The sequence below is a fragment of the Miscanthus floridulus genome, chromosome 4 (assembly GCF_019320115.1).
Source record: "Miscanthus floridulus cultivar M001 chromosome 4, ASM1932011v1, whole genome shotgun sequence".
Lineage (NCBI taxonomy): Eukaryota > Viridiplantae > Streptophyta > Magnoliopsida > Poales > Poaceae > Miscanthus > Miscanthus floridulus.
The window spans coordinates 76,494,939-76,566,145 of NC_089583.1; the positions used below are offsets into that span (position 1 = coordinate 76,494,939).

The 71,207-nt window shown below is 44.2% G+C and overlaps 4 protein-coding genes and 1 pseudogene across 7 annotated transcripts; 4 read left to right on the forward strand and 1 right to left on the reverse strand.

Annotated features, from left to right (window-relative positions):
• The first annotated feature begins 13,178 nt into the window (after positions 1-13,178).
• Positions 13,179-14,251, forward strand: LOC136551762 (uncharacterized). Its single transcript, XM_066543303.1, has 3 exons — positions 13,179-13,337; positions 13,443-13,513; positions 13,808-14,251. Exons 1-3 carry the CDS (start codon positions 13,253-13,255, stop codon positions 13,931-13,933), a joined length of 282 nt encoding a protein of 93 aa, XP_066399400.1. The 5' UTR covers positions 13,179-13,252; the 3' UTR covers positions 13,934-14,251.
• Positions 14,252-32,178: 17,927 nt separating this feature from the next.
• On the forward strand, positions 32,179-40,170 carry LOC136549837 (uncharacterized). 2 transcript variants are annotated; one of them, XM_066541263.1, is made up of 9 exons: positions 32,179-32,331; positions 32,880-32,949; positions 33,253-33,616; positions 38,231-38,302; positions 38,390-38,454; positions 38,557-38,707; positions 38,811-38,888; positions 38,972-39,061; positions 39,762-40,170. In XM_066541263.1, the coding sequence occupies exons 3-9, from the start codon at positions 33,356-33,358 to the stop codon at positions 39,885-39,887; spliced, it is 843 nt and encodes a 280-aa protein (XP_066397360.1). In that variant the 5' UTR covers positions 32,179-32,331; positions 32,880-32,949; positions 33,253-33,355; the 3' UTR covers positions 39,888-40,170. The 2 variants fall into 2 exon arrangements, with proteins under 2 accessions (XP_066397360.1, XP_066397361.1); XM_066541264.1 differs by lacking the exon at positions 32,880-32,949.
• A 517-nt stretch (positions 40,171-40,687) lies between these two features.
• Positions 40,688-43,678, reverse strand: LOC136549835 (uncharacterized). Its single transcript, XM_066541259.1, has 4 exons — positions 43,516-43,678; positions 41,868-42,500; positions 41,333-41,431; positions 40,688-41,182 (listed from the first exon to the last, which is right to left on the reverse strand). The coding sequence occupies exons 1-4, from the start codon at positions 43,675-43,677 to the stop codon at positions 40,832-40,834; spliced, it is 1,245 nt and encodes a 414-aa protein (XP_066397356.1). The 5' UTR covers position 43,678; the 3' UTR covers positions 40,688-40,831.
• A 232-nt stretch (positions 43,679-43,910) lies between these two features.
• LOC136549836 (uncharacterized) lies at positions 43,911-47,693 on the forward strand. Of its 3 annotated transcripts, none has more exons than XM_066541260.1 (10): positions 43,911-44,136; positions 44,464-44,552; positions 44,673-44,780; positions 44,917-44,999; positions 45,281-45,414; positions 45,699-45,748; positions 45,837-45,929; positions 46,041-46,132; positions 47,067-47,173; positions 47,333-47,693. In XM_066541260.1, exons 1-10 carry the CDS (start codon positions 43,927-43,929, stop codon positions 47,372-47,374), a joined length of 1,008 nt encoding a protein of 335 aa, XP_066397357.1. In that variant the 5' UTR covers positions 43,911-43,926; the 3' UTR covers positions 47,375-47,693. The 3 variants fall into 3 exon arrangements, with proteins under 3 accessions (XP_066397357.1, XP_066397358.1, XP_066397359.1); XM_066541261.1 differs by having other exon boundaries at positions 43,996-44,136; positions 44,464-44,577; positions 44,669-44,780; XM_066541262.1 differs by having other exon boundaries at positions 43,996-44,136; positions 44,464-44,577; positions 44,687-44,780.
• Positions 47,694-49,991: 2,298 nt separating this feature from the next.
• On the forward strand, positions 49,992-51,747 carry LOC136551763 (transcription factor JUNGBRUNNEN 1-like; annotated as a pseudogene).
• Positions 51,748-71,207: the final 19,460 nt, after the last annotated feature.

Sequence of the window (71,207 nt, forward strand, 5' to 3'; positions counted from 1 at the left end):
TACTAGTATGACAGAATCGTGTAGATTGCTATGCTATAGGACTCCGGTAGAAGTCGAGTGATTGACTGTCACTCGCGAGATATAGGAAATATGTTACTATATGATTATCACTTGGAATATATAAAATGGTGGAAAGGAAAATGGTGACTGGGCAGGGATATGGTTTGGGTATTGGTGGGTGTAAGAAGCTGTGTCGCCGCGGAGGCAGGTCATAGCTTGGTTACACCGTTTTTCCCTGTCTGGTCGGTTAAGGACCGATCATTGCATATGACTCTAGGCAGGTCACAGACTTATTATCCCAAGCACATACTTGTGTATGGGCGCTTGGAAGACTTGTTGCTCTCTTGTCGTGGATCCGGCTCTTTTCGGACCGACTGTTAGGGTTTATTTTTGGTGGAGGAGGTCCTTGCACCGCACTGAGTCTGGGACTCAGGGGCGGGGGCTTGGAGTACCAGTTTGGACAGGGACCTGGACACCCAGGACAGGAGAGTGATGGGTTGGTCCTGCTTGTGCCTGGGGTACAAGCGGGGCGTGTGTTTTTTGGGATACCCAGCTGGGGGCATTGATTCGCGAATCGCCGGGCGATCCGGTATGGCTTATCTGTGGTTTAGCATCGTAGTAAGAACTGAAGATGAAAGATGGAGAAAGGAAATCTGATTGCTTACCACCTACTTAAAAGTAGCATAGGTGATTACATAGAATGGTTAGTTAATGAACCAATGCGGCTATTAATAAAAATCGAACATAAGGACGCACGCTTAGTAATGCTTCCTGCAAATGTAATAAATCCACCAGCCAGATAGCCTTGCATATCCTTGGAGTCTTTTCTTTTCTCCTGCCGGATAAGTCTTGCTGAGTATAATTGAGTACTTAGGGTTTTATTCCCCCTGTTGCAGGTGACAGGTGGATGCTAGAGCTGACCCTTATGTGTGGATACCTCCTAGTGGGCTCAACGAGAATTCCTTTACGCTATGATCGTAGTTTTTATTTACAACTCTCACCGAATGTTTTTATAAATGAAAGTTTATAATTTGTTGTCATAGTTGCTATATATCAATACTTCAACATGTCATGAATAGATATTTATTTCTGCTGTAATTCTGATAGCATGTTTATATTCCGCTGTTACATTAAATTATTCATAACTCTGATAAAATGATTTTATTTCGCTGTTATAACAATAAATGTTATACTCTGACGTACATGTAAAGTGATGAAGAACTGGTTAAGAATGATGTAAGCTTTATTCTCTCATTTGCGATCCTGGTGGCAAAAATGTGGATTTTCGGCTTCTCTTCTGGGGTGTGCCCGACGGAATCGAGTAATTTAGTGTTCTCCATCGAGTGCTTAGTGTCTAATGGAAGACAAGCACTCCTGTGAGGCATTAAATTAGGTGGTTCTGCCACAACGTCTTTGATCGAAACATAAACTGACCTTATGATGATTGGAATCTTCTTTTGAAGTTCCCATTCAGACACGTCCTCATCTTCTTGTGCATCACCTTCTTCAGGAGGCACTCATTGTTTATGTATCGGTTGTGCTTGTTGAGAAGACTATGGTATCTCATCATGCACTTGCTCGATACGAGCTAGAGAAGGTTGTGGCATCTCATTAGGCACATGCTCGCTAGGAGGCGGGGAAGAATGTGGCATCTCAGGAATGTGGGGGTCACGAGATGGTGAAAATATCTCCCCGACCTTAACAACTCACTCCAAATTTGGGAGAGGGGGAGGCGACAAAGTAGTCAATATAATGTCTCGTTTGTGCCAGAGGATGAACTGCCCCATAATGTCTCCGAGTAACACCAGCCCCTCAGGAGTTGCATAGTCTATCCTCCACTATATGAACTCGGGCTTCACTGTATGCACCTCAACCCTAGTGTAGTCCTGTGGTATCTTATTATTGTGGTGTAAGCCACCGGGAGGATGTGCCACACCCATTGCCACCTCCATCACAGTGTTCTGCCGACCGCTGAGAAACACCAAGGTGCAACTAGTTGGTTCCCGTATGCGATTGACTAGGGTTGTGGCTATAGTGGAACCTTGACTGCTAGGAACTTTCGGAGGGCTGCCAACTAATGCTAGTTCTCCCGGCGGCGTCACTAATATTCGTGGCTCCGTAGACAGTCCTTGCTCCTCTAGCGCCTTTGGAACTAGAGCCATCACTTGGAGCTCAAGACTAGTCTCCCGGTCTCAGCCATGTTTCTTGTACATGTGCCTATCCTCTTTGAATCCTTGCTTCCAGGTCATCCTTTTCCCTAGCCCCCTGGTGCAGCCTATGTGCTCCTTGTTTCCCAAGCCAAGGCTAAGCTCATCCCTCTCTCTGGAAGGATTGAATGAGCCCTTCTCCTTGTCTTCAACATATTTCAGCATCCTTGATACCGCCTCTTGGGTCTTCGACTTATCAAACTTAAGATTACTGTCGGATGATTATGTACTCCTCGCATATATCCAGTTCCTTGAGCGTACCTTCAAATTTGTCACATCGATATTCCTAGTAGTTGTGGCCTCTTCGTCCATCTTCCTAAACTATTCTTCATTGGCATAGTAGCCACCAGGGCCTAGATGATGGTGGTGTTTGTTCCTCTTCGCCAGCTCAGTGTTACGGGCACTGAGCTCTAATGCCTCAGGTGAAGTCTTCTGAGCCACGAGCTCCTCCCATTGACTAGGAGTTATTTTGCCAAACTCGTTGAAGGGAGTTAACCCATTTTGGATATACTTTATGTTGAGCTCTGACCTCCAACGTTGGAATGACTCTCCCATCATCCTGATAGCATTTTTTACCAATTTGTGCTTACCCTCCGAAAATCTAAAATTGAGCTTCAGCTGCCTATCCCATAGTGCATTCTTTGTGTTCTCTGGTTCCTCTTTCTAGTTAGGGATTGTTGGGTTCAATTTATCTCTTACAAGGGCCCCGATCGCATTACGGGATCGTCCTCTTAATTCCTTCGGCTCAAGGATCTCCCCTGCTGGCCCGACCTCCGTTATCACATAGCATGCCTTATCTGGATATAGATTTCCTTTTCTATCCCCTCGTTTCCTCTTAGGCTTGGTAGTCGTGGTTGTGTCTTGAGGTTGTGGAGCAGAGGCATCGTGATCCATCTCTATGGCTATTGCCTCTGCTCTCCTTTCCTCTACTCCATCTTGTTCAGCGAGATGTCGCAGACGTCGACGTCGTCTTTTCTGAGTTTCAAGAGGGACCTATATATACAATAGGTCAAAGTGTTAGCAGAGGTAACACAGCCACAGCTTTAGCAAAATTTACAAGCTAAGGCTTTTTCCCTACCTCCTCGTTCGGGTCAAAATCCTTGTCCAAATCTTCCTCCATTAGCCTCCTTCTGGCTTCATGTGGGAAAGGATCCTCGGGACTTTCATATCCCTCTTCTGAGTCATCATCATCAAATCCTCTTCTTCTTCATCTTCAGCAGCCTCTCCTACTCTTCCTTCTGCTCCCCCTTCTTCCTCGTCACACTACTCCTAAGTAAGCATCACTTTTAGATCCTTTTCTAACTCGTTATTGAACTGCTCCTAAGTTAGCTAGTCCTCTAGTGCTTGCTCCTCATAGGTTGGGTGCTCATCATGCTCGGGGCATCGGGCTGCACTGTCTGGTGTCCGCGACATTATTTCGCGCTTTGTTCTAATAGATGCAAGAAAGTGTGCTTTAGGTACACGAGAAGGTATAAGAAATCAAAAAGGGCTATAAACCAAAGTAGTCCTATAAAACAACAATATATAAAAAAAAGAGTAGTAGCAGTGGTAGATGCCTCAGAAACATGTCAATCATCATCTGATCTTGAACTTGGAGCATCAAGGCATCATAACAGAGAAGAGAGGAGAAGGTAATGTAGGGGCGGCTGCTAACGATGCCAAGTTCCTCACAAGTTCTTGATCATCAGCTCATATTCCATATAATGTATGGACTTCGATTGGACAATTTCATCATCGGCAAAACAAAGGAGAGGAGAGGAGAGGGGAGATTTGGCAAAAAAAAAAACCAATAGCTGCTTAGCAAATATAGTGCAACAGCTGATGGCAAAAGACAGGACAACAAGTCCTGGGCGAGTCCTGGGAGATTTGGCAAAAAAAGCAACAACAGCCAACAGTTAGTAGCTAGAAGTAGCAAGTAGTAGTAGTAAGTAGAAAGTAGTTGAGTAGAGTAAGTGTAGCAGTAGAGTGGTAGTAGTAGAGTAAGAGCAGCAACCACTTAGGAGTAGTAATTAGTAAGAGTAGGAGGAGTAGTAAGAGTAGTAGTAGTAGGAGTAGTAAGAGGAGTGGTAGGAGTAGTAAGAGGAGTAGGAGGAGGAGTAGTAGTAGTGGTAGTAGTAGTAGTAGCAGCAGCAGCAGCCACTACACACCAGCAGTATATAAGCAAAAAAAACAAAGGAGTGGTAGTAGTAGAGTAAGAGCAGCAACCACTTAGGAGTAGCAAGTAGTAGTAGTAAGTAGAAATTAGTAGAGTAGAGTAGAGTAGAGTAAGTGTAGCAGTAGAGTGGTAGTAGTAGAGTAAGAGCAGCATCCACTTAGGAGTAGCGAGTAGTAAGAGGAGTAGTAGGAGTAGTAAGAGTAGTAGTAAGAGGAGGAGTAGTAGGAGTAGTAAGAGGAGGAGTAGGAGGAGGAGGAGTAATAGTAGTAGTGGTAAGAGGAGTAGTAGGAGTAGTAAGAGGAGTAGTAGTAGTAGTAGTAGTGGTACGAGGAGTAGTAGTAGTAGTAGTAGGGAAGAAGGGATAGTGGAAAATGGTTAGTACTTAGTATAGTTTCACGAGTAATGTTTCAAGAGACAGAAGTCATCACTCGTAGCACCATAGGATGTGTACGGATCCAGGAAACACAAATAATAGCTAGGAAAAATAATCATGTTATCATACATGTAACCGGTTTGTGCACCAAACAAAATACCTATTCTTTTAGCATATAAACAAGGCATAGCTTATGAATGAGCATCGAGCACATGTTATGACAAATTAATTGTGCAAAACAACAAAGAAGCAAGGAAGACGCTTTGAAAAAACCAATAAAACATTTAGTGGGAACAATCAATAAGTAAACCTAGTCCAAATATATGTGAACAGGTATCTGGAGTTTGCATCTAGTAGTTTATTTAGTCTTAGGACCAAAAACATTCAATGTGTGCCAATTGTAAAACATCATATGCTTCTAGTTAATCTTGTCCAATAAAGTCAGGAAGTGCACAGCTAAAAAACAGCCAGCGTACGTGCAATCTTTAGTTTATACAGTTGAGATATCCAACTTATCATAAAAATCTGACCACAGTAAAGCTTCATGACCACTGATAGAGAAACACAGGTGCCAGCTCAAGTTCACTACTAGAAGTAACAAGTTTCCTCCCAATTTCCATATATTATTTGATAACCAGCCATCCAAGTAAAAAATATGGTTTCTAATCATTGGCTAATAATTTGATTAAACTGAGATTCTTCGTTTTAGCATCCCCATTTCTCAGCTGTCAGCACCAATAAATGCAGATAATGCAACACATGGACATGGTACATTATCTTCCAATACTATTGCCATTGCCTATGTTGCTTGTACCACTTTGCAAGGCAGGCAGTTGGGTTTCCAACCTAACAAAATGCAAGATAACCAATCCTAGTGCAAAGTTAACCTAACTACTCAACATACCAATTTGGAGATAATACAGTTACACAAACAGAACCAATTCCATCCTAGCTTGCATTCAAGTTGACCAAACACCAACATGTACAAATGACAAATGGAACCAACCATTAAGTTCACTAATCATTCAAGGTCAAGAAACCCAATCGTAATTTTACAGAGAAAATAAACGGCTTCAAATTAGAATGGAAAAAATAATTGATTTTGGGAGACTGAAATTATCTGAATAATTCAAATTTCCTTTAGTTGATAACTGATATCTTATTCTTATGGCATGTAGATGAAGATGGCAGATAAACAACATAAACATATTTGTTTATTTATATTTGCTCTCAAATCAGCGGGTTGCTGCATGAGGCAGCCTTCCAACGCTTGTTGGTGATCTCAGATCCTAGACGAACATGACAGTCCTCCTTAGCAAATTATAGGGTTTTTAGATCAAAGATTAAATGCCTAGAAAGACATCAATATAATCGAGTACCAGGTTACTGAAGTTTTAGAACAGTATACAAATATTAAAAGTAACACAGGTTATATGCTCACAGATTTAACTAACTGATCAGCAAGTAATCAGTTCAACAGTAGAGATAAAAATACTAAGAAGGTAATAAGACAATGCTGAAAATAATCAACACTACCCTTCACTGTCACGTTGTCTCACTACACCGCATTGTATCATTGAGCAATTTAAACCGCCCACGTAATTGCAATCACTCCCAAGTAACACAGTACTAGCAGATTGCACAAATGTAAATATCTGAACTGAAAACCGAGAGGGGCAACGGGTAACTCACAGCACGTAGATTGCACCAACCCGAGAAGCAGAGGTACACCGCGCAGCAGGGAGCCCAGGAACCAGGCCACGGTTGACAGCACTAGAACAAAGCAGTACGGCACCACACAGGCGCACGTATAGCAACGACACGCCACCGGTCAGAACCAGCAGCACAACACCACAGCACCACCACTACCAGTACCAAGTTGCCGCGCCGGGCACCAGCCAGAAGAGCTGGCACCACTGCACGACCAGAGGTATGAGCCCTAAGAGAACATGTCGATCTCGGTTGGAATCGGTCAGAGCTTCATCGAAGTTGTGGTGGATTTCAGAGAGGTGTCAAGTGGAAGAAGCGGTTGAAGGGGGCGCGTGGGTGCACCGTCGGCCATCGGTGGAGGTGCGCGGAGGCCGCCCGTCGGTGGAAACCCTAGGGAGGCGCGCGGGTGCGGGGAGGAGCAGGCGCACGCGGAAACCCTAGGGTGGGGAGGAGCAGGCGGGAGGGGGGCGCGGGTGCGGGGAGGGGGCGCGGGTGCGGGTGCGGGTCTGGGAGGAGGCGTCGGTGGAAACCCTAACGGCGTCAGAGGAGAAGAGAGCGCCCAACAATAGACAACACCCGTGCGCCCTTTCTTTTATAGTCGAGATGATTTGTAAGGGCGGTTCCTAATCTAGCCGCCCCTACAAATGCATTTGTAGGGGGCGGTTCCTGATCCAGCCGCCCCTACAAATGCATTTATAGGGGGGCGGTTCCTGATCCAACCGCCCCTACAAACATTTTTTATTTTTTTAAATTATTAATTCTATATTATAAAAACAATTGTGTATATATAAAACAATTGTGACCAAAATAAAAGTACTATAAAAACAATTGTGTATATGCACAAATATAATATTTTGTATTATTCTATATATGAAGAAATATATGTATAAACAATTGTAGTCAAAACAATATAGAAAACAAAAAACAAAAATAAAAAATTTGAATTTTAAAACTTCTACTACAATTTTATGACATTAAATGAAATAAAATGAAAATGTTATAAACATAAAAGTTGTATAAATCATCAACATGTACAACTTTTATTTTGGTCATCTTGTCATGTGACTTTGTTTGAACGATTCAAATTTTAAAATTCAAATAATTTCAACTTGAAACAATATTTTGAAAGAGTAAATGATTTCAGATGAAAAACTCACGAATACCAAAGTTGTAGAACTCATCAATATGTACAACTTTTATTTTGATCATATTTTTCATTTGACCAAATTTGAACAGTTGAAATTTTGAATTTCACTAAATGACAACTTCAAACAAGATTTTGAAACATTAAATGATTTCAACAATAAATGTCGTGAACATAAAAGTTGTTGAACTCCTCAATATCTACAACTTTTATTTTGGTCACTTCTTCATGTGACAAAGTATTAGTAAACATTGTTCATAAATTCACAAATGACTCATAGTTTCATTAACTATACGAGAAACATATTGATTTGTGAATAATGTTTACTATCACTTTGTCAGATGAAGAAATGATCAAAATAAAAGTTATAGATCTTGATGAGTTATACAACTTTGGTATTCATCACATTTCAGGTGAAATCATTAATGGTTGAAAATCTCGTTCGAACTTGTCATTTTTTTAAATTTGAAAATTTGAAGTGCTCAAACTTTGACAAATAAAATTTTGTAGTAATAGAATGGATGTTCAAATAGAGTCATCTGGATGTTGCAAAGGGTAGTCTCACACACATGCATAAAATGTAGTCTCACACACATACAAAAATATATAGTCTTACACATGTACATAAATATATAGTCTCACACGCATGTATAAATAAAGTCTTACAAACACACACTTACACAAACACTCCACGTTCAACAACTAGCTAGCCCGCAGTAACGACTTTCCCTTTGACACCTTTTTGTTCCCATGGCATTATGTCTTTGGGGAGGTTCTTTTCCACAACACTGATCTTCTTAGGAAAGTCTGTGAATAGCGGCATCTCATCGTAGTTATTGTAAGCTTCAACATCATCCATGCCAACAACTCCAATAATGTGTTGTTTTCCAGAGGCAACCACGTGCTTTGTCTTTTTCTTCGAGGAGAGGTTACTTTGTGGGTCAGACATATAGAAAACTTGTGCGACACGTGAAGCGAGCATCCAAGGGTCATCTTGGTAGCCTAGATTCTCGAGGTCTAGGACTCTCAATCCGATCTCATTCAGTTGGTGTTGTTTGATCCAGCGGCATCAAAACAGGGCCACCATTATATCCCTTCCATAGTCAAGTTCTCATATCTCTTCAATGATGCCAAAGTATTGATCTTTCGCCCTAATCCATCGAGAGCCTCTATTCGAATGCTGTTGTTTTGGTTCACATATTTACTATCCTTTGCGTGGGTATAGTACGTATACCCATTGATGTCATAACCATTTCAAGATGTCATTTGTCTCGATGGCCCCTCCACCAACCTACTGATGGTAATAGAGTCTATGGTTTCTCTAGGCGGTATGTTTTGGTCCTTCAACCATGTAGTTAGTCATTGCTTGTGTTGTTTCATGACCCAATGATCCGAATGGCCATTTCTCTCCACCATAATGATAGCCAAGTGTTCATTAATGTACGATTGCATCAGTTGTGTACTCTGCAAGACACTGTAATGCACTCGACTCACCTCTTTATAATCATGGTCAATGAATACTTTTCTACCACTGGTGCCCTTCCTAGCCAGCCTACCCTTGTGACAAGAATCGAGTTTACCAATTCCTTTCTGTACTTTTAGGTACTCTTGACAGCACTCGACAACTTCTTCAGTACTGTAACCCTCTATCATGGAGCCCTCTGGGTATGCTTGATTATGCACATATCGACTTAGAACTAACATGAACCGCTTGTAGGACCACATTTCATGCAAGTAGCAAGGGCCTAGCGCCTGTATTTGATGAACCATGTGAATCATGAGATGTGGCATTATATCTAAAAAAATAGGAGGTAAACACATCTCCAGTTGGTTTTGTGTCTCCACCACAAATTCATGTAGGTCACTCAGCTCTTGCTTGCCAATCGTCTTCTGTGAGATCTTCGAAAAGAAGTAGCACATGCGGGTGATTGCCATTTTCAAGAACTCTAGCTTTATAGTCCTGATTGCAATAGGTAGAAACACTGTCAGCATCATATGGCAATCGTGAGCCTTGTTGTGTGTTATTGACAAGTCCTTCATCGACACTAGCTTCTTCACATTTGCTGAAAACCCAGTCGGGACTTTGATCCCCCTTAGGAAAGTGCATATAGCTCTCTTCTCGTCTGGTGTTAGGTTGAAGCACACCATGGGCAGAGTGTATTTTCCATTAGCCTTAGGTACCAGGTGAAGCTGTGGCATCACGTTTAGCTACACCATGTCTTTCCGTGCTTTCAGACCATCCTTTGACTTGCCTGTGTCCATCAAGGTAGCAATGAGACTTTCAAAGACATTCTTCTGCACGTGCATAGCATCAATGGCATGGGGGACCTCCAAGTCTGGCCAATAAGGCAGATACTAAAAGAAGATCGATTGTTTCTTGAAAGGTATGCCTTCGACAGGAGGTGTGCTTCTATATCTGTTCGTCCCATCTGGATTCTTCTTTCCATAGATGATGTGTATGTTTTTCACCATTCTATACACATGTTCTCCGTTATGACGTCTCTCCGGAGGGGGTTCAATCTCCGGGGTATTGTCATAAAATCTAAAGAATAATTTGCTGCGGTACTTGTGACTTGTCTTTAAGAAGCGTCGGTTCCTTAAGTAAACTATCTTCTTGGATGCATACAGGTATACTCATGTAGTACCATCCAAGCAAACCAAGCATCCCATCTTCCCTTTGATCTATCCAGACAAAGCAAACAACGCGGGGTAATCATTGGTAGTAACAAATATTATTGCTCTACATATGAAGTCCTCCTTTTAGAACGCATCGTACATCTACTCCCCATGCCTCCATAGCCTCTCCATTTCTTGCATCAAAGGCTTGAGGAACACATCTATATCAATGCCTGGTTGTTTAGGGCTAGAAATAAGAATAGTGAGGAGAAGGTACTTTCTCTTCTGACATAACCATGTTGGGATGTTGTACATGGTCAAGATCACTGGCCATGTGCTATGGTCGCTCATCCTCTCATTGAAGGGATTCATTCCATTGGTGCTCAAGCTAAACCGTACATTTCTTAGGTCATCGTTGAATTCTTTGTGCTTCTCATCAAACCTTTGCCACTGACTACAATCAGTCGGGTGTGCAATCTTATCATCATCCACCTTGCACTCATCATCCCACCATGTCATGAGTACGACTTCTTTAGGGTTTAGGAAGATACGTCTCAAGTGGTCGGTCATTGGCAGGTACCACATTACTAAGGCAAGAATTCTTCTCTGCTTTGCATCATTGCCTAATGGAGTGTCCTCTAGGGGCTGAGATTCTTGTACCACCTTTTTTGTACCCTTCTTATTCCTCTTTTTCTCCGTGGAGGGTTCGTCCCCACCGTAAAGGTCATTGTTCTTGTACCGGCTGGCCCCACACCGGGGACATTTATCTAGTGACTTGAATGTTTTGTCATGAAAAAGTATACAGTGATTGGGGCATGCATGGATTTTTCAACCCCCATTGTCAATGGACTTATGACCTTCTTCGCTTGGTATTGTTGGTGGGAACTAAGTTTGGCTGTGACAGCACCCATGACAGGAGATGCAATAGATCATTGAAACTACAGTCTGACTAGCCGTACTTAGCCTTTAGGATGAGCAGCTCAAGCACAAAATGTAGCAATGTCCAATGTGTTGGACAGCCCTTTTTAACACCATACACAGTCTCCTTCGATGCTTTTGTCACTCTTTCCAAATTTTCTAGATCTTTCGGGCTATTTAGTTAAATCTCTGGTCCAAGGGCTCGAATCATGTCCTCCAAATCATTTTCATCCCCGACACGTGCTCCACCATCATTATTGGCACCACCTTCGTCGTTACCATCCCAACCACTAGCATCACCACTTTGTTCATTGTCAAACTCAAAATCCATTCGTGCATCAAGCTCTGTTGGATATTAGGACAGGGATTATATGGTTTCGTCATCGTATTCCTCCTCATCCTCGTTGTTAACAATAACCGTTTCACCATGATGAATCCACACTGTGTAGTCCTCAATAAATCCTCGCATAATCAAATATGATCTGATGATAGTCACATCTGTCCATGCCATATGGTTCTTGCAATCTTTACAGGCACAAATAATTGTATCCTTATTCTTTTTCAATGTCGTTGTATGCTTCTTTGCGGCTTCAATAAATTTATCCACCTCTTCACGGAAACCTGCCTTGAACCTTAACGAACCATACATCCAAGAGTTCCTGTACTCCATCTTTTACAACAACAACAAAATAAACATTAAAGGACTACTTATTCAGATATATATAAAAATAAATCAAATTAATAATTACTTGATAATAATTGTATATACTTCAGATAGATGTGAATATAAATCTAATATAATTACATGAAGCATACAAACACACCATGATAGAGGAAAATTAATTAATGGCCCATTTATCCATAAATAATTAAAATACATATTTATTAATTACAATAAACAATTTCAAAGACAACAATTAATAATAATTATATTTTATCCAATATCTTTCATACAAACCCTAGTCCAATTTCATCAAACATAAATTTACAAAAACAAAATTAATACAAAAATCAAACCCTAGATCTAGATCCACATGCACATGAAACATCCATAAAACTAACTAATTGTTCACTAAAATCAAGAAACATGGGTATGATCTTGTTCCCATCCCTAATTTACCCTAGTACATTTAAAACTTGGGTCTAATTTGCTTCATAAGTAGCTCAAGCACCATAGAAGAAAGAGAAAAACAAAACTCTAATTACTCACTAACCAACCATTAAAACTTCAAAAAAAATATGGAATAGCATTTTTTACCTTCTACAACCTCTCCACCAAAGGATTTGAGACCAAAACCTTCCCCCTTTAGTAGAGCAATTTTTGGGAGGTGCCCAAGGCCTCCCTACCTTTGTTTCACGGGTTGGAGTAAGTGACCCGAGGAGGAAGAAGGTGCTGCAGCTGTTTTATATGTGGGTCATTTGTAGGGGCGGCTAGTGATTGAGCCGCCCCTACAAATCGGAGCTATGTATAGGGGGGGTCATTTGTAGGAGCGATTGATGATTGAGCCGCCCCTACAAATTAGAGCTATGTATACGGGGGCATTTGTAGAGGCGGCTCAATCACCAGCCGCCCCTACAAATAGCAACTCCAGGGGCGGCTGATGATTGAGCCGCCCCTACAAATCAGACCCCATTTATAGGGGCGGCTCATATCACCATCCGCTCCTGCTGTTCTATTTGTAGGGACGGCTGATGTCTGGGCACCCGAGCACGCCACTGTAGGGGCGGTTCCATCACCAGCCGCCCCTACAAAAAATCGAACCGCTGCTTAAAATCGTTTTTTACATAGTGTCACTCAACAAAGCATCATGATAATTGCATGCCTAGAAAGACGAGATATGGACTAATAGGAGCACTTAAACGCCTACTAGTGGAAGGGGAGAAAGTCAGAAAAAAAAGTTGGCCAGTGTCCAATTCCACTAAACATCGATTAGACTTTGTGAATTCCATTGCCTTTTTGACTTTGGTCCCTAAACGAATGATCTAGGTTGCATGACATGTGCCATATATAAAAAGGGGTCCAGGGCATTGCCATTTGCCAAGTAGAGTGCCAGGCACATGAGGGCAACCGAAGAAATTCCATTGAGAGCTTGAGAGACGAATACTGCACTGTCGACTAGACCCGTGCAATGGAGAGGGCACCGGCTCTGTGTCTTCTGACCACCTTGTTGGCATTCTATTTCTTGGTTCCCTCCAGTGCTGTACCTCTCTCAAGTGAGTTCATATCTCTCAGTTTGCCTCTGCTTGATTTTTTTCTTCTTTTGTGTCTTAGCTTTCCTGTGTCAGTGATATCTGACCATTTGTTTCTGTGGCTTCTAGGAGTGCAAAGGATGACCATGCAAGAGGATGGTCAGATACCATCGGTTGAAAGCAGCACTCTAGAGCCAAAGGTACCACTACTTGCCTTTTTCAAAGCAAATGCTACCATCTTGACACATCTTCACCGGTTACAGCATCTTCACGTTTTAGAAGAAATTAAAGCAGAAGTCTCGCGGATATATGGAAGATTTCGTAGAAGTTCATGTAAAATTCTTCTAGAGTTCAAATAGGATTCCCATTGTGAAAATAAAGCCATACAAAGTTTATCTGCTTTGTGGATCAAATTCTTTTAATTAGGATGTTTCAACTTTATTTTACTTTAAAGAACACGTACTTGAACAATTTTCATGCATCATCTCTTTCAGATGAAAATGGAGAAGTTTGTGCCAGAGGATGATGAATCCATGGTCACCACGAGGATGGCCTTCGAGACACAGGACTACTCTCCCCCAGGGCCCAACAACCGCCACAAGCCACCGGGCTGGAGATGAACGGGGATCGCTTTGATGGATGTCGTGCTCTTGGCCGAGGGCATGATGCTCATGAATCTCGGAGAGCCAGCGTTGCAATGTTGCTTGTCCTAGCTATACTTAAAAAAAAAAAGAATCTACCTATTCATCATGTCACGAAGAACAAACAAATTAAACGTGATGTTTCGTGTGGTTAATTATTGTTACAATTACTACTAAAAATGACCGTGTGATTACACCGTGATATGTAAGTTTATTTAAAAGATTGAGCTTAAAAGGAATTATATCAGATTAATTTTTGTAAACAGGTACCCTCACATGAACATTTGTATTTTTGAGAAATAGCTGTACTTTTTGGCAGAGCCCATCTCCAAAAGATCTACATATTTCTTGTTTACTAGGACCATGTCGTGTATTGCAACGGGAACAAAATAATGCCCGACTACCTTAGTACCTGTCGGGTTCATAAACTCGGGGTCCCCAATGACCCGCTTCCCTGCAAAAACTCGGCCCAGCAGACGACATAGCAACAACGCGCGCCTTCCGGGCCGGCCCAGATACATAATGACAGGCCGGAAGAACGATCCGGTCCCCGACCGGAAGGCCTGGCCAAGGTGGGGACACAGTCTGACTCCAACCTCCTTTTCCGACCGGGGATACGCCGGACCTCTGCTCATGGCTCTTTCCCAACCAACACGGTCGGGGCCGACTGGGAATGACCGACCGGGGACACCCGCTCGGTGAGGGCCAGGGGATCAGGCGGAACAGATAAGGTAAGGCGCTCAAGTCAAACCGTAATACCGAGGACCGTACCCTGCCATACCCTGCGCACCTGTAGAACGGTGCCACCGGGCCATGCCAGATGGGCACTATGCAACCTTCCAGACGTGTCAGAACACAAACAGTATTGTAGGCGCCGACGTTTGTCATACCAGGCGAACACGGTAGAGCCTGCCACATGCATCTGGACATAAACAGTATTGTGGGTACCGACGACCGTCTCGTACCCGACAGCGTGGGCAACAAGACTACGTAGCACACGTATACATTCTCTCTCTTTCTCTGACTTGTAAGGCCACCCCCTTCGACTATAAAAGAGGATGAGCTCTCTCCTAAAAAGCTCTCTGGCTCTCCTCAAAAAAGAGAAGCTAGACGATTCGAGCACTCGAGGACCTTAGAATCGAATAGCTCAATAGCTCTAGAACTCTAAAACTACACAATGCATACGTGGCAATACTTAGTGCACGTTAGAGCCCCTGTCACTCTCAGCCCTTCGGTTCAGAATCCGACTAGGTCTTTAACATCCCCCCTTCTTATTCCTACTCGTTTGTAACCCCACAGTAAACTTTGAGCACCTGGGCTCAGGAATAAAGTCACCGACCGACTAAAACTAGACGTAGGGCACGTTGCCTGAATCAGTATAAATTCTATGTCATTGAGTGCTAGGCCACATCCGATCACAACGCACGGCAAAACTAAAAATATTTACTTGTTGGACACTTTTTGCACCGACAGTTGCCGCCATCCATGGGAAGGACGCCATGCATTCACGCTTTTGGTCATCAGATGGCCCACCTTTCCACCATCTTCATCATGACCCTCTAGAGCGATACAATTTGATTCAGCTCGCTAGAGTTCCCCACGCTCCCACCTGTTGGGATGTGGGTTCCTCCTGTCTTCGTGCCACTCCAGACCTTCCTCTTTGGGAGTTTGGACTTCGTCGTTGACCGCCTCGGCGTACTCCGCATCCGTGAGGAAGCGCTCGTCCTAGCGTCCACTAGAGGAGGAGTGCCCTCCATCGGCCTTGGGCCACCCGACGACCTCAACGTCGAAACCCTCGTGCTTCACCTCGAGCCCATGCTGGGCTCAAACTCCACGGTGAGTAACGTATATGTTGTTCTTTACTCATTATTTAATACCTTCCGCTGACTCTCCAGAGGGACCCCATTGTCCCCACTGCGACCGCCATGCGACCGGTTCCCCTATGGCTCCACATCCCCCGGGGACGCGTACGCGAGGGGGCTCCGAAGGATGCTGACGCCACCCCCTCTCACATCTGAATTTGTGGGGATGGCGGGCTACACTCCTGCCTCCTTTCATGACCTCGTAGATGACGAGGTCAAAAGCGACGGCTCCAGCATCGGCGACGTCGTGGCACCTAGCCACCCGATATTTTGGGAGTGCACTATGGCGGATGCCCCGGGACAGCCACCGGTGGTAGCGGAATCTCTACAGACTCACACCCCTTTGGACCCTTGTGCAAAGGCCCTCGCACGTGCGTAGGAGCATGGTGAGGAGTTACGACAAAGGCGGAAGAGTTAGCCGCCACCTATGCTAGCGTGCTCGGCACAGCACGCTGCACCATGTGTGCGTAACCCGACGAACGGCGAGCAGGGTCGCGCCTGCTAGGTCCAGCATAACATCCTGGATAAAGGGAACGATGCCCCACAGTTTGCTCAGGCTAGCCAGAACATCGCTACTGTGGCGATGCTTCTACGCGGCCTTCCCGAGCCTACCGACCCTAAGGAACAGGCAATCCATCAAAATCTCTGGGTGCTGGTGGAAACCGCCATCGTTCAACAGGCGAAGAGCTCCGCATCGCAACATCAGCTCATGGCCTCTTGCCCCACTGGGGAATGGGGCCACACCAATCGAATCGCTCCATCCACTCACCACTATAGTTACTGGGCATGGGGTAGGAGGTCACGGCTACACCACAGCCTAACCCGGTGCCCGCTCCACATCGACCACCTGTGCGCTAATGGCTAGGGCCAAACCGTGATGTTTGTAGCATCATCAACAATCGACGCCATACCTGGCATGATGATGACGTCCATCAGGTGGTGGCGAGACTAGGCAGCATGGGCCCTGGCCTAACCATCGAGGAGTGCGGGGACACGCATCCTAGGCATGGTGGTTGACCAAATGACTGGAGCCCCAACCTAGATGGCATGGGGCCATGAGCCTTTGGTCGTCGCATCCCAAGAGCACCGTTCCCATAGTGCTTCCGACCACCCACCAATATCGCCAGATACATTGGGGAAACAAACCCCGGTATATGGCTCAAAGACTTCCGGCTCACCTGTCGAGCCAGAGGAGTGGATGATGACCACTTTATCATTCAATACCACCCCATCTGTGTGGGGGAGCATGTTCGAGCATGGCTCAAATTCCTCCCGCCTGACAGCATCCGTGACTGGGCAGATCTCAAGAGGATCTTCGTTGAAAATTTCCATGGGACATATGTCCATCCTAGGAATTCCTAGGACCTCAAGAGCTGCCAGCAGGAGCCTAACAAGTCCCTACGGGATTACATCTATAGGTTCTTAAAGCGGTGCAACTCCCTTCCTAATGTTGTTGACGTAGACGTCATTAGCACGTTCCTCTCAGGGACAACCTATGAGTCCTTGATCCATAAGCTTGGCTATTTGAAGCCTCGTACCACCCGCGACCTACTCGACCTCACCACGAACCACGCCTCCGGTGAGGAGGCGGTCGGGGTGGTCTTCAGTAGTGGTCGGGATAGGGGCATGGCCAAGCATAAGGACCAAGGCGAGGACCCCTCCACGCAAAAGGGCAAGAGGACCAAGAAGGATCAGCGCCGACCGGCCAACCTAGCTTTGGTCGACGTAGCCGATCATGTGGGCAAGCAGCCCTAGCAGGGCTAGCCTAACCACTTCGACAAGCTCATGGAGAGTCCATGCACCAACCATGCCTACCCCCATCAAGCACCTCTATAAGGACTGTGAGCTCCTCAAGCGCTTTCTACGATAGAACGGCAAGCCGAAGCAATGGAAGGGCCAAGAGGAGGCGGCCAAGAAAGGAGGCACGACGGGCAAGGATGATAATGGCTTCCCTAACCCCGAGGAATGCCTCATGATCTTTGGGGGATCTGATGCCATCCACTCTAAGCGCCAACACAAGGTATGCTATAGAGAGGCATGTGCCGCTGAGTCGGTCATCCCCTCTTTCCTTAGCTGGTCAGACTCCCCGACCTCTTTTGATCAGAGAGACCATCCTTCCCATGTCGCCTGACTAGGTCGCTACCCTCTCATCGTCGACCCCATTGTCCGCAAGAAGTGCCTCACTAAGGTGCTGATGGACGGAGGCAGTAGCCACAACATTCTCTACATTGACACCCTCGACGCCAAGTGCATCCCTCAATCGAAGCTCCACCTAGTGAGCTCTCCCTTACACGGCATGATCCCAGGGACGTAGGCGCACCCACTCAGGTAGATCAACCTGCCTGTCACGTTTGGCGACCGAGCCAACTTCCACTCGGAGGTCCTCACCTTCGAGCTGGTGGACTTTCTAGGGTCCTACCACGCCATCTTGGGGTGGCCATGCTACGCCAAGTTCATGGCGACCCCAATTACACCTACCTCAAGTTGAAGATGCTAGGACCAAATGGCGTCATCACCGTGGCTAGCACCTTTTTGCACGCCTACACGTGCGATCGTGAGCATTACGAGCTCGCCATGACCGTCATCAACTCTACCGAGCTCCCGGAGCTTGGGAATTCATCAACTCCAACAGTCCTAGACTACAGTGAGCCGACCTCCTCGAGTGCCTTCCACCCGACTGAGGAAACCAAGGCGGTAGGGATCGACCCCGCTGACCCAACCAAGATGGTGCGGATCGGGACCAAGCTCTTGGCCAAATAGGAAAGTGAGTTCACTGACTTTCTACACGCCAATTGCAATGTCTTCATGTGGAAACCTTCTGACATGTCGGGAATACCAAGGGAGGTCACTGAGCACACATTACGCCTTGTCCTGGGCTCGAAGCCCATCGCTTTAACGATGAGAGGCACAGGGCCATAGGCGAGGAGATCACCAAACTCCTAGCAGCTGGGTTCATCAAAGAGGTATACCACTCTGACTGGCTAACTAATACTGTTCTTGTGAAAAAGAAGACCAGGAAATGGAGAATGTGTGTTCATTATACGAGCCTCAATAAGGCATGTCTAAAGGACCATTTTCCTTTGCCATGCATAGACTAGATAGTCAACTCCACCTCAAGATGCAAAATCCTCTCCTTTCTGGATGCCTACTCAGGCTTCCACTAGATCGCGATGAAAGAGTCTGACCAGATCGCAACTTCATTCATCATGTCGTATGGTTTGTACTGCTACGTAACCATGCCTTTCGGTCTAAAGAACGCTAGTGCCACCTATCAATGGTGCATGCAGTGATGCTTCACCAACCAAATCGACCCGCCTGACCAGCCTGACCAAGTCAAGCAGCCGAAACTAACAATTGTCATCTATGTAGATGATGTAGTGGTGAAAATGGCTCAAGCTAGCGCCCCGATCGCAAATTTGGTCATAACATTTACAAACCTCCGAAGGTTCAATATCAAATTGAATCCTGAAAAATGTGTTTTTGGAGTTCCAAAGGGGAAGCTCCTTGGATACATCATGTCTGAGCACAGCATCGAGGCCAACGCCGAAAAAATCATGGCCATCTCCAACATGGGCCCTATACGCAATGTCAAGGGCATACAGAGGCTCACCGGCTATTTGGCCGCCCTAAGCCAGTTCATCTCCCGACTAGGGGAATGGGGGATGCCTCTCTATAAACTTCTCAAGAAGACAGATGCATTCGTCTAGACAGAGAAGGCACAGCAGGCTTTGGAAAGTGATGTAGACAAGGCCCGATCTTCCGATAGGTACAATAGTGTCGATTGGTGGAGACTCTACGTTCATGATCTAGGCTTCGAACCAAGATTGATTCGGTCCCTCACAACCGTTACACCACTGCTCCATTGGTTACAACCATGCGAACACGATTGACCTTGCCGAGAAGGCTTTCCTGTAAGCGAATCGAGAACACAAGCAAGAACAGGATGAACACAATCTAAAATTGCAAATAAATATGAGGCTTATGATAATGAGAAGGAGTTCAGGTCTTTATTTGAAAGGACTAATTGCCATAGGCGAACAAGATCAAGAACCAAGGCCCTGGTTCACGGCAAGCGGCCTTGGCGGCATAGTTGCAGCAAAACGACGTCTGTTTCATGAGAAAATCAAGAACTAAACAAAACCCAAAACCCTAACGAGAGTGACAGCGGTATAATATAGAGTCTTGGGCATCACCCCCTAGATGTGCCCCTAATGGGCCCAAACATGATACACGGTCTAATGGACCAAAAGACGGTGTCATAGCACCCTGGTAGATTCTAAATGCTGACTTGTTTCGATGATTCCCATTGATTACAAAGGGATTTTGACGTGAGACCACTTGTATTGGCTTCCTTATCTAATTAGCTTTCCATCCATATGTGGATCGTCAAAAACGGAGCCCAGACATGCTTGTGTGACCAGTTTTATGACAGACTGGTCCTAGGACCCAAGATGGGCTCCAACTTCAGTTGGCCTGGGCCTCCACCATGAGAAAGATGAATTGGACATCCATCTTGGACCTCCTCCTCTCCTTGGCTTGTATGTGATGGAGTGATGTCCTCATCAGAAAGCCTCAAAGCATCACTAATGTCGGCCCTAGTCCTCGTCACTCCTGAATGGGGAGAACCCCTCCTCCTCTACATCGCGGCAAACAACCACATTGTGAGCACCACCCTCGTCGTCGAAAGGGAGGAGCTAGGACCCCCCCTGAAGGTTCAATGACCAGTGTACTTCATTAGTGAGGTACTCACCGATGCCAAGGCTCGATACCCCTAGGTGCAGAAGCTTCTGTACGCTGTGATGATGGTGACCCAAAAGCTCCTGCACTACTTCACCGACCACGAAGTCATGGTCGTCACCTTGTACCTGCTGCGAGACATCATCTGAAATGGTGATGCCACAGGATGAATCTCTAAGTGGGCTCTCGAGCTCATGGGTCATGACATCATGTATGTCCCTCGCACCACTATCAAGTCTCAGGCTCTCACCGACTTCATCGCTAAATGGACGGAAGTCCAGCTCTCAACCCCAGACGTCACCCATGAGTACTGGACAATGTACTTCGATGGGTCGGTTATGGCACCCGGCTCAGGGACTGGAGTGGTTCTAATCTCCCTAGATGGGAGCAGGCTCTGCTACATGATCCATCTCCATTTTTTAGCCTCAAACAATGCCACGAGTATGAGGCCCTCATCAATGGACTGCGCATCGCCATCGAGCTCAACGCTACGCGGTTGTACGTCCGAGTTGTGACTTAGAGTTGGTCATCGACCAAGTCATGAAGGAGTCCTCCTACAAGAGCCCTTTCATGGCAGCATACTGCTAGGAGGTGTGCAAGCTCGAGGACAAGTTCTGAGGGATCAAATTGCATCATGTCCCCTGAAAGGACAATGATGCCGCCGATTTCCTCGCAAAATTGGCTGCTAGGCGGGTTCCATCTCCAAATGGGGTCTTCATCAACGATCTCCATGAGCTGACTACCCGCGTTCTAGAGGATCCAATCCAGACACACTTCGACACCAATCTGGCACTCGAGGGCTCCAACCTCCCAACGTGCCCTGACCCCAACCAAGTGCTCAGGGCCTCCAACCTTGGTGCCTCCATGACAACGTCGCCCACATGACGTCGCCATGGTGGCACTCGATCAGGCTGACTAGAGAGCACCACTACTCACCTACCTCCTTGAGGAGGTTCTCCTAATGGAAAGGACTCAAGCGCGATGAATCACTCGATGCGTCAAGATGTTCGTCGCCATCAGTGATGAACTTTACAAGTGAAGTCTATCGGGAGTACTCATGAAGTGCATTTCGACCGACCAAGGGAAACTGCTCCTCCTCGAGGTCCATGCTAGAATTTGTGAACATCATGTGGCCCCGAGGTTGCTAGTCAGGAAAGCCTTTCGCCAAGGCTTTTACTAGCCCACTGCGTTGCGACATGCAGAAGAGGTTGTCCATAGGTGTGAAGGATGCTAGTTCTATGCTTGGCAAACTCATCTACCGATACAGGAGCTTGAGACCATCCCCATCACCTAGCCATTCATGGTCTAGGGCCTCGACATGGTTGGACCCCTCAAAAAGGCCCTGGGTGGCTTCACTCACCTACTCGTAGCGGTGGACAAATTCACCAAGTGGATAGAGGCGAAGCCCATCACCAATATCTGCTTGGAAGAGGCGGTCAAGTTTTTCCTCAACACCATCTATCAATTTGGTGTTCCAAACTATATCATCACTGACCATAGAATAAACTTCACCGGAAAGAAGTTCCTAGACTTCTATGATGGATACAGCATCAGGATCGATTGGGCCTCGATCGAGCACCCACGTACCAACGGTCAGGTCGAGCGGGCCAATGGCATGGTCCTCCAAGGACTCAAGCCCTGCATCTTTGACCGACTCAAGAAATATGCCGGTGATGGGTTGTAGAGGTTCTAGCAATCCTCTAGAGCCTAAGAATGATGCCAAACCGGTCCATAGGGTTCACCCCTTTCTTCCTCTCATACGAAGCCGAAGCAGTGTTGCCCTTCGACCTCGATCACGGTGCCCTAAGAGTAAAGGCCTTCGACCAAGACCGAGCCACGGAGGCTCAGTAGGATGTGGTCAACCTACTCAAGGAGGCTTGTGAGATGACAATCATCCACTCTGCTCGTTACTAGCAAACTCTCTATAGGTACCATGAAAGAAAAATCAGGGGGAGGATCCTCGAGGTCGGTGACCATGTACTCCAAAGGACCCAGTCAACCAAAGAGAAACATAAACTCTCTCCACCATGGGAAGGATCCTACACGGTGACCGAGGTGATTCGGCTAGGCACCTATCGGCTGAAGGACGACAACGACAACGTTCTCACCAACACATGGAACATCAAACAGTTATGTCGTTTCTTCCCTTAAAACTCGGTCTTACCGTTTTCTTTCCATTCAACGTTTGCTCCTACAGCACCCCAGCCCAAGCACTCTCAGCCTGGGTCGCTTGGGGGCTCCATAGGGGTGCGATACCACCCTCCTCTTTTACTATCATATAGTAATACTTTTCACCCAAATGAAAGGGCGTCGCCTAAACGAAAGGGCATTCTGTTTCTTTGATTACCCTACCTAACTTGCGTTTTAACCTCCCAACCGATCACATCCTACCATGACCTATGGTTATGAGTAGCTGAGCCTCATGGGCCATGCCCAGGTTCTTAAGGTTGCAGCCTATGGGTCAACGGGCAAGTGCAAAAAAGAAAGTACAAAAAACAAAGCTACGCTAGGGTAAAAACAAGGGCAGATGGGACAAGCTTCCCCTCATGAGTGATTTCATCACTCAATGAACTTAGAATATTCACGAATGTAAAGCTATTCACACGAGGGCTCCCCCACAAACTCATCTCTTACATGAACTAACTATTTATACTCTAAACTCTATTATGGCCTCTCGGTGACATCGGCTGACGGTGCGGTCGACAACGATGAAGGTAGCTCGCTTCTGGTTGGGACGACATTCGGCTCTGTTGGGGGTGGGACAATGCTCGCCTCTGACCCGATCTCCACTCCCTCCACAGGCTAGACGACATCTTCTCGGCGCACGTCTTTAGCCATGGACAAACGGCGAGCCTCCATCACCCACTACACGGTGACCTGCTCGACAACCATCTGTGCATGTGGCACCAAACTCTCCCCTAGCCCATGGATTTCATTTGCGCTCCACCTGTCGGCATATCCTCTATAGATGGCCACGATGTCCAAATTGGGGTGATGGGTCACCACAGAGGTTAGCACCCCCTGTCATTCCGTAGAACATGCCGTCAGAGATGAGCACCCGAACTTCATTCGGGACCTTCACCAGCTGGACAATGAGTGTACTGGTGCTTGGTCCTGACCCAAACACCTCAGAGATGACCACCTGTGCGATGTTGCAAATCTGGTCGAGCTCCCCCTCAAGAGTGAGTCGCTCCTCAAGGGACTAGGATAGCGCCTCTACACCCCAACCGACCACTGCTTTGATCATCTCTAGCTCTTGCTCTAGAGAATCGATCTTTCCACCTAGTTCTAGAAAAAGACAACAAATTTAGAAGCAAAGGAAAGGAAAAATCGAGGCATCAATTGAGGGTAGAATAGATACATACCAAGGTGGGCGCTTTCGAGAATGGAGAGCCCTTCCTCTTGCCGGGTCACCATCTCGAGCAATCGAGCGTTCGACTCCTCTACCTCGAGCATATGCCCCCAGAGCGCAACCACTTCTTGTTCGGCATCCAACCGGGCCTTTTGCTTCACCTCTATAGCCTCTAATGACTTTTGAAGCGCCACCTTGGTCTCTGCCAAGTGGACCTTCACCGCATCAAGTTCCTGCTTGGCAGGAGTCACTTGCTCAACCACATGTAGCTCTACCACCCGTGCTGTCATGCCTCGGTCACCCAGTCTTAGGACTCACGGTGGGCGGACTCTAGCTGGTGCCTGAGCTCATTGACCCGCCGCGATGCCATTGTTTTCTACTCCATTTGACCATGCTCCTCCTAAAGAAATCAAGACTTATGGATCGACATCATCTCTAGATCCTATGAGACAAGAAGTAGGCATGCTGAGACAACCATTAAAAGGCCAAGGAGTCAAGGACAATACCAAAAACACAGAGAACTTACCTCTACAATGAATGGTAGGTCGACTATCATGGCCTGATGGATGAGCTCAACCCTCTCCAAGGCCTCCTTGAGCCTCACCTTGGTAAGGGCAAGATCGAACTCCATCGATAGTCCTCTCTCCCCGAGTAGGAGCTAGAGCTTCACCTCCTCCTCATCACGAAGGATGAACTAGGTCTTTCTCAGCTCATCGAGGCAAGGCCACACCAGCTCGCGGGTCGCCCCCGACCTGCTAGAAGATCTAGCCATCGTAGTATCATGCGATGACCGGATAATCACCACCTCCCGAGATGGCGGGATGGCTGGTGGCTCTACCCTGGTATCTTCCTCACCAGAGAAGGGGATGTCCACCACTAGGACTCCACAACTCACCAATGGATGCACTACCTCTGGCCTGGCCATGGTTCCTCTCGACCCCTCTAGCTCTGACTAGGCAGGCGAACCGTGTGCTCCTCCGCCGAGCGAGGCAGGGAGCCTGATTTCCCTCCTCTCCTCCTCAACTATTGAGGGAGGGACCACAAGAGTCACCTCTGACCCGACCTCCACCGTCACCATGGGGATCGCCGCCATCACAACCACCGTCGCTGCTGCCATTCTCGTGATCGGTCGGGAAGATGCAACCCCTAGTAGGGAAGGTCATGCCGCCACCAACCTACTTCCACCGCCGCTCATTGCGACCTGTTGTAGGCTAGGTCTCCACTCTTCTTGCACGGGAGGTGGGGAGATTCCTAGCCCTGCTAGCCCTTGGCTGTTGTTAAACAAGCACAAGTTAGTTACACTCAAAAACTCAACTATGAGAACAAAAAGGAGCATGAATGCCTACCTAGATGAAAGCAGCAGAGCCCTAAAGCCTCGACCGGCTGACAATGAGCTAACCGGAAAAGGATCACTCGTGGGTCATGACCCATGCCCCCTCGCATCGATTGAGGGAGGGGCCGACCCGGCCGATCCCCGATCGGCCTACGAATGGCCATGATCGCCAGCTCATGGCGAAACCATGGGAGCAACTAGCAGGGCATCCCCCCATTGGGGGTCGTGCACATGCACTGACCCCAAAGATGTAGGGGAACAATCACATCCCCCCGACCGACCGACGTGCTCTACCAAACTCAGAGCAGGCGGACATGAAGCCGATGATGCCTCCGAAGGGCACGACGACCGTGCTCGCTTTGCCTCTCGTTCGAAGGCAGTGTCTTTGCTCATAGTGTGCTTCCTTGACTCAGGAACGTCACTGTGCATCTCCACATCATGCCCATCGCCAACGAACACAGCCGTGGGCTCACGGTGCTCCACAGAGGTCACAACAGCGCCCCTGACTCCTTTGTCCTCCGAGACACTTGTGTCATCATCAATCTCCATGGGCTCCTCCGACTCAAGCTCCGCCTCCACATCACTCTGGCTCTCGCCCCCCCTCGGACTCGCTGGTTGATCTCCTTCTCCTTATCAAACCTCCTCTAGGCCTTTTTGGCTTTCTTGTTCTTCTTGGCAAGCGTCGTCTCCTTCTAGGCAGCTTGCCAAGCCACACCTTCTGGCCCTCTTAGAAGATGCGGTCAGGATTTATAGCCCATGAGTCCCTTCAAAATGGGCAACTCGGAATCAATTAAAACATCAAAACAAGAAGGAAAAGGTCATAAAAAGGGGGGCATACCAAATTGGATAGCTTTGCGGCATGAAGGGGACCGAGCATCCCTTCGAGGGAGTCTTTATCCCTCAACTACAACACCCAATAGAGACAACTTTAGACTTCATCCTTTGGCAACTCCTCCGGCGATGTGTGTTCAAGATCCATCGGGTTAGAGTATTCCCACATCGGCCACGTTCTTTCTGCCAATAGGGCGACCCGACAGTGGAAGAAGGTATGTAAGATCCACAACCCATCGAGGCCATGCTGCATAAACCTCCGAAGCTCCATCTCGATAACCTCCAACTTGTTCTGTCGACCGGCGGGACCCATGACCAGCTTTCCCTCCTCTACGGCCTTTTTCCGGTGAACGTCGGGAATGGCGCTTCCGCTGGGTTCCTTATGTAGAACCACTCATTGTTCCAGCCCCGGTTGGAGTCACAAGGGAGTACGCAGGGTAGGGGACCGATGGCTTTGGCTTCTTCTGCAAGGCAAATTCCCAACCGGCACGATTCTAGGCGGCTTCCCCTTGGATAGGGCTTGCCCATTGAAGATCCACTGAAAGAGATCCACATGCGGCTCCATTCCGAGGAAGGCCTCATAGATGGTGATGAAGTCGGCAATGTGTAGTACCCTAGTCGAGTTTTGGTGCTGCAGCTCTAGGCCCCACTCATTGAGGAGCCTGCGCAGGAACCAGTGTGCGGGAAACCTGAGCCCATGCTCGTGGAAGGCGAGGAAGGAGACGGCCTCATTGGCTCGGGGTTGTGGAACAACTTCTCTCGACATAGGAGCCCTCCAATGCACCACCTCCTTTGATGGGAGGAGCCCCTTCTTGGCGAAGGCGGCGAGCACCTTCTCATCCACGTTGGAAGGCCTCCAGTTCGACATCACGCCTCAGATTTATGAATGAATCTATGAGTTCTTCTCTCCCTCACTCTACCCTGCTCTCTCCTAGAAACCACTATGGCACATGAATAGACTTGGTGAAAAGGAGGAAGGAGGAATGACAGCGGTTGAAGGAAGGCAAAAGAACTAGAGGAAAATCCTCTCCCTTCCCCCTATTTAATGTGGAAAGGCGTGTGGCTGGATGTGGCCCTGGCTGATGGGACGCGCCCTACCTGACGAAACATCGCCTGGTTAGCAGGACATGGCCTGGCCAGGGCCCACCACTACCACAACCTGGGCGTAGGAAATAAGGCACAACCGCACACAAATGATCCTTTGCCTTCCCAGGCAGTGTTTGGAAGGGCCCACCAATGGGTCACCCGAGTTGATCGGATGCTTGGGCAGCTATGAGAGACAGGTTAGGAGCAGCGGGATGCCTCATGTAGGTTATGTTGACCCCGTCATGAATGATGGACATGGATCCCATTCGGACATATCTGATAGGAGCACCCTAGACCCATTACTCAAGCCATCGAGGTAACCTTACCAAACTCCTTTTTTGTTTTCTAGTGCATAATCATTCATTCATCCATTCTCATGCATGCATTTATACATTCATCCATATATTCATCCCATACATCTAGGTATTGCATATGCAGTTGTTGCATCAGAACGCTTTGTGTTGCGTCAGAAAGCGGTAGTCGCCTCATTCGATATAAGCGACAACCGATTGAGGTTCAAAGGCCGACCCGCAAAGGGCTCGAGGCCACCTTGCGTCAAATAGGGACAGGGGAGAAAACACAGATGAGCCCTAATAGCCCTCGCCCGATCCACTCATAAGCAGACAGGGTCATCTCGACCTTCTTGTTTAATCTTGACCTCGAGCCATGCCCATATAATCTCCATCGAGGGGAGGCCAGCGGGCCACTTGAGTTAATCTTCGGAATGGCTCATGCATCTACCGGGAGGCGGGTTAAGGAGCAGTGGAATATCACATGAGGGCTATGCCGACCCTGTTACGAATGATGAACCCAGATTCCACTCGGATGTACCCATTATTAAGCTCACCGAGCACGTCACTCGAGCCATCGAGGCAAGCGACGTTAGCTCAACCCCTTCGGTTGTGGAAACCATAGATGAGGTAACGCACGAAACTAGACCGACCCCTCGGCCACGCCTGACACTTGGGTTGGCGCTTCATCTCGCTCGACCCCTCGGCCATGCCTGACACTTGGGTTGGCGCTCCATCTTGCCCGACCCCTCGGCCACGCACGACACTTGGGTTGGCGCACGATGCTTGGGTTGGTGCCTCATCTCGCCCGACCCCTCGGCCACGCACGACACTTTGGGTTTGCGCTCTGTCTCATCCGACAGTGACCCATGATCTTACACCCATCGGGTGCGCTCGTGAAATGAGTGTAAACAACCCCTTCATGACTTCACAGAAGTCCTAAAAGGGCTTAGGGGCTCTAGTCAGGTTTATAAACCCAAGGTCCCCAATGGACCCACTTTCCTGCAAAAACTCGGCCCAGTAGACGGCGTAGCGACAATGTGCGCCTCCTGGGCCAGCCTAGATACATAATGATAGGCTGGGAGAATGATTCAGTCCCTGGCCGAAAGGCCTAGACAAGGTGGGGACACCGTCTGACTCCAACCTCCTTTTTCGACCAAAGATATGCCGGACCTCTGCTCACGGTTCTTCTCTGACCGACATGGTCGAGGCCAACTGGGAACGACCGACTGGAGACGCTCGCTCGGTGAGAGCTCAGGGATCAGGCAGAGCAGATAAGGTAAGGCGCTCAAGTCAAACCGCAATACTGAGGACCATACCCTGCTATACTCTATGCACCTGCAGGATGGTGCCACCAGTCTATGCCAGATGGGCACTATGCAACCTGCTAGGTGTGTCAGAACATAAATAGTATTGTAGACGACAATATTTGCCATACCAGGCAAACACGATAGAGCCTACCACAAGCATCTAGACATAAGTAGTATTGTGGGCGCCGACGACCGTCTCGTACCCGACAACATGGGTAATAGGTAGTACACGTATATATTCTCTCTCTTTCTCTGACTTGTAAGGCCACCCCCTTCGACTATAAAAGGGGATGAGCTCTCTCCTAAAAAGCTCTCTAGCTCTCTTGCTCTCAAAAAAGAGAAGTTAGACGATTCGAGCACTCGAGGACCTGAGAACTCGAATAGCTCAATAGCTCTAGAACTCTAAAGCTACACAGAGCATATGCTCTAATACTTAGCGCACGTTAGAGCTGTCGTCACTCTCGGCCCTTCGGTTCAGAGTTCGACCGGGCCTTTAACACCCCCTTCTTATTCCTACTTGTTTGTAACCCCCATAACAAACTTCGAACACCTGGGCTTAGGAATAAAGTCACCGACCGACTGAAACTGGACGTAGGGCACATTGCCTGAACCAGTATAAATCCTATGTCATTGAGTGCTAGGCCACATCCGATCACAACGCACGACAAAACTATAAATATTTACTTGTTGTTCACTTTTCGCACCGACAGTACCACTTGCCGAACACCGACCAAAGTTGAGGTTTACTGACATGTAGGACAACAGTCCGCCCACTACAGTGAACCGACGTGCATTCTCGCATCAAGATACGATGACAACGACCAAAGTCAAGGTCGACGAACACACGAGCCAACTCTCTTGTCACTGCGGCTGGTCGACGCGGATTATAGCATTTGGATTCGATGACAATGAAGGCAAGGATGTGCAATATAGGCCTCTATGTTGGCTCGGAGGCTCAGACCCAAAGGCTTGAACCTTAGGGGCAATAGACACGATTACCTATGCGTCGAGGAAATTAGTGTTTCACCAATGAAATCTTTTTTTTTGATCCGAGCTCCCTTTTTATAGGGTACGATTACACGTATTTTCTAGTAAAAACGCTCTTTACCTACTATAGAATATACTAGAATATTTCTAGGGCTTTTATAGTTGCAGTCACAAGGGCATAAGGGGGCATTCCCCCTTCAAACCACCTTGTCTAATGGGCTCCCTGGCAGCCCCAGTTGGGCCATTGAGCTTCTTGGGTCATCTTCTTTTAGCTGGGGACGTTGGGCTCTCCTAGAATCATCTTCCTGAAGGCTTCCTGAAATCTTTGTGACAGTAACCTAAAGGTTCTCACCATAGCCTTCGTGGATGATCCCTCGAGGGCTCCTCCTAAGGCTTCATAGTGCTCCTCGAGACATTGGTCTTTTTCGAGACCTTCGTTGTGGGCCTTCGCGGGTGCTTCCAAGAGCCTTCATAGTCTTGCATGTTGGAAATTAGCCCTCACAGCGACTAGATGACTGCTAATCTTCATGCATGAAAGTGTCAATTGAATCTACCGAAACGAATATACAAGATCATAGACGACACCAGAGACACGTTATTTGTTAACGAGGTTCAGATGAAGCCTACATCTCTAGGGATGACTATAGACGCTCCTCCTAATACCAGCAACAATGGCCACTCTAGGGTCCCGGCAAAAATGTTGCCGCCCTCCCGCGAACCTGCTGCTGTCATCATGGTTACAGCAACCCTCCTCTCATATTTATGAGGAGGTCAGGTTATAGAGTCCTATTCCAACTTTGCCCTATACTGCCAAATACAACTCAGAGTCCTACCATAACCATGTCACTTGCCGGCATCACCATTAATACTTCATGGCCAGGGGGGCAAGGGTACAATATGATGAGAGCAATAATGTGAGTGATAGTGAGAATGGGGAGCCCTCTAAGGAGGGACTCATATAGGTATAGCAAGGGGCCCATTCTCTCGTGAATAAGAAGAGGGAAGAATTGAAGTAGTTGCGCAAAAGGCACAAAGCTCTTGAGCAAATCCTTGATGAGTATTTGGCTACTCATGAGACTCTAATTGGAACTCATGAGAAATTAAAGGAATGTCACTCCTCATTGCTCAAAGGAAGGAGCTTATTGAAATAGCCAACATAGGAGTAACTTGTAATATAACTGATGAATCATTCTATACTTTTTTTTGTTGCTGTGGCCACTAACCCCACTATCACCGCATCTTTTAGACCATGCTTGGCCCTGATACACGCTAATTCAGGTTCTTTTCTCGAAGATACACTTCAATTTCCTAAGGGCAGTCTCAATGGTGCATTGATAATGGTTTCTATTATCATTAAATGACTTGCCACGTAGGCAAAACGCTGACATGGCAACGTAATTAATGAAGAAAGAGAGCAAAAATCATAGAAATGGTTTCTTCCTGAAGAAATCAGGTCTACTCTTGACCCAATGCACCAAGAAACCATGAAATCGTCATTGGGGAGAAACCACCAGTTTTTAGGGAGCTCGTGTCACACTCCCATTGGAGGAAGAAGATAAAGTTGGGAGAGAGAAAGAGAAAATAATTATTACTCATAGAAACCACGGGTTGGAAAGCAGTACTTTTTTAGTGCGGTATCCTATGTTATAGAAACTACTAGTTTTTTTCATTGGGACTGCTCTAAGGTTGCATAGTTTGTTGTCAAAGATAATTCCATTTGTTGGTTTCCAAATAATCCAAATAGATATAGATATAAATATAAATATCATAATAATTTAGAGGCATAAATAAAAAACTATCACATTTTTTTAAAAATAAAATGAAATAAAAATAGAATCTTCAAAAAAAAAAGAAAAAAAACACACCCATAAGCTCCCGACTAAGGCTGGACGAAAAACTCGAAGCTCGTTAGCTCGCTCGGCTCGTGGCTGGCTCGACTCGGCTCGGCTCGACTCGTTATGATAACGAGCCGAGCCGAGCCAAGATTTTAGCTCGTTAGCTATAACGAGCCAACTCGAGCCAGCTCACGAGCCGCTCGCGAGCTAAACGAGCCAAGCTTTCAGGAAAAAAAAGTATCAAAACTTGTATTAGTTTTTGTATTACTTCATGTCTTGCACTTTCCAATTGACTGGTAACTGGTCTAGACCCTATAAATTGACTGGTAACTGGTCTAGATGCATTTCTTTTGTATTATTATTATTCTCAAACTTTAGATAAATACAAATATTATATTTTGTGTATTTTTTATACCTGGCTCGCGAGCTTAACGAGCCAGCTCGAGCTTTTAACGAGCCGAGCCGAGCTGGCTTTCTGGCTCGTTAGGATAACGAGCCGAGCCGAGCTAGCTCGTTATCTTAACGAGCCAGAGCAAGCCGAGCCCAAACGAGCCGAGCCGGCTCGTTATCCAGGGCTACTCCCGACTTTCCGAGCGCCTCGCCGCCTGTTGCGTTCGCCCCTCCTTTTACCTTCTCCCATTCACGCCCCCGTCTGTCTCGTGGCCTTCCTTTCCTGGCGGCCACAACTGGGCGAGCGGCGCCGCCCTTCACCAGGTCTTCGTCGGGCCCTTCGCCGGCGACGAGCACCCACCAGGTATGCCCGCCCCTTCGATTCCATTCTGCTGTGCGAAACGGAGCACCCCCAACCTTAACCTAAGCTTTTGGTTTCGGATCTGACCCCAAGTACGTGTATTGTGCCTGCTAACTTCGATTTAGAGGCAGCCATGTTGCTTGCTTTGCACTTCTAGTATTATTTAGTTTTCCCTGTTTGTAGCTTGTGGTGGGAATTTAATCGTGCCGAGATTAGGACAGGCAAATGATCAAATTTACGAATGTGCATTTTGGATAAAATTTTGTATTGAAGGTATGTATTCCTTCTGTTGATTATCATTGTGGATGAAATTGTGAGGGGCATCTCAGAATGCTAGATTTATATTCTCTGAGGAAACAAACTTATTGCTTGAAATGTCCAGATTGAAGTAGTTTCATGGGAATTGGGAGGAACATTACTGTTTGCAGAACAATTAATTTATTCATATCCATTCGACTTGTCTCATCTAGGATGCTAGTTTTCAAATGCCTTCAACGTTGAAGAAAAAAATTGTGAAGTTGTTTTGTAATGATAAATAATTTATTGGGCAGAAACGTGGAGCTCAGAGTATTAGTGCCTCTTTCCTCTTTCACCAAGGATTCTGGTGCCTCGTTTCACAAGGTTAGGCAAATTTCTTCTGCTGCTTCAGTTATTCTATGACCCTGTTTGGCAGTTTTCCAGCTCCAAGATTTCATGGAGTTGGGTATTCCTAGCTCCAGAAATTTGTGAATCTGGAGCTATGGGTACACGCACACCTGAATGGTTTTCTTTCTATTCTAGACAAAAAAAAATAGAGTCTCAAGGTTCTTGATTCTAGTACAAACTCCAGATTTAAGGTGGAACTTGGAGCTGGACTGTGCCAAGCAGGGTGTATATGTCTTTCTAATTAATAATGTCATCAGCTGACCTGTCCTTTTTTTTCAGCGGGATGCTAAGCCTGGTCTAGCTACTAGATTATGAACTCTCTGCTGATCTAGCATTTCTACAAGAATTCTTTTGCTGGAAGGTTTATTAGTTATTTGCAACAATGAAGGAACATCTAATGCTCAATATTGATGACCTAAGCATTCCTGAGCCAAATGCGGTCACTGGGGCAGTCATCAAGAATAAATCATCTGGGGAAACCATTGCACATCCACCCTCCATGGCTCATGCCATTTTAGCAGTGGGAGAAAGCATGGTTTCTGAAGAGGAACCTCTTCTGCAGGTGGTGGAGTGTCGCATTTGTCAGGAGGAAGATAGTATTAAAAATCTAGAGAGTCCATGTGCTTGCACTGGCAGTCTAAAGGTTCGTGTTACTCCATTTGTCTTATTCATATATTGTGGATAGATCATTATACTCCATATCTAATTATTATCTGAAGTGTCAAGTGTTTCTCCTTCTGTCCTATATATGCCCATACAACACTCTATTGCTTACAGAATTACTGCATTAGTCTCCCCCTAACTCAGGGCTATACCTGATTAGTCGCTCAGCTATACTGTACATTATGTCCTCAAATCCTCAATGGTACACTTCTGTTCTGCCATTAGTAAGTTGCGGATGGGAATCTTGTGGTGTTATACTCTTATGTACCTTGCTTGGCGTATTCTCTTTCCCTCTTTAATTCATTTTGTGCATTGAGCATTGACAATTATTGTCTATTGATTAGGTCCCAGATTCAACAAATTAGATTGAATACTAATCTTATATAGTAGATGCTGTACCAAGAATCAAAACATATCACAGGCAATATCTAGGGACTAATGGACATGAGATTAGATCAAGATATTTTGTCAGCACTGTATCTTTTTTTTTTTCTGAACATGCAGAAGACCTGCATGTCATTGCATTAAGAGAGAAGAATGTCCAAAATTGCCAAGTAGCAACCACCTCACACGACCACAACGACCGAAACAACAACCTTACACGGCCTTACTATCAAGACAACAACGTTACATGACCAAAGCAACCACTAAAAGATGCCCGCAAGGCAACACACGAAAACGACAATACTCAAACCGTGATGGGATTCAGATCCCAATGGATGTGGTGTCACAGCCACAATCCTGGGCTACCAATAAAGGTGCTACATATAGATGCTTCCAGGATCATTGAATCCCACCCATTTGTGATGCGAAACTCAACCATTGAATTCAAGCCCCAATCATCAATGGATTCAAGGTGAGACCATGAATCCAGCACCGAGGTGGTCAGTGGTCACACATGTTGGAGCCTCATCACATTGGATGACAATTCAGCGCACCTGTGCCGGCGACAACGATGGGCAAGAACCAGCAGTGATGGCGACCCAAGCCTGTGATAGAACATCCTTGCACTCCATTTTTTTTTAACCGAGGATAACCCATTTCCATTGTATCAACATAAATACAACAGTATGGTTACAGATGCGAGCAAAGATAGTTTAGATAGACATAAGTTTCAATCCTATGAAGTGGGATTGAAAAGTCTGCTTCAGACCTTCAACCCCGACATAGAAAGGAAAGTCAAGCAACAAACAATTTAAGGCTAATAAACTCGCTATTACACAGATCATAGACCATGATTCAAAAGACATAAGGCCAACTCCAGGCACATCAGCCACTACCACAAAAAATCCTCATATCACAGCTCGACTTCAAGCATTATCTTCCTCTTCATCCTGGCTCTTGTCGTCCTTAAGCTGGAGTTGTCCTCTGTTCTTGGAGTCAGCAAGTAACTTTGTCGCCACCTGAAGCATGATGTTAATGCCTTCAAACAAGTTTCTCCCGAGTCTTTGTTGGGTATAAACCTGTCCGGTAATTCATTAGATCACAGGCATAACATATTATTTTCAACGGGTTCTTGATCAATTTGTTCTCAAAGCAAGCTTTATTCCTAGTTTTCCAGATAGACCAACATATGGCAGCAATACCAAAAGTGTAGAACATAGCCCCATGGGGTAACCATTTCTTAATCTATGACCAACATTGGGTTAAATTGGAGGGAATATCAGAGGTGCCAATAACCTGAGCAACCACTGACCATACCACCTTAGCAATGGGACAATAGAACTAGAGAAGAATGAGAAATATATTCATCTTGCTCACAGAAATAACATTTTGGGTCACCTGATCAGTTTCTTTTGATCATGTTGTCCTTGGTGAGGCTGTGTTGTTCTTGATAAGCCACATAAAGGTTTTTATTTTAGCAGGGACTTTCTTTCCAGATCAACTTATGATTAAAAGTTTAGAATCCACATCACCAGCTCTTAAAGCATTGTATTAAGATTTTACTGAGAACTTGCCACTTTTTTTTCAAGTCTACAGGAGATAGTCTCCCTCCTGTAAAACAAAATTCCTGCCTGTGATTGAATCTGGGATCAAACAGAGCTAAGTTCCCAAGGCAACTAACGTCTAAAATTCAACTGAAAATCCTTCTAACTTGCGCCACTGATCAATCTTGCTCTTCACATAAACAGAAAAGAACAGGATATCTCTGAATCATTGGTTCACTGAAAGCAAGGGTTTCCAAAACTGGTTGTTTTTGCCATTTCTATTTTTTACTTTCCTACCCTGGAGATACAGCGATCTGACCTTGAGTAGGTCAGCCCAAACAGGACAATTATTTTGATTGTGTGTTATCAGAGGAATAGGCTTCCCTTTTATATATTTGGATTGATAATGTCTTGCCAGATCCCAGTTTCCTGTTCTAATTTCCACCACCATTTAGCAAGAAGACTTAGATTTAACTTTCTGATATCTTTAATGCCCAATCCTCCTTTCTTTGTACCAGAACATACTTTTCTAGATACATAACTTTCGCATGCATTATTGCATTTAGATACACACTATTTCTAGATACATGGTAAAAACAATTGTATCTAGAAAAGCCAAAACGTCTTATAATTTGGAACTGAGGGAGTTTTTTTCTTCACACTCCCACCTTGCCAAAAGAAGGTTCTTCTTACTTTATCCATATCATTAATCACTGTTTTGTGAGGGAGATACATAGACATGTGATAAATGGGCGAGTTGGTCAAACTAGTATTTATCTTCCTGTTTATTGTAGCGTGGAATGGCAATTCCAGCTCATGTAAAATGCCAGCTGCGTCATGGACAGGCAGAATTGAAGGCGTAGCAGCAGCATCTAAAGGAACTGAAGATGGAGAATCAAGTGATGGGGGTGGCTCAGGGAGGAGCAACTTTTGACAGCCGCTCAACTGAGGACCTATTTGGGGACTCTTAGGTGACTGAGGCTGCTTGCAATGCCTAGCTTCGTGACCTTCCTGCTTACAGTGGAAGCAGTGAGATGCATTCTTGTAGTTCGCAGCATGAAGCATCGACCAATCAGATCAGTAGGCACCAAGCATGCACCTTGATGCTGAGATTTTGGTGGCAATGGAGAAGCGCGATGCTAGAGGATACACTTGTTGATGCGATGATCGGCGAGGAAGAGATAGTGATGGCGCTGAACTAGAATGTGATAGCCTATTCCTCGAGGAGGCCACCTCACCTCCCTGCACACACTCAAAGGAATTGGTGCTGAGGGCGACAACCGATGCGGGAGGTCTGATACTAGTTGCCGCAGCGGTGGAGTGGGAGGTGACCAGCGAGCTGACAACCGATGGGGGAGTTGTCCCCGTGGTGGTGGAGAGGGTGGTGACCAGCAGCGTGGAGTCCAGTGACCACCTCACCTCCCTGCACACACCCTCATCTTCATGGATGGTGTGGGCATCGACTGATGGTGGAGGTCCGCTGCCAATACCGACAGTGGTGGAGAGGTATATGACCGTCTTGGTGGTTACTGACGAGGGGGAGCGGCAGCTTGTCCCCATGGTGATGGAGAGGGAGGCGACCAGTGGCGATCTCTCGAGCACCAGCGGCATCTGATTCAGCTGGTTGGGGAGTGGCGACCAGAGGAGATGCAGGGGCATGTGAGATGGAATTGGTGGAGGACTGTGCGAAGTGAAAGGGGAGAGGCGTGGAGGAGGTTTCGCTGGTGGATCAATTGCCGGAGCTGCGATGTCGGCGGCGGTGGCGGGGGAAACCCTAGACAGGTTGCCCCCACGTCGCCGCATGGGACCAAGTGACCATCCCGCACACAGCTCGTTTCAGTATCAGCACAAAATGAGTCCAACATTATATGTACAATTTCATAATTTTATCAACTGAAGATAATAGTTGCCCGTTCCGGAGTGAAATGTGTGCCATTTCAACGCATCAAGATATCACAATCTTTCATCCAGCAATTTGCCAATATTGCACTTTGCATGAACCCACTAGCCATGGAATAAAAAACTGCTTGTTATGGAAGACAGGGTCAACTTTACAATATGTTATTAGCATTTTAATTTAAGACAGCCTAAAAATACCCAAACATTTTGGGTATAAAACTTAAATATAATTTCCCTATTATCATAGTACCCAAACATTTTAATTTGAAGGGCAGGCCTGGTGCAGTGGTGAGAGCTGTCTCACTGAGTCACCAGGTCGTGGGTTCGAGGCAGCCTCTCCGCAGATTTTGCGGGGGAAAGGCTTGTCTCGGTTTATCCCTTCCCCAGACCCCACTCATGTGGGAGCCTCCGACACGGGGTCTGCCCTTTATCATAGTACCTTATCTCGAGTTGTGGGCAGTACTTGGTTGGATAAAGCTAATTTTATGATATGACTAACTGTGATTTTGTAACAAGTATGTGGGATAGACTGGATTTGAAGTTACCAGGATAATTCGATCTGTGAACCTGCCTCCCAATAATTTTGGCCGTACCTTTTCTTACATCTAGCTGAATAGGTTTAAACTTTGAGTTGGTTGTTTTTGTCATGCTTCCCTGATTTGTCAGACAATAATGTGTTAAATAGATGTACCATGATTTTTTTATGCTATTACTTTTTAAGAGCGTTTTCTGTATCCTCTAACTTGCTTTTAGTTTTTGCTATGCAGTATGCTCATCGGGCATGTGTACAACGATGGTGCAATGAGAAAGGAGATGTAACATGTGAAATATGTCATGAGGTGATTTAAGTTATGAACAACTAATTGTTATGCCATTTTCATGGATGTCATTTAATACTAAATTGTGTTGAAAAATACTATCTGCAGCCTTATGAACATGGGTACACTGCACCTCCGAGAGCTCATCCTGATGAAACTACCATTGATATAAGGTAGGGCATAATGCCCTTTTTATTCTTAAGTTGTTCTATACTTATGTAATAAATTTTCTTCTAACTGTTTGTCATCACCTCTCATTTCTCCGTGGTTCCTAGTGGTGGGTGGACTATTACTGGTACTGCATTTGACTTGCGTGATCCTAGGATACTTGCAGTGGCACAAAACCACATCATGGAAGCTGAATATGATGATTATTCTGCCACAAATGCCAGCACTGCTGCCTTTTGCCGCTCTGCTGCTCTTGTTGTGAGTAACTACAAAACAGATGTATTTATATTGTTGCCACTTAAAACAACAGGGTTTTCTTATTTATATGTAACATCCAATTTACCCTTTTTTTATGTTTCAGTTAATGGCTCTCTTATTGTTGAGACACGCACTGACTCTAACTGATGAAGATGATGACGACACTTCAGCAATGTTTTCAGTAAGTGAAATAATCATCTTGAAAATATATACTGTTCATATCATATATTAACATTTGGTATTTTGATGGTTTGCAATTGATAGCTTTTTCTATTGCGTGCTGCTGGTTTCCTGCTACCATTCTACATTATGGCTTGGGCAATTAGTATCTTACAGCGCCGCAGGCAGAGACAGGTCAGTTACAATTTCTAAAGTGAATATCTGCATCTTCCTTTTCTTATTTTTTAGAAGGTTTTGGGAACACCTAACATATTCCTTGCCATACTCTAAATGCATTGAAATTGAGTTGACATTTAATACCCCCTCCATTCCAAATACATTGCTTTTATTATGCATCTAGACATAGTGTATATCTAAATACATAGCAAAAAATATGTATCTAGAAAAGCCAAAATGTCTTATAATTTGGAATAGAGGAGTACTTTACTAGTTGTTTGAATTTGACTTGTCATGCACATCATGAAAATCAAGATCAGGAACTAAGCTATGCAACCTAATCAGTCTTTACTACTCCCTCCATTCCAAATTATAAGTAGCTTTGACTTTTTTGGTTTATCTATTTTGCTATGTATCTTGACATATTATTATATCTTGATGCATAGCAAAATGGATGTACCAAAAAAGTCAAAGCGACTTATAATTTGGAACGGAGGGAGTACTGATTATAATTGACTAAACATGGTTGAAATTGAAACTGACGGTTAGTTGTGACCTGTGCGACCAAAAAATTGGTAAACTGATTTGATGAAAATTCAGTTTTAGAATGAAAATCTGCATCGCCTTTTGTGCTTCCTTGTTAATTTGGCTATTTGCTGCATCCAGTGCAGCTCTAGGGCCTTCTGTAAATCCCTAATTGCCTATTGTGTCTGTCCAGGAGGCAGCTGCTCTTGCTGCAACGGAGGTGGCATTCATCCTGCAGTCGGGGCAAGGAAGGGGAGTGCACTTCACCATCGCACCGGACTCCCCGGCCACACCACAGCATGAACCACCGCAGCCATAATTATATCTATCTATGGAGTGGCTGGCTGCGGCAGCGGGCCGCAGATCGCTTATTTCGATAGGTTCCCCAAGGATTTCTTTATGGCTGCTGTCTAGTGCAGAACCAGATAATTTCTGCCCAAGTTTCCTGTCATCAATGTACTTGAGTGTGAAGATGCGTGTTCTGCGAGTTGGCCAGTGCATTTTGCATGTCGGCCCGGGAGTAACGGGGTGTGTGTATATATAACTTAACAGACATCTGGGTTGTATGATCTACACAATTGTCCAAAATTGAATTCTGATCACCCGAATTGTCAAAATTTTATAAAGTCTGTTTGAGGTGGTGTCTGAAAGTCAGCCAGAGCTGCCCATCTAGGGGAGAGCAGAACATGGTGGATCGGGAGAAGAATGTAGCAAGGGAAAACATGTCGCGCGCGCTATAAAATACAATATTGTTTTTGTTCACACATTGTTCCCTCCGCTTGATCCTCGGCCCCATACGGCCTATGAGCGGTCGTCTTCAACTTCTGGCCGTCATGCGGCAAGGAACCACCGATGGTGATGGCGAGTGAGCAAGGCAACAAGGTGGCAGGACGTTGGCTATTGCCTATTGGTGACGAAGTTCGGGGCGTCATTGGAGAAACCAGGCAGAGAGCTTGAAGGTGATTGATGCGAGAAACGAGACGAAGACGTAGGCCACATCGTGTTCGTGTAGAACGAAGCGGGATCTGTAGCTAACAGTGTTTTTCTTCCTCGTTATAGTTATTGCGACTTATGCATCAAGTACTATGCAAATAAAGTTGAACTGAAAGCATGGTCACGAGATGCCATTGTCACATTTGCATTTTGCAGGGAATTAGGTCCGAAAGGTACCATTGCATATGTAGCTGGATGAGGAACATAGCAACTTTACAGGCTGTTTCATGTTTTCTTTTTACCTCACCATGATTTTGCATAAGTAAAGGCTCAGTCAAAATCCCGGGAGCATTCAACATCATCCCCTTCACGTGCCTGACCGAAGGAACTGTAAGCCAGGTGATCACCCTTCTTCACCTTGCCACTCAGAATGCTCTCCATGTCCTTGTCATCATGCTGCAGCCGTTCGGTTACCTCCAGGCACAGACCATTCTTGGCAAGTCTCTTGCTCTGTTTTGCTCGGTCGGTTTTTGGCTTAACTGGACCTGTTTCGACAAACACTGGTTGCTCTCTGATTGTGGGGTTGGGCTGTATGCGGTGGCTCTGATCCTTCTCTTCAGACGGTCGCATGATCGGGTGCTCTGTTTCCAGCTCAGTAGTTCCATCCTTGTTCAAAATCACCTGAAAAAAACATTTTCAAATTACGTCTACATCCAAATGTTCTGCCAGAGCTTCTATACAAAAATTCAACTAAGCACAGATATCTTGAGGTTAGGTTGGAAGAAAACAGAGGTTGCAAAGTACTGCTGTCCAGCAGGAACAACTAGTTACCTTACGGCCCACCAAATCAAATGTAACAATCACTTTCCCCTTTTGGCTTTTAGCTGCTTCCTCAGCTTCCTCTTGCTGCTGCTTTCGGACTGACCTCTCCTGGAGTGTGAAAAATGGGTAGCTACAGTTAGCATTTTTGAATGTATCTCAAATGGGACATGTCTATATCTAAAAAAACGCACAATAACTTATTGTCTTGTCCTTGAAGTTACATGTTCTTACATTTTTTTAGGGAGAACAAGTATGAGTTCGCTATGGAAACAAAGCTAGCTCTGGAAATCATTAAAACTAACTAGAAGGAATACTCTGCCATTATAAATCTTATAATAAAGTAATTCTCATATCAGGATTTGATGTACTTCGCGCATTATATATCAAGCTCTTGGTATGAAATGTCCGTAGGCGTTAAGGCTTAGCATAGACATAACAAAGAAAAACAAATCAATGGGTGGAGGCGTGGAGCAGAATATGAGCATGTATGATCCACAAGGGATGGAATAGAACTATCAAGTACAGAGAATCGAATGTGGCTTACCTTTGAAGACAGCCAACTGTTTCCTTCCATTTCATAATAGTCACTTTGGTCATCATAAACTTTAGTCCTTGCTGCAGCATTTCTATCATAGTCAACAAGCCTCTTTGCATAAGCTTCAGCTGCAGCTTCTGCTTCTGAAAGAGGTAACCCGGCATCACTTAAACCAGCATAAGTGCTACTTTCCTTCAAGACAAGTGCACCACAGAAACTACAGGGTCCCTCGCCCTCTTGTTCGCACACAATCTTGCCACATGATAAGCAGTTGCTGACAAGGTTATGTTGTCGTGCTTGGCATGAACAAGGTTTCCCCTGCTTGAAGACAATAGAACCTTTTGCTGCCTCAGCGAGGGAAATAGCCTTTGCTCCTTTCTTTTTTGAACCTCTCTTGGAAGGAAGTTGTGATTCTGCAGTTTCTGATTGACTCTTGGAACTCTGACTAGAAGAAGATGCTGAATCTTTTTGCGTGCGTGTTTGTTTCTTTGTCTGTGTAGTTGCTGCACCAGCCGATGGCTTAACATAAGGCTGAAGGTTAGATGATTGAAAGCTCTCAGTTCCATTTGAGGAACCAATGTGACCCCTCCTCCTCAAGTACTCTTGAATGATGTCCTGAGCAGCTTCTTTTCCAATAAAATTCTGCACCATTAAAAAGTACAAACCATGATAAATGTTTATGTACAACTAAGCTACAGTGGTCTCAACATTTGTGCCTGATGTAAATATGACGTGACAAGAAAACAAGTGGTACAAAACACATACAACAAAACAAAAGAATTAATGGAAGGAGAGACTGAGCAACATCAGTACTAATGAAGTAATGCAAACTGGCCAACCGAGGAACTTAGTTTCAAGAAAAAGATAAATGAGAAAGAAAGGGAAAAAAATGCTAAGGGCACAAATTAACATGGCCTCATGGGTATTTGGGCTGAGCGTGTGTAGTAGTAGTTCACCCTTTCAACTTCGAGATGAACATAAAGAGACATAACATATTACACTGAGAAACATGTTGATTTTGAAGAGAATAATAATACACACGTGCCAATCAGAGAAATGACAAACAGCACATGATTTTGCATCAGCATGAGAAGGCAATGGAAAAATGGCAATGGAAATAGTAATCTACCTCCACATCAAGCCTTAAAGAAACCAGATAGTTTTGACCAAAATTCACAATGAGTAACAGACCATGATCAACATCTCGTTATGCCCTGGACACTACATGACACCCAATGGCGCTTACAATACTGCATTAGGATATATAAATTTCACTCATGACGGGACATTTAATTGATGCACTTGAATTTTGCACCCATTATAGAAAATTAGACTCCCAGTAACATGAAGCTGAGGCACTTCAGATCAATCAATCAACTCAAACCCCATCAGCACAGCAGTCTGGGAGGGATGCAGTGCAGCAAACATCCTAGACAATCACAATAAACTGGCGATCATGCTATTTAAAACTACTTTTTTCTTCAGCAAGCTCAAATCAAGCAAACCCTAATCCGAGAACGACATAGTACCGGCGATCCGATCAGGCCGTTGCGCCAGGTACGAGCACTCTAGACAAACTCCGATCAGAATGACCACGCCAGAGTAGTAAGCGCCCAATACACAAGCCGTCCTAATGGATGGACACTGGCGAACGAACCTCGAGATAGCTGGTGGCGTCGGAGGGAGGCGCGAGCTCGCAGAAGGACACGAGGCCCGAGATGAGATCCGAGTCGAACTCCAGCGAGCTTCCCTTACGTTCCCGAAGTCCCTGCAGGGCGCCCTTCAGCCACTCGCCGGACGCGCTCGCTGACGTCGCCATCGCCGCCGCCGCCAACACGAGGGCCGGGCAAGAAGGGTTAACTTCTTTTTTGCTATTCGGACTCTCGATCTATAGGATATTACACGAATAGTACTTCTACCTTTACAACTTCTATTTTTCACCTTGTAATGTGCGTGATTTTCGAAAGACTCCTCAATCTTATCCCCGCAAAGCCGCGAGACAGACTTCACCGTGCGTGGTACGCGGCTTCTCTTCACCTCGGTGAGCAGAGCAGAGAGAGCAGAAGGCATGTTTCCGATGGCGTCGTCGTCGCCGCCGCTCTCACTTATCCTCCTCCGGCCGCTCCCGTGCAGACCCGTCCTCCTCTCGAGGCAAAGGAAACCATCCCCAACTGTCCGCGTAGAAGCAAGGTCTGAGCAGCGGTTGCAGCGGCGGCCGGTGACCGGCCGGTGGAGGAGGGGCGGAGGCTTCGCGTGTTTCTCCTCGCCTTCAGATAAGGTGATGCTCAAACGTTCCATTTCTTTATAACCTCCTGAATTGAACACACAACAAGTACATGCTCCGGTAGTAAATAACAAAGTAGGGAATTATGGATGCAGAATGTTAAGTGCATAATTTAGCTTCCGGAACTAGCGGGGAATATATATTGTTTAAATGGATGCACCAGAGTAAGCGTTCAGGAATCCATATAAGACTATAAGAGCAATGTGTGTAGTTGAATCTTGGACATTTCTGGAGTTTAAATGCATTTCGCCTATTCCAACTTTCATTCTGTTTTTGTGGTGATTGGCGTGGATCTTGTGACATTATCTGGGCCCTAAGCAGAGTTCGGACGAGTGGGCGATCGTTCGACGATGGGATGTGCCATGGGAGTGGCAAACCGTTGTGCTCAGCATGGTAGGCTGTGGAGTAAGGTAAGCCATCACCTTTGCACACCAGGTATTTGAATTTTATGTTGTATACAGTGAGCTTCGCAAGTTTGATTTTACTGTACTGGTGTATTGAATAAAGCATTCTGAGTGTTCTTTAGACAGCTTTGTTCTGACAGGATTGGTTGAGCAATCGGCTTTGCAATACCTGGGATTTAAAGCTGTGGAGGCAACTATAGATGAGAAGGCAGAAATACTCTTTTTTGGGCAACTGTATGATACATGTTTTTATGCTTATGAGCACAATACCTTTAAATTCCCTTGATGGCAAGCTGATTATCTTCCACCAATAAATGACATCACAAATTGCCAAAAGACTTACATTTTGCTTTTGTACTGTTCTGTGCAGGAGCGTGACAGTAGTAGTGCTTGGCGTTATATTTGGCATCACCAACACTTTTCGACCATTCCCAGATGATGTGTTTCGTTATGGTCAGGACTCAGTCTTGTTACCTTGGTCACTGAATAAAGTTGTTTTCATGCAAGTAGAGAACCATTTTTTATCATGGAAGCTATTTTGTCAGGTGGAAAGTATAGTGTGATATTTTTATGGAACATGAATTGCTTTCTAAATTGTAATTAACAGTCTACATTTATTCTCTTTTTCATGGGTGATGCTTCTCAAAGTTTAATACCTGACGAATAGTTGCTTTTATAACATCTTTATCAAAGAATACAATTATATTTATACAAGAATGTTGTTGAACTTTCAGATATTAATGAACCATTCAAGCTGCAGAATGGATGGCTTTTGTGGGCTGGAGTTGGCCTCTTTGGAGCAATAATTTCTATTGCTTTAGCCGGAGCTGCTATGACTTATCTGAATGGTGAAACTCCAGAGAGAGAGGTCAGACAAATATTTGCTTTAGCAACTAGACCTTTCTGGTGCACTGCCATTTGTTGGTTATTATTTCTCACACTTTATTTGCCACCTCAATTCCATTCCAAACTCTGTCATTCAATTTATTTAGAACAAAAATAAGTTATGTGTTGAATCGCACATTTTTTCATATTTTGTTTGACTTCTTAGTGTATGTGGAACGTTCAGTTCTTCTTGTAATTCATTATTTTTTTGAGGCATTGTGATTTACTATTATGTACTCACTGAAAATGTTCCTTTCATTGACTCAGACTGATTCACTAGTCCTTTTGTTGCCCCTGATTGGCTCATCCACTACCAGGTATCATGTGTCCTGTCTTTGTGTTTTAGTGGATTAATGCCTGTTACCAGGAAACCCAAACTTGATCTTGTTTATTTTCTGTTGCTAGCACTGCATTTTTGGTGGGAATCACTGGAGTTCTAGCACCACTCCTCGAGGAGACTCTGTTTCGAGGATTTCTAATGGTGTCCTTGACTAAGTGGTAAATCCAAGTATATTGCCCTAGCACTTTCTTTTCTCTTCCTTGCATGTACAAACTTGGTGCATTACAAGTTTGCATGTTTCTGTATTCACCAGTTACCTCTGGGTACAGGTTTCCTACTCCAGTTTGTGTACTTGTCAGTGCTGCTGTATTTGCCCTTGCTCATCTGACTCCTGGACAATTTCCACAGCTGTTTATACTTGGTAATTCTCTACAGTTTATTCAGATATAACTAAATAGAAAACTATATGAATTCAATATTTGTTAAGGGTGCATTAGGGCACCCACAATGCAGAAACCATCATAGTTTTTATGTGCATTAATTACTACTGCCACCTAAGCATTTTGATGTTGCGGCAAGTGATTTAATGAGGAGAGAGAGAGGAGGAAATGGTCTTAATAAGAAACTATGTCTACACTGGGAACCAATACATGAAGAGATGTGATAGGTAGATGAGGGAGAAAGAAGACGTGATTGGAGAAAAGATTATTCTGTAGAAACTATCCATTTGGAACATAGTTTCTATGTATAGTGTCTACGTAAATTAATAGACAGAGAAACTATATGTGGTTTCTAGCATTGGGACTGCCCTTAGTTGGTAGCCAATTTGGCCATATCCAAATGCACAACGCAGCATTTGTCTTGTTACATCATTTTGGGCTTTTTTTGATGTGTCATAATTGTGACCTTTTCACTGAAGAAAGAAGTTAAAATCTTCCTCAAATATATGACAGTCAGAGCTGCAAATTGTGGGCAAAAATACCACAGGCAGGCACAATTCCTAAATGCAATTAAACCTGACATCCACAAAACCATACAGAATCACAACCATTGTCATATCCAATACATTGTCAATTACAGGAATTGCTAATTTGGTCATATAAGTTTTTGCCATGCCATCATTTGTGCGCATGTCATATGTATGGCCTGTTTTTAGAAGAAAGGAGTTAAAATTGCTGCACGGATACTGAGATATGACAGCCATGGCTGCAAATTGTAGCCAAGGGGTTACAACCAGACAGTTACAATACAACATTTGCATAAACAACCGGTTATAATTACTGGAGTTGCTATTCTATTTGTATCAGTGTTTGGCATGCCATCGTCATTCAGTAACCTAGTTGAGTATTATGCAGGTGTTGCATTGGGGTTTTCATATGCTCAGACCCGCAATCTTCTAACTCCGATCACAATACATGCATTTTGGAACTCAGGAGTAATACTTCTGCTAACCTTTCTTCAGGTAGGTCTTGTCAGTCTCTATGTGGTAACTTTCCTGGTGAAAATTCTCGAAATTATAAGTTGGCTAACATGCATAGAATTGCGCAAGAGTAGGAACAGCTAGTTTCTGTTTTGAGTAGTAAGAGGTAAGCAATTCACAGTGTTTTTTCGACTGTTTTAGCTGCAAGGATATGATCTCAAGGAGCTCTTGGGAGCATCGTGAAGGTTTGAACAAACCAGGCACATTTTGTGCATAATATGATATCAAGGATATCTGTTGGTTATGTGCTCTTGCACACCTGATGGCAGCAAAACCACGTGACAAAGAAATATGAGTCTTCAAGTTAGCTGATGGTTGCGTTCCCAGAATTGTTACGAGGCATCACTAGTCTGTAAAGCTGTTTATACAGTATAAGATGGCAGATTGACCTTAATGTAAGAACACAGCTGCCCTTTTTGAGAGTGTTTCTTACAACTGGAGTACTCAATTAAATTGTACTGATATTGTTTATTAAAGAAAGGTGTAATGACAATTGACATCATGTTTTATGTGTACAAGTATGTGTGATGGAATCATTTATCCTCGCATATCTGGCTTTCTATAGTGTAGATAAGATACCATTAGGAAACAATAAATAAATTAAAATCGATAAATATACTTATCTGCTTTGTGTTGTGTTAGATGGGCGTATGCACAAGCTACTGGTTTGTGCATCGAATCAATAGAAAATATTTGAATGGCAAGATCCCTAGAATTACTCTAAGTCTTATCATTGTTTATTAAACCTTTTCATATTTTTGCCACTCTTGATGTGTAACGAATTTTAACTTCACAAGTCAAATGTGAGTTTCACAAAGGAAATCTACAGTCATTTTTTACCACAATTTGATCGACAGACGGAAACGTCCAGGAATTGCAGTATATAGTATACTCCACTAACCCCCAAGAGCAGTATCAGTTCTGCTAAGAGTAGTGGTTTTTTTCCCCTGTATAAGAGAGCCAATGCGAAGTGCTGCCTAACATGGGGACAGTCGGACTAGGGCTCTAGCGTCTACTACCTCCAATCTCAATATAGGTCTGATTAGTTTCTTACAGAGGTCACTGGCATGGCTATGAACATGGTGGAACTGAGGATTTTTCGCTGTTTTTTCCTTGGATCATCTGTGTGAATGGAGGGGGCCGCAATAACGACATCAAGATCCGTTGATTGTTAATTGTTCTCTTCTTGATACATGATTGATCTGCAGTCTGGTTTTGGTTGTCCTATCTAGTAATTTCATTCAAGGAACAAATGAAGTTAGGCGTCTTTCTGGCCAGTCCATTTCCATCCTGTTACAGTCATGACAAGATGCATGTAGGATCTGTAATTGCCGTGAATTGTGCGATGCAAGGTCAGTATGTGTAAATGGGCAAAGAAATGAAATGATAGGGAAGTATGAAGCCTGCTCCCTTGTCGGATGGACTAGATAGTAACCATGTTGTAGTTTCTTGTGAATGTATCTGAGTTATTATCAGGGTCACCATGTAAACGAGATGGAAGCCACACATTTCATCAGAAATATTTCTTTCAAAAAAAAAATTCAAAATAAAAGGTATGCTAACTTGAAGAACTACTGTTGAAAGAAAAATGACAGGGGACGGTTCTACAAGGTTCATGTAGGACTGACTCATAAAATGTAGCCATTAAACAAGATTTAACTAAGAATGTGCTCTTATTATGAACTATACAAGAATTGTGTCATAGTTCGCGATAAACTAGATGAACATCCAAACAAATAAGCATCGCGCCGATCAGTGGTGAAAGAAATTTTCAAGTGTCCATGCTGTCACATCGACAGTGCTCCAATCGATTAGGTTAACAGCAAAAAATGTCTGTCCACAAAATGAAGCGTCCACACAGTGAGAACAAAATTAGACAAGTGGACAATGGATCATCGTGATATATAACCCACGAGCCGTGGCGAATAACAACGAGATTTTCTAATCCAGAGAATGGATAAATATGTCTTGGCAGTATTTTTTGCAGAAAAAAGTGAATCTAATAAGAATTTAAATATTGCTGCAGACTGTGGCATGAGTAGGGCTGCAAGGCTGATTTGTGTCATTGGGTCAACTGGAAATTCATCCAATTTAACTAATTCGGATTTCAAGCATGAAAAATGGAACGAAAATAAAATTGGGGAAAGCTAAAAGACATCCGGCTGTTTCCTAAAAATTGTTCAGTTTGTATATAATTTCTCAACGCAACTACTGCTGTATGACAATTTTTTTATGGCTTCTCATGGTGTCCTAGATACCTACCTAGATCATAATCCTCTGTCTGAATCGGAAGGGACTAATAGTCCCTATATGCTGCTAAGATTGTCTTCATTGATATAATATAATCCCTGATTAAAAAAGTCAAATAGGTTCAACGAGACAAGGAATATAGGAGTTCTGTAATGAAAGGAGGCACTCCCATTTGAGAGTCGTGTTTTAGCAGCTGCGATTATACTTTTCTAATGCACAGATTAGACATTACTCCTACGTTAACCACCCGCCTTTGACGTTTATGACCCGGAATAAGTACAAGACGTGTAGGATGAGGTCTTTGGCAACGTTCATCTAATGAGAAGCAGTTCGTCGTAAAGATGTGCTATATAAGAGCCGTGACATCTTTGTTCAAGAAACAAAGCTCAGTAGTGAGTACATAGTAATTTGCTGTGATACTGGTTTCACTTCAGAGAGACAGCTTTGGCCGTTTGTCTTACCTGAGCATCTTCAGTTCTAAAAACCATTCTACCTCCACATAAGTAGCACAAGAACAGGCAATCAAGATCTGGCTTCACCAGCCTCAACCATGGATGAGAGAGCTGATATGGACAATGTCTGATGAGGTTCTTCTTCCAGGTTTCCGGTTCCATCCTACAGATGAAGAGCTCATAAGCTTTTATCTCAAGAGAAAGATTCAGCAAAAACCTGTGTCCATTGAGCTCATTAGGCAGCTGGACATCTACAAGTATGATCCATGGGATCTCCCAAGTAAGCGACTCCATCTCTGTACTGTACCTAACGTTCTTCCTGTCACTGAATGGCTATGAACTTCAATGCCGAGTTCAATGTCTATGAACATAGTAGCGGTTTTTTAATGAGTTCTACACTTATTTGCTAGAGCACAAGCTGCTTGTTTTCAAACTAACAATGAGCACCTAGTAGATTAGTACCTTCCCATCAGACTTAGATATATAGTTTACTTGGCTTTCTGCAGCATTTTACTTCATGCCCTTCTATATTCACCTTTACTTGCTGCAACCATTTATCATCTTGTTCTTGCATAGAGCTTGCGAGCACCGGGGAGAAGGAATGGTACTTTTACTGCCCAAGGGACCGGAAGTATCGGAATATTGCTAGACCAAATAGAGTCCCAGGAGCTGGATTCTGGAAAGCAACAGGAACAGATAGGCCAGTTTACTCTTCTGAAGGGACCAAGTGCATAGGCCTGAAGAAGTCCCTAGTCTTTTACAAAGGGAGAGCAGCGAGAGGAATCAAGACTGACCGGATGATGCATGAGTACAGGCTTCCTTCACTCAATGACCCCTCACGTCATAAAACACCAAAAGACAAAAACATTCCAGCCAACGTAAGCATTTTACTCAGAGCATTCAGTTCTAGCACAGAAGTTCAGAAAATAAAAAATATATGTGCTGCATTTTTCTCATACTTTACTTTTATCAAACAGGATGCATGGGCTATTTGCAGGATATTTAAAAAGGCTAATTCTGTGGCACAAAGAGTGCTATCTCACTCCTGGGGTCCTCAATCAATTACAAAAACAGAGCCAGAGCTGTTACCTGCTTTGCAGTCCATACAAGCTTCCCATTTTGCATTGGAAAGCTCCACTTGCTCAGCAAATCGATTCAACAGCCAACAGTGTCTGCAGGGACAACAGCAGCAGAATCTTAACAACTCACAGGATGGCTCTCCATGTAAAGTCATAACTTTCAACCGTAGCCCATCTCTACCACCTAGAGAAAGACATCCATAGTAGTTCAGTCATCTTGCCATTAGAAATACAATCTCAGCAGAAATCATCAGATGTCACATCAGTGATGCTAAGCATGGCCCCTGGAATACTCAACAGTATGAATGAAGCTATACCAAACGCAGAGTCTGGACTGCTTGGACCATCCAATGGATATATGGTTGATTGGGCTACAGACTCGAGTGGAGGTATTGGAAATAGTGATGGTGACGCATATACAAGAAAATCTGGTAATAGATACAGTTCAGGCAATGAGTGTGGAATCCCAGGGAAAATAAAATTCCCATTTAATTTAGGGGTAGGTTCGCCAGATGATTGGACAAGCAACATGCCATGTGATTCTCTCCCTTGTTCCCCACATCCCGCAGAAATGTCCAATAGCAACTCTACTGAAAAATATTATGCATAGTTAGATGTACAGTAAGAGCTACCTTAGCAGAAGAATACCTATCGTACATTTTCAGTTAGCTTTATATCTCACAGAGTATACCCATGTTAACAGCAAAGGTATCAGAGGGGAGAATAACTTGGTAATAATATATTCAGCTGTTTAGTAATTACTCCCTCCATACCAATTTATAAGACGTTCTGGGTCAGAAGGGAATTACCAAATTATAAAACGTCCTCGCGTTTCATCTTTTCCTAAAATGCCCTCGTACCCTCCGTTCCTATCCACGCTCCCTCCGCCCTCTCTCTACCGAGTCGTCCTCCTATGCTTCCCCAAATCGCCGACGCTCCATGCTCTTCCGAGCGCATCGCTGCGCCTTCCCAACTGGACTTCGCCGAGTGCATTGTTTCCTACTGTTTCCCCAACGAGACTCGCACTGCTCGCACCGGCTGAGGAGGAGCAGTAGGACAACGAGCTGGATCTGGCCGAGGAGGCGCCATTAGTGGGGGCGGCGGTGGCATCGAGGTCTACAAGGTGAATCCGGGCCTAGCTTTGAACGTGGCATGTTTGGCGTCGCTGCTAGTGGAGGAGGGGCCAGATCCACTGCGCTGATCTCGTTCCACTCGCGTGTTCCCCAGGGGTTGGCGCTGGCGTAGGGAGGCCACGAATCTTTGCCTTGCCCATGCTGCTGGTCTAGCTCAGGGTGGCCAGGTGCGGCGCGCCAGATCCTAGACTCGCCGACAACGGCGCACAGCCCGACGTCACTGCTCGATCTCAAGCCCTTCACCGCGCTCGCCCAGGAGCCGGGACTCGCACCGCCTCGGCCTCGGCGTTCCGCGCGACGACACCCTTGATGAACCCGCCGTTGGTGCCAAGAACTGCCTGCTCGGTCCCCAGACGCGACAGCCCGTTCAAGCTGCCACAACACCTCACGAAGCCTCTGGATCCAAGAAGAAGAGGGTGAAGAGGTAAGGAAAAATCTCTCTTTTATTCTGATTTGTTTGATTGGGACTTTGAATACCTCCTTACTTGTTCTCTAATTGGTTTGGTTTTTAGGACTTGGCAAGTTTATGATTTTCCCTCTGATTTCATTACCCATCCATGGCGATTTGTCCTGAAATTTTTTCACTGTGTTCCCTTAACTTGGATAGCTACGGTTGAACCTGTAATCACAAGTTGTGACTACCGATGATCCATAATTTTGTTGTTAAGCAAGAGTACTTGCTTTATCAGAGTGATTGTTTTGTTTTGCTCACCCTTCATGCATATTGAAAATCGATGATAGTATCTTTGGGTCACACTGCAGCTGCTTAGTGTTGCATGTTTGTTCACATTGTGCTGACTGCAAATTCATGTTCTTTCATAAGCACGTCAGTAGGTAGCTTTGACCTCGCACTACCGGTCTACCGCCTAGACAGGATATGGAGATGAAGAAACCAGCTCTAAAACACCTGTTTTTGATCTGATTTCAATGCTCTGCCTCTCCGGTCCAGGGCACGCTGCAAAGGCGATCCTTTGTGCTCCCTGTACGTATGAATATGGACAGGATATGGTGTTCGTGTACAGGCTTCCGAGGAACGCCATATGTGCTCCCTGCCACAAAGGCGTCAAGGCCATCAACGAAGGAGTACGTACGAATTCTTCCCTAGTTAATCTGTTCCTTACTGTTTCTGATTGAACATGTTACTGATTGATCATTTGCACTGCTAGAATTGCACATCTGAATTTTCCAATTCAACACAGAAAAGTCTGAATAATACCAAGACTACTAGAGAGAAACACCGAACATGTAATAAAATGATTCCTGCCTTATCCATCCTCAAAATGACAAAGTAGGCAACAAAATGACATAAAAAAATTAGAGGTGATCCTTGGTGCTTTTTATAGCTTACGACTGTCGATAGTCCTTGGTGCTTGATACCGGTCTACATTAAGTAAAGTTATGATACTCTGTAGCAGTCCAGAGTTTGCATCTTGACAGCAAAACAATGATTCTCAGTGTGCAGCCCCATGTTATTATCTGTATTGAATCTCAGTGGAACTAGTCATATGTATGTATATTTGTAACAGGCTTTTGATTTTTATAATTCTCACCCGTAGACTTCATTGATGACTTCATGTTGGGAAAATGAGCTTGTGATATCCACAAGAGCAGAAAAAGTAAGAAAAAAAACTCAGGAATTAACTATGAGCTGAGAAACTATCGATGACTAAAAACTGAGCTGAAAAACTATAGATGACTGAAAAATAATGGTGGAATGTTGCTTTCTTGCATGTGCAGGCTAATATGAGACCAGTGAGAGAATGGGGCCACCTTGGAGTAGCATTGCAGATAAGTATTGCCACTCATACATAGATTCTGAATCAATATTTTGTTCCTCTCTATAAATAAAAAATAATCTCCGAAAATATGCTAGCATAATCTTTACAAAATCTCCTATAACAACACACTAAGATACTCAACCGAATTGTGCTAGATGGGCTAGCGCGGTAGCATAAAGACCATTCTCGCATGACAACCGATGAGGCAGCCTTCCTTCTCTTTCTAGGCGTTGCTTATTCATATGTGGGAGTTTGTACCCATTTACTCCTCTAATTTTCATGACCTCTTTCATGGACAACTGTAGACTTAGAAATACTCTATTCAGAATTGCCTCATTATATTCTTCAAATTCTTGCTCCACATTATGAATTAGATCTTCAATAGTTTCTAGATTTCCACAGTCGGTTAAGGACTGTATAGAGTTGAAGAAACCAAGATCCAAAACATTCATGTCTGGGGAGTTTGCTGGCTGTTGCATTAGTTTAATGTCTAGACCAGTAGCCGCCACAGTTTCAAGAAAAGCTGGGTCATTTGAACAAACATGGGTTCTAACGTTGTCTTGTTGAATGAAAATAGTCTTGTGTGCGTCTTCTTGTGGCCACTTATCTTTGATGGCTGGGATAACCTTTTTAAGCAAATATTGCCTCATCACCTCCCTGTTGACTATGATAGATTTAGTTTCTAAGGTCCCTCTTTCTATGTTCTGGCTCCTTGCCGTAGGCACCTCTTTCACAAATGGCCATACTCCGAGTTTTCCAGAAAATGTCAAATTTCCTTCCTCATCATATTTTGGCCTACCTACAGCAGTCAGAACATGACTTTACCAATGTTGTTCTTGTTCTGAATAATGCATTCAGGGTCATCTTCTTCAGGCGTTAGGTAGGATTTTTCCCATTTTTTGTCATAAAATACCATTTCTCATCAATATGCACTATATTCTGCATATCAATGAATCTAGGTTCTGCATCCCCTAGAGTTTCCTGATCCAACATTGAAATGCAGAACTGCAGTCTATCCCTTTGGTTGCTCTCTCTTAAGTGCGGCTTTAATGTACTGGAGTGGCGTCTTATCTCACCCAGCTTGAACTTCCTATGCAATGTTGAAATACTAATGTCTAAGGATTTGGCTAATGACTTTAAGGTGGATCTTCTATTTAGTGGAATTATGGCTATTTGAGAGAGATCAAGTTGAACTTTCTTGCGACCCACTTGGCCCGTTCTTTTGTTAGAAACATCAACCTCTTGTCCTAGCGCAATCTGCTCCCTTGCACACTTCCAGATCCTTTGAACAACTCGAATACGTGCCTGAAAGAACTCAGCAACCACCTTTGTTGCATTCTTTGGTAGTTTTCCATTTATGCTTTTGCCATGTAAAGCTGCATACACAGCATATCTTTGAGCATCAGTTAACCATCTCCTTAACCTCATTTGTGGTTCAACACCTGCAAGTGCAATAATAAGAGAAGAGAATTAGGTTGATTCACATTAACATGTTTTTTATTCAAGGTTTGAACAACTAAAAAGATTGAATCAAGCAACATGGCAACATGTTGTTCAGAAGTCACTTATAGATAAGCCACTTACTGCAATTTTCATTTACAAAAATTTGGATTGGTAGAGCTGTTTTTCACAAAAGCACAAGAAAAATGGACAGCATAATATTGTATAAAATCACAAGAAAATGGATTTCATAAATTTCTTGGTTACATGCCCTGCATGAGTACCTTATTATGCATAATAAATGCATTCAAGCATGACAGGTGTAGTTTATCACATGTTATATTGAAAGAAATGGTTTGTGGGGGTGTATCTCATGGATCAACATCACATGTTATGCGCTGGGGATATGTAAATGAAACTTATTCAAGTTACTAGCATGAACTCAAGTTATTTTTAATGTAATCTGAATTATTTTTAATGTAAATGATTGTATAGTTCTTTCAGTTCAGTTTGCTACAAATATGTTACTCCTATGTTTGAAACTATCAATTTCCAACACTTGTAGTTATGTTTTGCCTGAAATAGAAATATAACCCTTTTTTAATAAAATCCGAATTATAACCCTGACCAAGACCTCCTGTTGTTTATGGCTAGTTGCAACCCTCTTGGTAGTTGGTTCCCATGCCGAAAGCTCTTCTGGCTATAATTTGTTGTGTTTTTGTTATCATTATGGTTCTATCATGATTTCCTGTACACATGTGCTACCGTAACATATCCAATTTGGAGCTAGTAGTACCATGTTTCATGAAACTTTCCTGGGTAATCTGCAGATGCATACGATCCACTCGATCCGAATGGGAACATAACAATAAAGTGGGACGTAATATAGTGGACTCCAGATGACTATGTGGTGAGTGAACGATTAATGTGTGTTTGAAGCTGCTTATACCATCATTGAAAAAATTTGAGTGCATGTCGCTGTTGTTACAAAAGTCTGCATATGCTCTCATAGTCCTTTCAGAAGTGAACAAGATTATTCTACAAGACTTTTTGTTTATGCCAGTTATCCCATCTTACTAGTCTTGGGTCTTGTTGGCGGTATTCTGCTTTCTCTGTCATTCTTTTGCATCAGGAAACCCCATCTCCTTTGTTATATTGCCATTCTGCTCTGCCGATCTTTGCCCATTGGGCACTGCAGTACTTCCTTGATATGCTTACAGTGGAATCAAGGTTGCAGCCGAACGAGCATAGTGCCAATGACTTCTTTTTGCAAGCATAGAACTAGTAATTGGAAATACATGTTGTTAACAGATACATTGAATTGTGCAATTTGATTAGCTAATCATTGAACTAGGAATTGGAGCATCTCTGAATATATCAGCTCATCAAGTAACTGGACGCAATGCATTTGAGTTGTATAAGCTGTCAGAAAGATGCAGCTCTGCTCTTGATCTTTTATCACATTATTGACAAAAATGGTTTGTGCGGGTGGATCCAAGTCTATCAAAAGAGGAGCGAGGAAGAGGCAAATGCAGAACCTATACCTGTAGCATCAGAGTCATCACCTTCATCTTGAGCTAGAGCATCGACATCTGGTGGGCTGCAGCCTCACCTTCTTCAGGTATGATCCCTCCATCTAAGTATTCTGGAGGTGTACAATTGAGGTCAGGAAGAATACTCGCTGCCATGGAGGTGAATTGCTGATCCAAACACCCAATTTCACACCTATTTATGCAGATGAGCATCCAATGAGTTGGCTTCATGAAGAAAGCTAGAGGGAGGAGGTGAAAGCTCTAGTTTGGTTTTGGTGAATTGATGAAACCCTAAGTGCTAACCTAGTTTATCAAGTGATCATGAGATAGGTAGCACACTTCAAGTGGAGAAGCTAATGAAGATCATAACATGACAATGGTGACGGCATGGCGATGATCAAGGGCTTAAACTTGAAAAGAAAAAAGAGAAAAACAGAAAGCTCAAGGCAAAGGTATAATTTGGAGGAGCTATTTTGTTTTGGTGATCAAGACACTTAGAGAGTGTGATCACATTTAGGATTGATAGCCGTACTATTAAGAGGAGTGAAACTTGTATCGGAATGCGGTTATCAAAGTGCCACTAGATGCTCTAACTCATTGCATATGCATTTAGGATCTAGTGGAGAACTAACACCCTTGAAAATGTTTGTGAAAATATGCTAACACATGTGCACAAGGTGATACACTTAGTGGTTGGCACATTTGAGCAAGGGTGGAGAAGTTAGAAGTGAAATAGAGTTGGTTGCAATGATGCTGGCATCGGTCAATTGACTGGACGCTGGGTCGCTCTGCGACCGGACGCTGAAGGGCTACGTCCGATCGAGTGGTCGGTCGGCATAGTAATTAGGGTTAAGCACCGTACGTTGGGCTATGTCCGGTCAAGCATGACCGGATGCATTCGGTCGGCAAAAACATGTTTTGGAACCTTACTGTAAACGACCGGACATTGAGGATCCAGCATCTGGTCAGCTTTGTCGGAGCGTCCGGTCAACTTCTCGACCGTTGAGATCAAACGTTCACAGTTGAACGCAAGAGACACGTGGCCGCCATCGGGCGACCGGACGCTCAGTTGGACCAGAGTGTTCGGTTAGCCCGCATTATGTCTAGTGAAGGGGTATAACAGCTCTATTTCATGGGGGCTTCTATTTAAGCCCCATGGCCGGCTGTAGCTCACAACCTTTGGCCATTTTTATTGACATAGCAACCTTGTGAACTTAGCCAAAGCTCTCCCACTCATCTCCATCATTGATTCATCATCATAGTGAGATTGGGAGTGATCCAAGTGCATTGCTTGAGTGATTGCATCTAGAGGCACTTGGTGTTCGTGTTTCACTGCGGATTTCGCTTGTTACTCTTGGTGGTTGCCGCCACCTAGATGGCTTGGAGCAGCGAGGATCGTTGAGCGAAGGGTGGTGATTGTCTCCGGCTCTGATCGTGGTGATTATGAGGGGTTCTTGACCTTTCCCCGGTGGAGCACCAAAAGGTGCTCTAGTAAATTGCTCGTGGCTTATGTGATCCTCATCTTGTGTTGGTTGTGCGGCACCCTATTGAGGGTTTAGCGTGTGATGCCAATTAGCGCATGAACCTCCAAGTGAGTGAATCGCCACAACGAGGAGTAGCTTGCCGGCAAGCAAGTGAACCTCGGTAAAAATCATTGTGTTCATCATTGATTCTGAGGTGATTGGTCTCCATTGTTATTCATCCTTGTGATTGATTGGTTCAATCATCTACACGGCGGTATAACCTTCTTGATCACTCTCTTTACTTTACCGCAAACTAGTTGATAAGCTCTTTAGTGTAGTTAGTTGTGAGAGCTTGCTTGCTTGGTTAGTGTGGCTCTTTAGTTAGCCTTTGAGAGCACACTAACATAGAGTAGTGTCATAGCTATTGAGTGAATAGATACTATCTAAACTAGAATTGTGGTAGGTGGCTTGCATTTTGAGTAGGCTAGCGCAACACTTGTTTCGCCTCATAATTGTCTAACCATTTTGTTAAGTATTGTTGTAGAAATTTTTATTAGGCTATTCACCCCCCTCTAGCCATTAGGACCTTTCAAGTGGTATCGGAGCCGAGGTCACCGTTATTTGAGGCTTAACAACCTTCGGTGTTAAAATGGCTCAAATCAACAACACCAAGAAGCCACCCCAATTTGATGGCTCAAATTATTCTTATTGGAAGTCGAAGATGACCACACATATCAAGTCAATCAATAGAAATGTGTGGAAGGTGGTAGAAACCAAAATTGAGATTGATGATCCGAAAAATCCCACCGCCGCCGAAGAAGTGCTTCTCCTAAACAATGACATTGCTCTAAGTTCCATTCATGATGCAATTGATGTGAGAACATTTGAGCAAATAAAAAATATTGAGATGGCTCTTGAAGCTTGGAAGAAATTGGAAGAATCATTTAAGGGCACTCAAGCCATGAAGGGTGCAAGGCATATATTCTCAAAGAGAAGTTTGCAAGCTTCAAGATGAAGGAATATGAGAGTGTGCCGGACATGTTCCATCGGATGGAAGTGATTGTCAATGATCTCAAAGCACTTGGTGAGAAGATAGAAGACAAGGACTTCTCCAATAAGTTCTTGAGATGCTTGCCCGCAAGATTTGGCATGTTGGTCACCTTACTAGTGAGGACCGGTTTGAACACAATGACACCAAACCAAATCTTGGGAGATATCATGACCGATGATGCTTATAGAGATGATGATGAGAAGGAAGAAAAGAGGGAGAAGAAAGATGACAAGAAGGATGAAAAGAAGAAGAGCATGGCATTCAAAGCCACATCATCCAAAGGCAAAGCAAAGCAAGAAACATCAAGTGAGGAAGATGAATCTTGGGATGATGATGATGATGAGAAGATGGCTCTCTTTGTCAAAAGATTTGGCAAGTTCATGGTGAAGAAGGGCTACCGTGCAAGAAGAAAGAAATCTTCATTCAAGAACAAAGAAGAGTCAAGAAGGTGCTTCAAGTATGGAAGCAAAGATCATCTTGTTGCTCAATGCCCAAACAATAGCGACAATGATGATGACAACAAGAAGAACAAGAAGAAGGACAAGAAGGAAAAGAAAGAGAAGAAGGACAAGATGGCATTCAAGAAGAAGAAGGGTGGTTCATATGTAGTCACTTGGGATAGTGATGCTTCCTCAAGTGATGATGATGATAGTGATGCTAACAAGACCACCAAGAAGAAGGTTCTTGCAAGCATTGCTATCAATGAGAAGCCTTCTCTCTTTGAATCTTCATCATGCTTCATGGCTAAGGCCACTAAGATACAATCTTGTGATGATGAAAGTGATGAAGAACTTGTTGATGATAATGAACATGAAAATGAAAATGATAGTGATAGTGATAGTGATGATGATGAACCTACTAAGGATGAATTAATTGACATGCTAGAAGATGCTAAAGAACACTTTGACATCAAAAGAAGGGAATGCAAAAGCTTGCATAAGGAACTTATAGCCCTTAAGCAAGCCTTTGATGAGCTCAATGCATCTCATGAGAGGCTATAGAAAGCCAATGAGAAGCTTGGCAAAGCTCTCAAAAAGCTTGAAAAGGCTCATTCCTCTTTGCTTAATGAGCAAAATAAAAAGAAGCATGCTGAAACTTGCAATGTAGGTTTAACTTGTGATATAATTGATACATCACTATCTATGCCTATCATTGTTGCTCCTACTAACCCTTCTTGTAGCACTTCCACTTCTACCTCATCTAGTAGTGATGGTCTCACTTGTGATACCTCACTAGTGGTTGAGAATGAGAACCTCAAGAAGGAGGTCACTAAGCTCACTCACACCTTAGCTAAGGCTTATGGTGGTGAGGACCGCTTGCTTATGTGCTTGGGTAGCCAAAGAGCTTCTCTCTACAAAGAGAGATTGGGCTATACTCCCAAGAAAGGCAAGACGGCCTTTGCTCCTCACAAGACTAGTTTTGTGAAGAACAATGGTCGGTTTTGCACTAGTTGCAAGCAAGTTGGTCATAAAGAGCATAAATGCAAAAACAAGAGTAAAAATGCTAATGTATCCTCCATTAAGCTTGATTCATGCTATATGCTTACTAAGGGTAAAAATGGTGTGAAGGCTAAGTTCATTGGTAAACCATGGATGGGCTCAAAGAAGAAATCCATTTGGGTACCAAAGAGCCTAGTGACTAACCTTCAAGGACCCAAGCAAGTTTGGGTACCTAAAAAGAATTGATCTTCTTTTGTAGGTTAATTATAAAGCCGGAGGAAGGCATTGGGTTCTTGATAGTGGGTGCACTCAACACATGACCGGTGATGCAAGAATGTTCAACTCAATCAACACCAATGGCAATGATGGTTATGATAGTATCACATTTGGTGACAATGGCAAAGGCAAGGTCAAAGGGATTGGTAAGATTGTAATATCCAATGACATGAGCATATCCAATGTGTTGCTAGTAGAGAGCTTGAACTTCAATTTGCTATCTGTGGCACAATTGTATGATCTTGGATTCAAATGCATATTTAGGGTAGATGATGTAGAGATCATAAGTGTAGATGGCTCTAACTTGATCTTCAAAGGCTTTAGATATGAGAATCTATACTTGGTTGATTTCAATGCTAGTGAAGCTAGATTATCTACATGCTTGTTCACTAAGTCTAGCATGGGTTGGTTATGGCATAGAAGGCTTGGTCATGTTGGAATGAAACAATTGAAGAGATTGATTAAGCATGACTTAGTTAAAGGCTTGAAAGATGTTGTGTTTGAAAAGGATAAGCTTTGTAGCTCTTGTCAAGCCGGAAAACAAGTTGGAAACACCCATCCTAAGAAAAGCATAATGAGCACTAGTAAAGCATTTGAGTTATTGCACATGGATTTGTTTGGGCCAACACAATACACTAGTATCGGTGGTAACAAATATGGCTTTATGATAGTGGATGACTACACTAGATACACATGGGTATTCTTTCTAGTGGACAAAAATGATGTGTTTGCAATATTCAAATCATTTGTTAAAGGCATTCACAATGAGTTTGAAACAACCATCAAGAGAGTTAGAAGTGACAATGGTAGTGAGTTCAAGAACACTAGAATTGATGAGTTATGTGATGAATTTAGAATTAGACATCAATTCTCAGCCAAGTATACACCCCAATCAAATGGCCTTGTTGAGAGGAAGAATAGAACACTCATTGATATGGCAAGGTCTATGCTTAGTGAGTACAATGTAAGTCAATCTTTTTGGGCCGAAGCTATCAACATGGCTTGCTATTGTAGCAACCACCTCTATTATCACCGATTGAAAGAAAAGACACCATATGAGCTCTTGAATGGTAGAAAGCTCAACATTGCATATTTTCGGGTCTTTGGTTGCAAATGCTATATCTTGAAGAAAGGCACTAGATTGGGCAAGTTTGATAAGAAATGTGATGAAGGATTCCTACTTGGTTATTCCACCATAAGCAAAGCATATAGAGTTTGGAATTTGGATAGTAGTACTCTTGAGGAAGTTCATAATGTTGAATTTGATGAAACCAAGGGTTCACAAGTAGAGAATGAGAACTTGGAAGATGTTAGAGGCATTCAACTTTCAAATACCATGAAGAGCATGGATATTGGTGAATTGAGGCCTAGGCAAGTGAATGATGATGAAGATGATCAAGTGCAAGTGCTCTCTAACTCAAATGTGTAAGATGATACAAATCAAGTTAATACAAGTGGCTCTTATGATAATGAATAAGATCAAGTGGCTAGTACATCATCTCAACCCAATAATCAAGCAAGTGCAAGCAATCAAGTTCCAATCCTCCAACCAACAAATATTGCAAGAGATCATCCTTTGGACACTATAATTGGTGATATTTCTAGAGGTGTACAAACAAGATCAAGATTGGTATCATTTTGTGAGCATTTCTCATTTGTGTCATCCATTGAACCAAAGAAGATAGATGAAGCTTTGAAGGATGTTGATTGGGTGAATGCTATGCATGAAGAATTGAATAACTTCACAAGAAATCAAGTATGGGAATTAGTAGAGAGACCAAAGGGACACAATGTGATTGGAACCAAATGGGTCTTTAGAAACAAGCAAGATCAAGATGGGATAGTAGTAAGGAACAAAGCAAGATTAGTAGCATAAGGCTATACACAAGTTGAAGGTCTTGACTTTGGAGAAACATATGCCCCGGTTGCTAGATTGGAAGCAATTAGAATCTTGCTAGGCTATGCTTGTTCCCACAACATCAAGCTCTATCAAATAGATGTTAAGAGTGCATTTCTAAATGGCTACATCAATGAAGAAGTATATGTTGAGCAACCTCCCGGTTTTGAAGATGATAAGAAGCCCAACCATGTATACAAGTTGAAAAAGGCATTGTATGGCTTGAAGCAAGCACCTAGAGCATGGTATGAGAGATTGAGGGACTTCCTCCTCTCTAAAGGGTTCACAATGGGTAAGGTTGACACCACTCTTTTCATCAAGAAGATTGAAAAAGATCTATTTGTATTACAAATCTATGTAGATGACATCATATTTGGATCAACAAATCAAGATTTTTGTGATGAGTTTGGAAAGATGATGGCTAATGAGTTTGAAATGTCCATGATTGGAGAGTTGAGTTACTTCCTTAGTCTTCAAATCAAGCAATTGAAGAATGGTACTTTTGTAAGTCAAGGCAAGTATATCAAGGACATGATCAAGAAATTTGGCATGTGTGATAGCAAAGTCATTAGCACACCAATAGAAACCAATGGCAACTTGGATAGTGATGCAAGTGGAAACATGGTGGATCAAAAGTTGTATCGGTCTATAATTGGAAGCCTACTCTATGTGACCGCATCAAGGCCGGATGTCATGTTTAGTGTATACATGTGTGCAAGATTTCAAGCCTCACCAAGAGAAAGTCATTTGAAGGCTACAAAGAGAATATTGAGGTACTTGAAGCATACACCAAATGTTAGTTTATGGTATCCCAAAGGAGCAAAGTTTGAGCTAGTTGGTTACTCCGACTCGGATTATGTGGGATGTAAGGTTGAAAGGAAGAGCACCTCGGGCACATGTCAATTGTTGGGAAGATCACTTGTTTCATGGTCATCAAAGAAGCAAAATAGTGTTGCATTATCAACCGCCGAAGCCGAATACATATCCGCCGGTAGTTGTTGTGCACAAGTACTTTGGATGAAGGCCACTTTGAGTGATTTTGGAATCAAGTTTAAGAAAGTGCCATTGCTATGTGACAATGAGAGTGCAATCAAGCTAACCAACAATCTAGTTCAACATGCAAGAACAAAGCACATTGATGTCCGCCACCATTTCATAAGAGATCACCAACAAAAAGGGGACATTTGCATTGAGAGTGTAGGCACCGAAGATCAACTTGCCGACATATTCACCAAGCCATTGGATGAGAAAAGGTTTTGCAAGCTAAGGAATGAGTTGAACATATTGGATTTCTCAAATATGTGTTGATGCACCCCCACTCATATGACATGCCTCTCCTTCGAGCAATCCAAGGTAAAAGTTGATTGGCATGGCATACATCCTTGCTAAGGACATGTTTAGTGCATCTAGTCATATTTTCAATCTTATTAGGAGCTTTCAAGTGGTTCTATTTTGTTAAGCTCATTCATGAAAATCAAATGATTTTGATGTCTATATGGTATCACTATTGCTTCTATGCTTGACTTGATCTAGTGATGACATATGACATGTTTATGGGCTTGTAAACCTAGTGTTTAATCTAGAAAATAAGCTCTAAGTATTTAACTCAACATGGTACAAGATAACCCTTATTTGGAGGTGTGAAGAAGCTTGTCCTTGGATCAAACTGAGTTAAATATCTTTGGTAAATGATCTAGACTAGACCAAATTTGGGAAAATAATCCTCACCCCATTGATTGACATTGATAATCTCGACCCTACAAGTAATACTATCTATATTTAGAACCTTTGTGGTCATTGATGATAAAGGGGGAGAGAAACAAAGATAGTAGCAAAGATAGTGAAAAAGGAGAAGAAATATCATAAAGGGAGTGAAACATAAAGATATCTTGATATATGACATAGGGGGAGAGATATGACAAAGGAAAGGGGGGATCAATTAAAATTTTGAGCACACAAGTAGGGGGAGCAAGCTCATGAACTTGTATGGTGCATTTGAATGTGCATTTCATATGTTCGCTTGCATGGCACAAGTATTAAATTTAAACATCCATGCTTGTGTGATGAATGTTAGTTGTAAGATTGAATGATGAAATGAAATCATTAGATAACTTTCATTTCCAAGTAAGTCTTTACAAGTGGTATCTTTCCAAGTGATATTGAGCTAACCATGGTGCTAAGGATGGTATATTGGTGCACTTCGATTGGTATCACGCTTCAAAGGTCCATCTTTTATACCTTAGCATCATTTGGTAGACATTGACTCCTATATTTCCTATCTAAGCATATGTGCAAGCTTCAATCCAAACTCTTAGCACATATGTAGGGGGACCAATTGCTATCATTTGGGGTTCATGAAACTTGTCCATATCCTTTTACACATGGTAAATATGCTTGGGCAAGCAACATGGATTCAATTAAATTTCAATTCATATCTTTGTATAAGGGTTGTCATCAATTACCAAAAAGGGAGAGATTGAAAGCTCTAGTTTGGTTTTGGTGAATTGATGAAACCCTAAGTGCTAACCTAGTTTATCAAGTGATCATGAGATAGGTAGCACACTTCAAGTGGAGAAGCTAATGAAGATCATAACATGACAATGGTGACGGCATGGCGATGATCAAGGGCTTAAACTTGAAAAGAAGAAAGAGAAAAACAGAAAGCTCAAGGCAAAGGTATAATTTGGAGGAGCTATTTTGCTTTGGTGATCAAGACACTTAGAGAGTGTGATCACATTTAGGATTGATAGCCGTACTATTAAGAGGAGTGAAACTCGTATCGGAATGTGGTTATCAAAGTGCCACTAGATGCTCTAACTCATTGCATATGCATTTAGGATCTAGTGGAGAACTAACACCCTTGAAAATGTTTGTGAAAATATGCTAACACATGTGCACAAGGTGATACACTTGGTGGTTGGCACATTTGAGCAAGGGTGGAGAAGTTAGAAGTGAAATGGAGTTGGTCGCAATGATGCTGGCGTCGGTCAACTGACTGGACGCTGGGTCACTCTGCGACCGGACACTGAAGGGCTGCGTTCGGTCGAGTGGTCGGTCGGCACAATAATTAGGGTTAAGCACCGGACGCTGGGCTGTGTCCGGTCAAGCATGACCGGACGCGTCCGGTCGGCAAAAACATGTTTTGGACCCTTACTGTAAACGATCGGACGCTGAGGATCCAGCGTCCGGTCAGCTCTGTCGGAGCGTCTGGTCAACTTCTCGACCGTTGAGATCAAATGTTCATAGTTGAACGCAAGAGACACGTGGCCGCCATCAGGCGACCAGACGCTGAGGAGCAGCGTCCGGTCAGTTGGACCGGAGCGTCCGGTCAGCCCGCATTATGCCCAGTGAAGGGGTATAATGGCTCTATTTCGTGGGGGCTTCTATTTAAGCCCCATGGCCGGCTGTAGCTCACAACCTTTGGCCATTTTCATTGACATAACAACCTTGTGAGCTTAGCCAAAGCCCTCCCACTCATCTCCATCATTGATTCATCATCATAGTGAGATTGGGAGTGATCCAAGTGCATTGCTTGAGTGATTGCATCTAGAGGCACTTGGTGTTCGTGTTTCGCTGCGGATTTCGCTTGTTACTCTTGGTGGTTGCCGCCACCTAGACGGCTTGGAGCAGCGAGGATCATTGAGCGAAGGGTGGTGATTGTCTCCGGCTCCGATCGTGGTGATTGTGAGGGGTTCTTGACCTTTCCCCGGCGGAGCGCCAAAAGGTACTCTAGTAAATTGCTCGTGGCTTGTGTGATCCTCATCTTGTGTTGGTTGTGTGGCACCCTATTGAGGGTTTGGCGTGCGATGCCAATTAGCGCGTGAACCTCCAAGTGAGTGAATCGCCACAACGAGGAGTTGCTTGCCGGCAAGCAAGTGAACCTCGGTAAAAATCATTGTGTTCGTCATTGATTCCGAGGTGATTGGTCTCCATTGTTATTCATCCTTGTGATTGATTGGTTCAATTATCTACATGGCGGTATAACCTTCTTGATCACTCTCTTTACTTTACCGCAAACTAGTTGACAAGCTCTTTAGTGTAGTTAGTTGTGAGAGCTTGCTTGCTTGGTTAGTGTGGCTCTTTAGTTAGCTTTTGAGAGCACACTAGCATAGAGTAGTGTCATAGCTATTGAGTGAATAGATACTATCTAAACTAGAATTGTGGTAGGTGCCTTGCATTTTGAGTAGGCTAGTGCAACACTTGCTTCGCCTCATAATTGTCTAACCATTTTGTTAAGTATTGTTGTAGAAATTTTTATTAGACTATTCACCCTCCCTCTAGCCATTAGGACCTTTCAGCGAGTTAATGCTGTTCTTGAAGATATGCTTAGAGCTTGTGTGTTATCGTCTAGGGGTTCATGGGAATAATGGTTACCTTTGGCAGAGTTCGCTTACAACAACAGTTACTAAGAGAGTATCAAGATGGCTCCATTTGAAGCATTGTATGGCGGAAATGTAGGACACCGTTGAATTGGGTTGAGCCTGGAGAGAGAAGGTTTTACGGAATCAATTTTGTTGATGAGGCTGAGAAAAAGGTCTGTATTATCCAACAAAACATGAAAGCGGCACAGTCACGCCAGAAGAGTTATGCAGATAAGAGAGGAAGGAGACCGCTAGAATTTCAAGTTGGTGACTATGTCTATTTGAAAGTTACCCCCAATGAAGAAGAAATGGTTTTGGGATCGAGAAGAAACTTGCTCCTAGGTTTGTAGGACCGTACAAGAATCATAGAGAAGAAGGGTCCCGTGGCTTATAAGTTACAGTTACCAGAAGCAATGGGTTCGATCACAGTTGAAGAAGTGCTTGCGTGTTCCGGAAGAGAGAATAGAACCTCATGGGCATTCGGATCAAATCAGACTTGGAATACCATGAGCAACCGGTTTGAGTTTTGGACACTAAGGACCGAGTCACTCGGAATAAAGTGGTGAGAACATATAAGATACAGTGGAGTCATCACGATGATGGTGATGCGACGTGGGAAACAGGAGAATATCTGCAAAATGCTTATAGGGATTTTTATTAACAAATGGTTCGTAACTCAAAATCTCGGGATGAGATTCTTATAAGGGGGAGGGGGCTGTAACACCTCGGTGTTAGCATGCATTAACATTTGCAAATCATGAGCATAATCACCATCATGCATTCATAAGCATGACATGAAATATAGGATTGAAACATATGTGTTGCATAGTTTTGTTTTAATAGATTGGATGCTATGTTTGTTTTTGCCATGTGTGTACCTTGGTTGATCACTTAGACCACTTAGAAAGTAATTAGGACGCAATTTGGAGCAAGGTGTATATTCAAAGTTTTCTCAAGTTTTGCTTTTAAAAAATAATATTCTAAAATAGGGTTTTTGATTTAAATTAACTTTAAATCTATAGTTCAAAATCTAATTGGATTTTGGCCTTACTCTTTTTGGCAAAGTTGGTAGAGCTTGAAAAATGGAGCAACTTTTGTTTTTACACCAAATCTTGAAAATGCTTTTAAGTTGCTCAAAATGATGAATTGGGGCTGTTTGAATTTAAATTAAAAAAAGGAGAAGGGAGCCCGGCTTAGCGGGCCGCGCCCTCGCTTCTCGCCCACGGCCAAAGCCGGCCCGACCTGCCTCCGCGCACCGCGATGACCACGCATAGAGGACGGCTACCGCATGGCCGCCGCTCGTCGGCGACGGCGTACGGGTGGCAACCCCGGCGAGCCCCGCCACTCCACCGCGCTCGCCTTCACCTGCCCGACCGCGTCGCGCTCCCACTCGCCTCTCCACTTCGCCAGCCACAGCACAGCCAGCCGCATCTCCCATGCGCACAGTGAGCTCCGCCGCTCCGCGCGCCGTGCCCTCGCCGGAGTTAGCTCGCTCGGTCACCACAGCTCATGGCCAGTAAGCTACGTCGTGCCATCGAGCACCGCCTACCAACCTCGCGCACCACGTGCTCGCCTCGGTAAGCCTTGGGAAGCTCCCCTTCCTCGGGAATCCCTCGTCGGAGTCGTGGTCGAGCTCACCGGAGAGCTCCGCTCCGTGGACTCCCCCTCTCCGCTCCACCTCTCTCCCTCTTTCCATGCGCACCAGCACCACACTGACGCGGTAGAGCTCGCCAGCCATTCCCCGTGCCACATCTCGGCCGAAGATGGCCGGCCGGCGTCGGGCCACACCACACGCGCTGCTATGGACGCCGATGAGCTTGCTCTCGAGCTCCACTGGCCCACGGTAGATGTACCATTAGGTCCGCCTTGTCGCGGGAAGCCTCCGGTGGTGACCTCACCGCCGGCGAGCTCACCGGCGGCGAGAACCCGCCGCGGCCGAGCGCCTCCCCTGCTGTAGTGACTGATCGGTGGGGCCAGGGGGGCCACTGTCAGCCAATAGGGTGCACGTCTGTGTGCAGATCCGGGTGGATCTAGCAGTTTTTGAACTGGGATTTCAGAAAGAATTAAAAGAAATGATTTACATATTTTGTTTAAATGCTTTAGAAATTCATAAATTGAAAAATATTGCTCCAAATTTGATGAGACAAATTTCTATATGCTTCTTATTCTTATATCTACAGTAGAAAAATATTGCATGTGGTTTTTGTGATTACGTTGTGTATAGGGTTTTTATTTAATTCTTGTAATTGTCATTATCTTAGGAAATGTCTAGTAAATAGAATAATTATCAGAAAAATATGGTTCCAGTTTTGTTAATCTCCTTAGTGATGTATCTTGTAGGAAAAATATATGTCATGCATGTTCTATAGAGAAATATTGATGTGTAGTTCAAGTGCCTTTAATTGATGATTTTTGTTATTTTAATAGAGAGCAAAAATTTTATAATACATGTGTATGATAATTTTTGTGCAGTGATTGTTTACTGTGTAGAACATAGGAAAAATATTAAATCTGTTATTTGATACTTTTCATAATACAAAGTATTTTCATGCTCATATTTATGCCATAGCTTGTCATTTTTGTGTAGGCTATTTTACTTATCCAAATGCCATGAAAATTTTATGGTAGTCTACTTAGTGTAGTACTATGCTACTGTAATTTTCTCAGATTTTTCTGTGCTACCAAATAGGTGTTGCTGTTCAAACCTAGTTTCAATTAGGGTTTAATTAACCTCTTTAATGCATGTTTAGTTAATAATGTTTGCTTTGGTGTATCTTTGAAGCATCTTAGCTTGCTGTGGTGACTTGGTATATTAGTACAATGGTTGTAGTAGTAGTATAGTAGTACATGTTCTTGGATGATGTTGGCTACCTTGTAGAAGAGCTTTACTGCTACTATGTCCAATAATGTTAAACATGTTCATCTACATTCCATGCATCATGATCATACATGTCATCTCTCCGATGCACCTATGCATGAGCACTTATACATCTACATCATACAGGATCGCAGGAGGAGTTGCTAGTAGCAGTTCAGGAAGAGCAGACCGGGACAGATCCATAAGAAGTCCAGGCACAGGAGGTGCTAGAGGAAGAGGAGCACGGAGAGGACTTGCCCGAGTGCGTGGGATCATCAACCTAGTTCGTTTGAACGAGGTAAGCCCTGGAGCATTCTAAGTCTCCTACTTTATAAAAGCAATTCTTCCTATATATGAGTTTATATATTATTGCATTAAGTTGTAGGAGTTGATTGAAACCGTTAATGCATTTATTACTATCCTTGCCTACCTTATTACCTTTTTACCCTGTTAGGTCGGGATCAAATAACTACTTAGCCTTGCTTAGACTGGTAGCGATCGATGATTTCTAGTCACCGACATTTATAGGTGGTTACTGGAAGAATTTAGCTATGGAAAGAATGATATCGTGGAATTAACCATGTGTGATGGATAATTGGAGATCGGATGGAAAAGTTGGAGGCAACCAGACAGGGTTCTGGGGTGCTGTTAGTTTTCCGTCTGTGTCGATTAAGGACCAATCGTTGCTCGTCCCTCTTGTCATGTTGAACGTATGCCTCACATTTAGCTGGCTGAATAAAGTATCTTTCGACCACGAAGCTAGTGACACTATTCGAGCCTGGGATAAACTTGGATTGGCAGACTGGTGCTGAAGGGGGTATGACGGGGACACGAAGAGTGAGCCCAAGGTGCGTCCTAGCTGTCGGGTGGTCCCTGGGTAGTGCAGTACATGACTGTTATCCCGCGGCTACTTGGAAAGTGTCATTAGTGATCTGTAGCTCACTTGATCGGTGAGTGTGGTTTGTGTGAGGAATAAATCACCAGCTGGTTAGGAATCGATTCGAATCG

Coding starts and splice junctions, on each gene's coding strand:
- LOC136551762 (XM_066543303.1), top strand. CDS start 13,253: ATGGAGAGGGCACCGGCTCTGTGTCTTCTGACCACCTTGTTGGCATTC. Junction 13,338..13,442: donor CAGTGCTGTACCTCTCTCAA/GTGAGTTCATAT, acceptor TGTGGCTTCTAG/GAGTGCAAAGGATGACCATG. Junction 13,514..13,807: donor GCAGCACTCTAGAGCCAAAG/GTACCACTACTT, acceptor CATCTCTTTCAG/ATGAAAATGGAGAAGTTTGT.
- LOC136549837 (XM_066541263.1), top strand. CDS start 33,356: ATGAAGGAACATCTAATGCTCAATATTGATGACCTAAGCATTCCTGAG. Junction 38,303..38,389: donor CATGTGAAATATGTCATGAG/GTGATTTAAGTT, acceptor TACTATCTGCAG/CCTTATGAACATGGGTACAC. Junction 38,889..38,971: donor ACACTTCAGCAATGTTTTCA/GTAAGTGAAATA, acceptor TGCAATTGATAG/CTTTTTCTATTGCGTGCTGC.
- LOC136549835 (XM_066541259.1), bottom strand. CDS start 43,677: ATGGCGACGTCAGCGAGCGCGTCCGGCGAGTGGCTGAAGGGCGCCCTG. Junction 42,501..43,515: donor ACGCCACCAGCTATCTCGAG/GTTCGTTCGCCA, acceptor TTAATGGTGCAG/AATTTTATTGGAAAAGAAGC. Junction 41,432..41,867: donor ACAGTTGGCTGTCTTCAAAG/GTAAGCCACATT, acceptor TTCACACTCCAG/GAGAGGTCAGTCCGAAAGCA.
- LOC136549836 (XM_066541260.1), top strand. CDS start 43,927: ATGTTTCCGATGGCGTCGTCGTCGCCGCCGCTCTCACTTATCCTCCTC. Junction 46,133..47,066: donor TCCACAGCTGTTTATACTTG/GTAATTCTCTAC, acceptor AGTATTATGCAG/GTGTTGCATTGGGGTTTTCA. Junction 47,174..47,332: donor TTCTGCTAACCTTTCTTCAG/GTAGGTCTTGTC, acceptor CGACTGTTTTAG/CTGCAAGGATATGATCTCAA.